Consider the following 71,698-nt stretch of genomic DNA (forward strand, 5'->3'; position numbering starts at 1 on the left):
TATTTGAAGAAAATGAATAGTTGTTATCCAAATGCTTATATTGCTTATTGAATTTTGCTGACTATACCAGTTACAGTTGCATCTGTCGAAAGGAGTTTTTCCAAATTGTAATTGATGAAAACTTATCTTCGATCAACTATGTCGCAAGAAAGACTAAATGGTTTGACTATGTTATCTATTGAGAAAAAAGTGGTTGAGAAAGTTGATTATGCTAACTTAATCAATACTTTCGCTTCTAAAATTGCGAGGCGAGTAATATTCAAGTGATATATATTGGGCTGGAAGATGAATTTTATATTTTGTTTGGATCGTTTTAGCTTTATTAATATTTGCTTATGATATATTGTTTTGGATGATATATTTTTTTATCTTTTATTTATAGAATTCATTTTAAAAATATTGTTATATTTACATTGATTGGAAAATATATGAATGTCAAATTTTGAGGGCACCATTTTTTGTGCTCACCTCAGGCCCCAAAATCACATGTCCGGCACTGGTTTCAGCAATCCGTAAGTATTCATCATAATGATCAGCAGGAACTTCATATATCAATTGATGGATAGCTACCATACATTTCTAAAGTGGCGACAAACCTTTTTTTTCCGTCGCATTGACCTTCCATTCAAAATATTTTGATTTTTCAAGGAATCAACTATACGAAGGAATAATCCTCTTTGCATTCGGAATCGACGTCGAAATATATCATCAGAATATACTGGCTCATCAGAGAAATAATCGTTAAAAAAATGAGCATGTCTAATTTCACGATCCTGATTTAAATACCTTTTCCTCCGTGTTATGAACTTTAAGCTCTTTAACGTATCCTTTATTGTTGCTCATATAGCCGGAGCATTCTTTGTTCATCTATATATCCTCCGCATCTTTCTTCAATTGATTTATCCAGAATTCTCCAAACATAGATCGATCTGAATTTTCAGCCATCAAGTCTTTTAAGATACTTTTGTGGTTGAAAGAAATAGAGAGTTAGAAAATGATAAGAAGAATAAAATATTGAGAGTATATTTATAGAAAATTTTTTAAATAAAAAAAATTAATCTTTGAATAGCCATGGCTCAACGGTGCAAATTCAACATTCATTAAAACATTCACTAGCACTTGCTTTTTAAATATTTTAATATTTAAAAAATAAAATAAAATTGAGCATTGAAACAGTAAAACTCTAGACGTTATTAGGGTGCGTATTATTTTTTATAGAAAATATTAAAAAAATAATTAAAAAAAACTACGATGAAACGGCTTCGTTAACACGGAGTTGTTCCGTCATTTGAGGGGCGAACCTCCCTCCCACTATGGGAGGGAGGTCCTTGGTGCCACATCACTAGTGGAAGCTCTGAATGAGTTCCCATTGGAGATATCGTCTCCGGAGTCTCAAGGCATCTAGGTGGGAGCTCTTCCCATGCTCCTTGAGTACTATTAAAAGTAAAAACATTTTTACATCCCTTCATTATGAAAAAATCTCTTCACAACTCTTTTATAGATTCAATATTTTTTTTAAAAAAAACCTACTCTTTTAGGGCATCTTCGACAACTCTTAAAATATCACGTAAACACTACATTAAATTTAAAAAAATCTCACTAATCTCTCTACTATCCAATTTTTTTCAACAACTCATTTATAGTTCCACACTTAAAGCATCCACATCAATTACCCTAAACTAAACTTTTACCTTAAATTTTACATTTTGAATTAAAAAAGCATCCGCATAAGATATCCTACTCATTCCCTAAATATACATTTTATGAATAGTAGTTCTTTAAATTTAGAAAATAGATTTCATTCCCTAAACATTAAAATACTATTTCTCTCTCCTCCCTCTAATAATAAAAAATTTCTCTCTCCTTCCTCTATTAATAAAATTTTTCTCTCCTCTATCTCTTTCCTCCATCTAATAATAAAAAATATGAAGGAAAGAGAAAAAAATAATAAAAAAATAAACATATGGGGATATGCATATGAGGATATGCATATAATTAAAAGAACTAGACTAATATATAGGATCTAGTATTTCGCCTTTTTTTTGTAACATTTTATCATAATCAATCGACTGATAAAAAAATTAATAGAATAATTTTTTATTTAAAAATTAGTTAATTGATTTTTAATTATAGTCGAATCGATTTTTCTATGTACTGAAATTTTAAGTAAATCAATTGACTGATAATGAAAATTAATCAACTGATTTACTTTTGTATTAATTAGACAAAATTGGTTGATAGACCAAAAATCTTAGATTGATATAAAACTAGTTCCAATATATTCGTTTAATTCTTATGATTATATTTATGTTCTCAAATATCAATTTGACTCAATATACTGAGAACGATAATTCGGTTGATGTATTAAGCGACCTCGGATTAATATGATACTAGATCCTATATATTAGTCTAGTTCTTGTAATCATATACATATCCTCAAATGTCAATTTGATCCAATATATAGAAGACAATAATTTTTTAAAATGAATTAGATTTTTTAAATATATTTATGTACAAAAAATCATTATCTCAATATATTAGGTGAAATTAATGTTTAAAGATATGAATATAATCAATCAATCCGAGATTATTTGATCTATCAATCAATTTTATCTAATTGATATAAATCAGTCGACTAAATTTTAAATAGAAAATCAATCAATACTAAGAATACAATAAAAAATAAATACATAATAATTTAGTCATTTTAAAATTATCCAACATCTTTGGGTAATTTTAAAACTTTACTTCGGTACAAAGCCGTATTCAATTTGACGGTTCAATGATATACAGTTATAGGATTTTGCCCCTGAGTTTCTCATCACTGTCCTATAACGAAATGAAGGAAGATAAATCATGTGTTGAGTGATTTTCTAGGTAGAAAAATATTTAATTCTCAAGCAATAAACTCTACAAGAATCAACCTATTCAGGTAACGACTCGACTATACACCAGGGGAAAATATAATCCATTTTGCTAAATTCTATACAAATGTACAAAAACTTTTTTTTTCTTGGTGTTCCGATCGAAAAATTTGTAGACAATATTAAAAAATAGGCGCATACAATATTAAAAAAAACTATCATTACAGGCTTACAGCTTGATTGATAAACTTTATACAAATGTATAAAGACTTTTTTTTTCTTGGTGTTCCCATCGAAAAATTAGATAATATTCAAAAATAAACGAGGGGCACGGACTTTAAAATAAGCATTCAATTTAGTGTTTTACCTAACTGTCTACATGAATTTTTAAAATTATCAAATCAAATAGAATAATTTCAAAATAACTAAATCATGTATTCATTTCTTTCTTTAATCAATAATCAATGGACTGATAAAAAAATTAGTAGAATCGATTTTTGTTTAAATATTTTTAACATCAATTGAATTGATTTCTTTATATACTGAAATTTCGAGCAAATAAGTCAACTGATAATAAAAATTAATCGACTAATTTACTTTTGTATCAATTAGATAAAATCGGTTGATAGACCAAACGATCTCAGATTGATATAAAACTAATTTTTATATATTCGTTTAGTTCTTCTGGTTATATTTATACCCTCAAATGTCAATTTAACCCAATATATTAAGAACAATAATTTTTAATTTTTGACTGATGGATAGATCTAGATTGACATGATATTAGCTTCTGTATATTCATCTAATTCTTTTGATTATATGCATATCCTCAAATATCAATTTTGTCAAATATATGAAAAGATATAATTTTTTAAAATGAATTAGATTTTTTAAATGCATAAAAAATTATTACTCTCAATATATTTGATAAAATTAACCGTCAATCCTAGATTATTTGAATTATTTGATCATCAATGATTTTATCTAATTAATATAAGTCGACTAAATTTTAGACAGAAATCAATTAGATTGTTTTTATCCATCACTAAGAATAAAATGAAAAATAAATACATAATAATTTAGTATTTTAAAATTATCCAACACCTTTGGGTAATTTTAAAATTTTACTTCGTGCAAAGCCGTATTCAATTTGAGGGTTCAATGATATACAGTGACGAGAAATACAAAATTCAACAGAATACAGAGACAGAAAAAGAACAATGATACAAAGACTCTTTCAACGATTATTATCTGACTGACAACACACAAACTCTATCACTGTACAGTATACAACACGTACATTGGCAAAATCAACACGCACACTACACATTACCATCCTATCTTGTTTGAACAGATCCCTCTACTGCAGCATTGGCATTGGCATTCACAAAATCTTTATCTATCGGCGATCCAGGAATTACTAGGTGATCATCCACCAAAGCATCATCGTCTTCGACTCCCGATACCCGGAGCCTGCTGGAATCCTTCCTACTAAGCATGCTCCTAAAACTCTTGCTCATGAGGTTCTTAGGAGTTTGAACACTGCTAATTTTTCCCGGGCTTTCTACCTCATCCACCTTGGAGCTGCCTTCTCCCAGCTCTGGACTCTTTTCGTCGTATTTGTCCGACACCACAATCTTCACCGAAGTCCGCTTCTCCCCCAGTGGGGGTATATTAACATGTGGAGTGGTAGGTGCGCAAGAAGCATCCTTTTGATCGTCTTTAGAACTTTGCCTTGGACTTCGGTGGAACATTGAGCCCAACTTGTGCAGGCCCTTCCTGATCCCTTTAAGACGAACCTTCTTTCCATCAGTGGCTGCATCGCTATCAGAGTCACTATCATGAGACCCAGAGGATGGTGATGAAGTTGGGCTTTTATTGCTTGCGATCTCTTGCCGAAGGACTTTGGTATCAGGTTGCCTCGCACGTCCTTTTCGTGGCTTCCATTTTTGGCAAACGTCGGAACCTGGACGGTGTACCCAAACCCCTGTCTTTTCTTGCCCCTGAACATCGATGGCCTCAAAGTCATCAGTCATTTTAGGATGTTCTCCATCACCAATATTTTCAACCTTTTCATCTGCTGCTTCGCTTGGCACTTGTTCTGTAGCTTTAGATATTTCATTGTCACTGAGATTTTTATGCTCCTGTAAAGTTTCAGATTCGAGCTAAGATTATCAAGCTCCATTATCCACAAGGATCATGAGCAGCAGAGAGAGCTTACCTTTTGTGAATCTTCTTCAATCACTGTTATTGCTAAGTGGATCCTACCCATTTTGATATTCTGCAGTGCCAACCACATATCATGCCTTTGTCCACCCCTCAACTCATTGATGCTTACTGAACAATTTCTGCATAGCACATAAAAAGTAAATTATAGTAAATTGCAACACAACTGCATAGGCAAAACAAGCAAACGTATGAACGTATGAATCCAACTTCTTGATACATTTGTTTTTGCTATCTGAAAGTCAGAAAACAATGATATGCAGCATGAAAAATAAGTGAAAGTCCTTAGCGACAGTATGTTTTTGTGGTCAGCTATTGCTTCATCTAACAATAACTGATATGGATCAGAGCTTCAAAAGTGTATTTCCCAGCAAAAATAAGAGATCTGTCATATCACAAAAACAAACACTATCAATAATATGTTAAATTCTTTACAAACCCAAGCATGTCGTCGAAAATGGTATCCTTGTCACGAACTTGAAGGCTAAGTAAATTTTGCGACTCCCATGAACTGATGGGGATCTTAAACTCTTCCTGCCACTTTGGGGACAATGTTTTCCTTTGAATTTTTGTTTGGAATTTGTAAGGACCAAGTTTTCCTTTGACATATGGATCAGAAAGTCCTGCACCAGTTTTGTAACAACTAACAAGATGAGATAATTTCTAAAATGATGATAAATCATAAAACTAATTATATCAAGGAGCAAGAGTAGAAGCAACCCACCGTTCAGGTCAGCTGGTTTCATATCCGCACCCTCTAACATCTCCAATTTCACATATCCAATAGGATGCTTTTCTTTCACAGTAAACCATTCTTCTAAGATTTCCAAGAAAATATGGTTTACATATTGCTTAATGTGAAACAAATTAAGATAACTGAAAAATATATCTCACTTCTAGTTCTAGACGGACAAGAACAACATGAAATCATTATTAACAAATTATTGAGAACATATCAGACAGTTACTTATTCATCTGTTAAGTTTAATTAAACATGAATATGGATTTGGTCAAGTTTCAATTAGTCATGATAAAATAAGTATGTGAAACTGAAAATATAACAGTAATAAGAAGCATGAAATAATCAAAAAGATGTTCACAGCCAAGATCAACTAGAATTAAAAATATGAATAAAGGAAACTAGAACAAAGTGATATTACATTTTATTAAATCTTAGTTAGGAGATATTATTGATTTGTATTATTGTTATTTGCATCCTACATGCTTAGATGACTCCTCATCTCCTTATAAATTGTTTAGATATTAGTCATTCTGACAGTGGTGTGTCTATGAGAATAAAAGATAACAGTAAATGCAATTTACAAGGTATTTTCAGCTGCTTTCTTCTACTTAACACCTACAGACGGGACAAGAGAAAGCATGTAAGTAACACTCGAAAATAAAGTTCATGAAATTTTATTAATGAGTATAAAAAGATAGCTCCATTTGTTCATCAGTTAGATTAATGGATTTGTATATACTTGGAATATGGGAAATCATGTAAATGCATTTCCACTGCCAAATTTTCTGATCCACTAAAATTCAGATTCCCTCTGTGCTCCTTGTTCTAAAGTCAACTCATCTGAAAATTTATAATATTTGACAGCAAAGTCTAACCAAATGTGGCAGCTTATTGCGTGCACTAATCATATCATCCATGATCCATGAAAAAAATAACAGGGATAAGCCTCACTCAGTATGTAAGCATGGGAAAATAAGTTCCTATGAACACAATCAAATTTCTTGTAAGCTCCAGCTCCCATAAATATACCAAACATTCTCTTTTTCCATCTCCAATTTGCATGCCTCTATTAACAGGAAGAACCTAATATCAAACTATGATTTATCCCTGTAACTTGGACATAATAATCATAATCCAAAAAAAAAAAAAAAATTCAACCATACAAGTCTAGCTGATTGGTAGTACACTGGTCTTATTTGACTTTGCTTTGAAATGATATCACCAGCATCTGAATATATTGCTGGAATTTCAAGGGTCCACACTATCTCCCATTAAAGACCAGTCTAATTTCATAAATAGAGAACCAACTATATTATTTTTCACTATGCTAGCTACCATTAGTACGTATTAAAAAAGTAGCTGATAGGTTGACTTATCTTGGGGGAAAATATACATAACATCACACAACTCTGTTATGCAGACCACATCTAAAACATGATTACAAGTCACATCATAAACCTTTAAGAATATTGTAGAGTAAAATGACAAACTTTGCCTTTGGGAGATAGAAAGAAATAGAAAACTAACCATCGATGTTATAACTAGCAAAACACAATACAATAAACTAAAATGAGGGTAGATTTAACTTGATAAATAAAAGATGAATAGACACCCTTTACCTTCAGTGGCACAAACAAATTTCTCCACATCAACAACCAGCATGTTTGGCTGTGAAGAAATATTGACAATAATTACATTTCCAGAATAAAGGTAAACAGAAATCAGTAGTTCATTAAAACTATCTTGGATAATTAAGGTCCCAGGACAAGCCAATTAAAGCTCTTATAATAACCTGTGTACTTGGTTGTATTCTCATTTCCAATTGCTTCTTGGTTATGAAGATCAGCAGAACAATAAACAATCATGAAACTAGAAATCACAAAATGAAGTGAATACAATTCTAAATTTTCTTCAGTGTCAAATTAACAAATAACCCAAAATAAATGTATCAAATTTTCACATACTAATAAAATTTTGAAGTACCAACCAACTGACAATGGTTTCATTCACTACAAATAAACAAACTGTGATTCGTTTATCTGTATTGTTATAAAAAATCCTGATAAGTAAACATGTCAGAACGACATAAAGCATCAAGGGTCTAATATAAATATTATTCACTCGTTGATGATCTACTTTCTCAAGATCATGCGTTATCATTTAGCTAACATATCTATTTGAAATGAAAAATTAGTATATTACTAATTGAACAAACTATATATATATATCGAGAGAGAGAGAGATGATGAACAAACTCACTAACCTCAACCAATGTCTGCCCAAATGCAACATCAAGCAGTTTGTCCTACAAATGCAACAAAGGGAAGTATTAGTAGGGAGGAGTGCTTAGTGGACCTGAGACAACTTGAGAGTAAAGTTAACTACTATACTTACCAGCCATCCTGAAATCCCAGGTATTTCAGTGACATCTAGTCCATGCCCGAATATGGGTTTTACAGTCATCTGGAAGTATGGGGGCTCTGCAAAGCATATCCTAACTCGCCCAATAAATGGCCATTGCCGAAGAAATTTGACTCCTACAAGAATCTACAGAAAAAATTGAAATTTATGTCAACAGATAATGGCTCAGATAAATTTTCTTTCCTATTTCCTCATAACCTATTTCTTTTATCTCTCTAAAAAATCAATAGTAAGAATTGTCATTATAGATGCAATTCTAAAGCCAAAAACAAAAATATATGTTCATTTGAAATAATTGACTACCCTTTAACATGTTCAAGATTGATTCATTAGTTACAATGGGGGAAAAAAGTGATGTTTAATATGAAGGAAAACATAATTGTTTTAAAACTGAGGAGATCCCAAATAATTGAGACCCATGGCTTGTAGTTGTGATATGAAATGGAAAAGGAAGTTCTATTTTTCTTTTCAGGCAAATACAAAAATGTAATATTTTCTTCTATTAGGAAAAATATACTGAAAGTCCATGATGAGAAATTGTTGAATTTCTTGTTAAGTGGTTTTTAATTAATTTGCTTTTTCTTCCAAGAAGAAAAATCCACATTTTTGGTAGTGATTTGGACAGATCAGTAAATACTAAATAATAAATTTTCAGTCCAAGACAACACATAATATTACTTAGCTCTGGTAGTGCTCTTTTTTTTTTCTTCTATTTGCTATTAGATGATATCTGTATTTCCAGTTCACTGTACCACTTTGTATATCAGTATCAAGCAAGTTCAACAAATTGTTCAAACCAATATCCCATGAAATCTGAGCTTCAAGTAAAACAGACTAAATAAACTTACTAAGAAAATGTGTAAACAATTCCCATGAAAAATCATAACAATCCCAATGACCGGATATCCGGATTGGCATAGCCTGCAAAGCTACCTTTACTAGTAAGAAATGAAGATTGATCTACGTACCTTTCCCTCTACATGCATGCCTGTTATATGCATCATTGCTGTTATGCCAAATCCCAGCCTTTTCCTTAGTTGTACTGCAAGTTTTGCACTCATGTCATCTGCTGAAAGAAAGTTCATCCCTAACTCCAGAACCTGTATTAATGGCCACAACTAAGACCTCAATAAAATAACCGCAGCATCATATTATAACTGTCCAAATAATGAAAAAGTAAGAACAGTAATGTGCACCAGGTGATCATCATCTACTGATTCTCGAAGAACTCTAATATCCGTGAACATAGGTGGGGCCCTACCCAAGTAAAGATGCTGCATAACTGCCTTCTTCTGCCAACCAAAGATGGAACAATAATTATGTAGATTACAGAAGGATATACCCTAAAGTTACCAAAAGTGCAACAAATACAAATTTACTGAATTGTTGGTAAATAAAAAATTTGATTTATTTCTAAATATTAGCCACATGACTCTCATGGAAAATATCACATCCTCATCATGCTGCTAAAGCTCACAATATAGCCCGAATATGTCAGAGGGACAAGTGTTACTTGGTAAATAATAGAGTTCACAATCGTAGAAAAATACAGATTGAAGTCCATACAGCTGTCCAGGGCTTGAACTTGTCTAGAAACCAGGGTATGATAGGCAAGAGGAATTGCTGGGATGCAATTTGTTCCATGCAGATTGGCCATATCTTCTCGACAGCATAATTCAACCATCTAACTGATTCTGTATCAGAGAGAAGCTGACACACCAACATATGGAAAAAGAAAATCAATACATTAATGGCATTTTTTTTTAAAAAAAGTACCAGCAGGAATGATCGACGAGACAAAAGAGAAAATATGCTTTTAGCATTTTTTTAGGGGAAAAGCATCAATAGTTCTAACAGAATGGAGAGGAAAAAAAAAAAGAAAAAGAAATATATCATCATGCATACTCTTCGCTGATTAGCATATTTTCTTTCTTCGAATTGTAAACGTTTCTGCAGTCTCAAGGTATAGCGAGCATTGACCTGCAATAGTAGGAAGAAGTGTCAAAATGATGGAGACGTTAAGATAGATTAGGAATGTTGAACTAATGCACGTCAAGAGGAGATTTTCAAAATATTCAAAAAAATAATATTTTGAAGAAGCAAAAGAAATGGATGGCAGCGCATAATTCAAGAACCCAAAATACTAAAATGAAAAAATAATGAATTATACTCCACTTTTTTTTACTTTCAATCATCGACCTTGGCGTACCAAGTCAATTAAACACAGATGTTTGATGTAACACGGTATCCATAAAATATAATACCGCATGAATTTCCAATTTCAAATTTTCAGTAGCTAAACAAACAACTTGGTTATTTTGAAAGCTCGCGATTCCTCAAATCCCAAGTCAAAGTTCAGATAAATAGATATAGATTCAGATGTATAATTTTACTTCAAAGCCCATCGACCATTCATCTCCAAGTTGCAAAAATCAACACTTTGGGGATTATTTCACTGAAATTACCCAGTTTAGGCTTCCACCCTAAACTCGAACAATTTCGGAAACAAATTTCAGAAAATTTTCCTTTTAAAAGTACCAAGAGCGCAACCAAATTAAATAGTTCACCAAAAATTAATTCCATTTAATTTCACAAAATAAACCACTTTCATAAACTAGAAATCGCCAATCAAGAACTTGAATTTCACGAACAGAAACTAAAAGGAAATACAAAAGAAAGAAGACGACCGGGAAAGAAGAACCATCCCAACCACTGATCAATTCCTAGTTTCCTTACCGCGTAGAGGTAGAAGAACGACACGAGGAAGACGACCGGGTGAGCCCAACCCAACCGCACGAGACCGCAGAGCAGCAACAAAATCAACGCGATGTGATGCAAGATCGAGACCTCCGTTATGTCCATCCTCCCGCCGCTATCGGCCGATCGACTCTATCGCCGGCCTACATCAATCCTCCATGATTCCCCTACCCTCCTCCGCCAAGGCAGAACCCTCGAGATCCCAGAGACCGATCGAATCGACGAAGTCAGCAGCGACGAGCGCACTACAGTACGAAGACGAAGTCGTAACCGCAGGAACAATTGTAGCGTAGTGGAGAGGGAGAAGACGCAGGCGGCGGTGAGAATTAACGGAAATCGATCCTTCGAGCCACGACTTAAGATGCGTTTCCGACGCAGCGGGCACCCAAAGAGTTCGTGACTCGACTCGTAACTTCTTGAATCGACAAACGACGTGTGTGAGAAAGATTGACGGAGATAATTATCCACATTCGGCTCTGCACAGGGCCCTCTGAACGTGGCACATCTTTCGATGTCGGCAGGAGAGAGGAGTTTATTGTTGCCGTCGGATTTGAGATCGGATGGATGAGAATAGGCGACGGACGAATTGTCCCGAGTAGGGGCCACTGGGGAGGGAGGATCGTGTTTGATTAACTCCAGTACTTTATTTATTTAAAGTTTTTTTTTATTTGGGTTAGGCAATTGATATTTTCGTTGTTGTCTATTTCATTGTTAATTAATCCAAAAAAAAAAAAAAATCCACACGGAAGGCAATGGGTCACGTGAAGGACAATTGATGACGATAATGTGACGTACATTTCAATAAGGACATTTTTGATGATAAATCTTTTAGCCTTGCAATATATATGTATTTTGGTAGATAGATATTAATAGGGTCCCAAAAAAATTTGATAAATGCTTGATTCTCAATTTTGGAATTAAATTTTAGTTTTAAACTAAAAATCTAATCCATCCAATCATAATAGATTTAAAAACAGTGTATCTTTAAGTCTGGGACTTTTATGGTAAAATCTAGGTTTATTTTCTTAAGTCGATCAAAGGACTACCATAATGACTTTTTGTTAGATTTGACGCTCAAATTAAAACCTACTAATTTTGATATCAATTGACACGAGACAATATCGATTATTCTATAGAAGGACTAGAAGTGAAAATTAAAAAGAAGACAAGAAAAGATAGCCATTACTCTTCAGATTTTTTTAAAAGAAAATTTTATTTAATATTTGAGAATTAATTTCTCTTATAATTAAACAGATATTTATATAGAGTATAGGTTTTCTTTTGTATAGATTTTCAAACATGAAGAAAAGAAATAAATTTCAACATATAAATCCTAATTCTTAACTTGTAAAGAAAGAAAAGGAGTTCACAATTCTATTCACAAGAACTCCTCCAACTAGCTAATCTCGCTTCTTTCTCAATACGTATGCCTACATGATTCTTCGAGTCCGTCGTCTCCAATTCATCCCCAACCTGACGACTTATTCATTCAGTCGTTCCTTGAGCTTCGATGTGATCTTGTGCTGGTCCGTCTCTTCAGATTTACCTAGCCGTAAGAAGACGTCGGAGGAGAAAAGGGAAACAAGAAGAAGAGAAAGAGAAAGATTTAATAGAGAAAGTTGTAAATTGTAATGGTTAGATTTTAAATAAAAAAATACGTTTACAACCATAACACACCATACAACCAATTTTAAAAAAAAATGAATAAATAAGATTTAATTGTAAACAAATAATTAAAAGGTAATTATTATAAATCAAATGTACATATACATATAATTAATTATATAGATTGAGCTATTTATATATTGATTGATTAAAATTCTTAATCAATTTAATAAGTTAATATGGATGATAAAGTTAGGTTGGAAAATATATTAGCTTAATGAAACTTCAAAATTAAGTCTAAATAATTTTTGAATTTTTTGAATTCTTATTTCTAAGTTATTAAGCGAAGTTACTTTATATTTGTAAAGGAAGAGGTTTTAGTAGCAAGCAAATCATCGAAATAAAAGCCGGAATTAAAGGGGATACTCTATTGTTTAATTTTTTAAAATACTTTTCATGTATTAATAAATAATTAAACGAATTATCTAAAATTTAAAATAGGTGCTTTATATTCAATTGCTTTGCTTGTCCCCATCACAATCTACTAAAAGTAACAAATTTATATTACTATATGTTTGTTATAATGGAAAAAGGATCCATAAAACCCAACCTCGTTAGACTAGGGATGACAATTTCATCTAAATCCGATAGAGGATCCGGTTAGACTAGGGATGACAATTTCATCTAAATCCGATAGAGGATCCGGTTAGACTAGGGATGACAATTTCATCTAAATCCGATAGAGGATCCGACATCCAATTCGAATGGAGGAGAGTATGGAAAGACTATCAATATCGATACTCAACCCGAATACTGATTAAATAATATATACACATATATTAAAGAAAATTTTCTTTTTTCAAAATCAACTTATTATTTTTGTTGATATTAGAGGAGACTATATAGATGTTTAATATATTTTTTTAATTATATATATTTTTAATAAGTTGTTAATTTTAATATATTTTTGTTGAATGAGTGAATGATAATAGCTGGATAGAAAGAAAAAAAATTATAATTATAGAAGATATCCGATCATTTAATGGGTATGAATATACTCATCGGAGATCCTATACCCAATGGGTATGGGGACGGAAAATATAGAATTCGATCCGAACCCGACCCATTACCATCCCTAGCCGGACCGTGACACTTTAATCATTTAGGCACTTTAAGCACTCGTCTTCCCCTTCTATCTCCGGCTTCCCTGCGTGGCTCGGGCCGTCAAGGAGGGCACCGACTCCTCCGTCGCCTTCATCGACCGCGGCTAGACCTGCTGGAGCCGCGCATCCCTACGTGGCTCGGATCGTCAAGGAGGCCACCGACTCCTCGTCGGCCCTCACTGACCGCGGCTAGACCTGCTGGAACCGCACTATTCTCCTTGGCACCGCCCCCGCTGCAAGCTCCTCCTCAAGGCCCACCACGAGCGCCAACAACTGAAGCCGGCACCACCCGCTGCGGCGGCGCTCGGGGGGAGGGAGGCGAGTGATAGCTTGCTGTTGCTTGGCCTGCTGGTGGCTGGGTGCCAGAAGCTGACGGCTCCCAGACTGCTCGAGGAGGCGGTTCGACTAAACTGGGGAGTGTAACGTCCCTGGGATGAGATTTGAGTCCATCTCACCTCGCACAAACTTGTTGAAAATTGGACCAACAAACAAGTAAATAAATTACTTGTCTTACACTAACAATAACAACACTACAACACCTTTTTTGTGGATCACTCACAATTCTTAGACAAAGAAGAAAAACAAAACAACTTTGACTCACAAATTGATACTTGATTGATGAATGAAACTAGATACAAGGTAGAGTATTTATAGTACTCTTCATACAATCTGGACCGTTCAATTAAATTAAATCCTAGCCATTGAAATTCTAATTCTTATCCATGAAATGAGAAAAACACTCTTGACCACACATTTAATTTTATCTTTTACCAAGTCATCATCTTTATCTATTAGAAAAATAAATAATTAAATAGCAAATCTTATCTATAACTCTTATCTTTTATTGGATAAGTTTTATCCTTTATTTGGGTTAGAGTTGATATTTAAAACTCCCTCTCAACACCAACCCTTTGTACTATGCCGAGTTGATCACGAAACCTTTTGAATTTGTTGGCGCTCAAGCCTTTTGTGAACAAATCTGTAGATGTTACTAAATAACCACTCTGAGTTAGAAATTTAGCAATCTTACCATACCATGCCCTAGGTGCTTGTTTCAATCCATAGAGCGCTTTCCGCAGTTTACACACATATTCAGGATGATGTTGGTTCTGAAAACCTATTGGTTGGATCATATGAATTTCTCGATCCAATTCTCCATGAAGAAAAACATTTTTCACATCCATTTGCCACAGATTCCAATCTTTGTTGGTTGCAAGTGCAAGTAGAACTCGTACAGTTGTAAGTTTCGCCACCGGACTAAACGTTTCATCATAGTCTAGTCCGTACTGTTGAGAGAAGCCACGAGCTACCAATCGTGCCTTATACCTTTCAATTGACCCATCTGGACGACGCTTTATTTTGTAAACCCATTTGCACGAAATGAGTTTCACATCTCTTGGTTTTGGTATGAGATCCCAAGTCTGATTTTGTTGTAGTGCATCAATCTCTTGTTTCATGGCTGTCATCCACTCAGAACTTTGTGATGCTTTTTCAAACGTCTCAGGCTCTACTGCTTCTTCAACTATGGCTGCATTTGCATATTTTGGATTTGGCCTTCATGTTCTTGTTGACCTTCGGAGTTGAGATTGTGGAGTTAATTCTTCCACTTCATTAGGCCTTTCTTCTTCATTTGGATGTTGATATATGCTGGTTTGCCAAGGACTCTGAGCCACTCTTTGCTCTGCATCATTATCATTTAGACCTCCTGATTCATCTGAACCTGATTGAAGTTGAACTATATGTTCCCTCATCTTTTGTTGTACTTTATCTTCAAGGTCTTTAGATTCTGGCAAGACCTCCTTCTCTGTGGTCCACCAAGAAGATGCTTCATCGAACACTACATTTCGTGAAGTGTAACATCTTTCGCTTGTTGGATCGCAGCATTTCCACCCATTTCTCTGGCTATCGTATCCCACAAAGATGCATCTAATAGCTTTCTTGTCAAACTTGCTTCGTAAGTGATCAGGAATAAATACATAACATACACATCCAAATACTCGAAAGTAGCTAACTGTAGGTTTTTTGTTCCATAACTTCTCAAAGGGTGAAATAAATTCTAACCTTGGTTGAGGAAGTTTATTGATGATAAAAGCTGCAGTCCTCATTGCTTCAGCCCAAAAACGTCCAGGTACATTCTTCTCATGCAGCATACTTCGACAAATTTCTGCAAGATGTCGGTTCTTTCTTTCTGCTACACCATTCTGCTGTGGTGTGTTGGCACAAGTGTATTGATGATATACTCGACTTTCTCTCAAGTATTGAGAGAACTCTCTTGAGCTATATTCTCCTCCATTGTCTGTGCGCCAGCAACATATCTTTTTTCCCAATTCTCCTTCGACTGACTGCTTGAACTCTTTGAGCATTGAGAAGGTATCAGATTTTTCTTTCATAAATAAAATCCACACATACCTTGAGAAATCATCAATGAATGTCACCATATACCGCATACCACCAATTGACGACTGCTTAACAGGCCCGAACACATCAGAGTGAACTAACTCCAATGGTCCCTTTGCTTTGAAGTTTGACTCCTGATATGGTAATTGGTGTGCTTTACCATACTGACATCCTGCACATATTGTGTATGTTCATATGTCTAGTTGAGGAAGTCCCTTGAGCATCGACTTCTGCATCATCATGTTTAATTTGGAATAGCTAACATGACCTAGCCGCATGTGACATATAACTGCTGTCTCACTTTTTCTTGTCTTGTCTATATATGCAGACTCTGTTGACATCACGTAGAGCGACTCTAATCGTTGACCCTCCATTGTTAGTGTTTCTGAAATTTTGAGGTTTCGATATACCTTTACATTTTCAGGGCCAAATAGAACATAATGACTTGAAGATGTTAATTGGGCCACAGACAGTAAATTCTTCTTCATTCCTGGGACATGATAGACATCTTGAAGAGACACTTGATTAAAATTATATCGAGGCGTAATTACCGTCTTACCAACATGTGCTATTGGTAACCTTGAGTTGTCGGTTGTAACCACCATATGAGCTCCTTTGTATTGAGATAAGTTTTGCAATTTTTCTTTATCACCCGTCATATGATTTGAGCAGCCTGAATCCACGATCCAATCATTTTTGTAGTCAATCTGTTATGGCGTTGTTGTGAGAGCCAAGTCTTTTTCCTCCGTAGCCATCAAAGCTTCAGCATCCCAATCATCTTCGCTATTCTCTTTAGAATTGGAAGTAGCAGTGTTGCTTTGAACGAACCTTTTCTTGGACCAACAATCTTTTGCCATGTGGCTAGACCTGACCACGGTTCGGAACCGACGGTTCGACGGTTCGGAACCGCCGGTTCGACGGTTCCAGGCAGGTCGACCCTTAACCTTAACCGCCCAAGACGGTTACGGTTCACGGTTCAGAACCGCCGGTTCACGGTTCGTCACGGTTCGTCACGGTTCAAGATTAATATGTTAATAAAAATTAAAAATTAAAAATTAAACATTAAAAATTAGAAATTAAAAATTAAAATTTATTAGAAAAAAAGGCTTGGACTTATTTAAGTTGTCTATGTATACTCTTAGGGGAATCAAAGTTCACGTAGTTCTTTTATATTTTTATTCTTTTATATTTTCACTCACTTCCATTTCTCGTTCCTGTCGTATTCGTTCCTTTAGTATCAAAATCTTCAACTTCGTCATTTGAAAGTTACATTCCTTAGATTCTTTTCTTCGCTCTGGTCCAATCGTCCAGTAATGCTTGGGCTTCCAATGAGTCGAGACAAAGTTGATCGTCGTTCATCTAATATGTTGCTGTCAGCACTGAACGTCTGCTCCACAGCAACAGTTGACACTGGACAAGCTAAAATTTCTTTGCGATCACGGAGAGAACGAGAAAGCTTTGAGCCTTCTGTGACCACCACTTTAAGATATCGAAGTTTTCGCTATCTGCTTCATTAAAATCAAAAGAAGTCGTAAAATAATTCTCAAATTCTTGTGTGGAACTTGAGGATCCCCGTGGACGTTTTGTCCGTTCTTTTAATAAGAGTTGTGCTTTTGTAAGTTTTAAATTACTACTAGTAGTTTGTTGAATTTCAGAAATATTAATTTGTGTTCCATATTTTGCATAATATTGATTATAAATATCATATAAATAAATTCTAACATTATATATAATATTAACTGGATCGGGGAAGAAGAATCTTTAATTGGAATTAAAGCATCATAATATAAAGTTAACATTTCTTGTAAAACTTCTAATTTAAATCTAGGATCTAAAGCAAATGCAATTAAATAAATTTTAGGAATTAAATAAAAATATTTTTCCCATTTAGTTTTCATAGCTAAGATGCAAGGAGATAAAGATTCATTATTAATATGTTCATTTAAAACTAATACTATATTAGAAAAATTTTCTAAAACTAATTGAGCAGTGGGATAATAAGCACCGAAAAGTTGTTCGGTTGCATCATTAAATACTTTTAAAATTTCACAAATACTACTACAAATATTCCATTGTTGTGAAAATAAATATATATTAGCATTAGTGTTTTGTGCAAAAAATGAACATAATAATTCTTTATATTGAAATGAATCTTGTAATAATTGGTATGTTGAATTCCAACGTGTTGGTACATCACGTGGAAATTTTTTAGGTCTCATTCCATTAATTTTACAAAACCTACCCCATTGTTTCATTATAGATGGATGAGACCATAAATAAGAAATTACAATTCTAATTGGTTTAATATAACTTTCTAAAATTTTTAAATCATCTTGAACACATAAATTTAAAACATGGCATACACAACGAATATGAAAAAATAAACCTCCAATAATAGGTTGACAAACAAATTTTAGATCATCTATACAAGCGGTATTAGAACTAGCATTATCTAATGATATTGAAAATATTTTATGAGTTAAACCATATTCTTCTAAAATTAAACATAATAATTGTGCGATATTATGAGCATTATGTGATTCATCAAAAACTCTATAAGCTAATAATCTTTTTTGGAGATTCCAAGAGTTATCGATCCAATGGCAAGTCACACCCATATACGAATGTGTTTGCCAATGATCACTCAAATATCGGAACATAAAGAAACTTTATTATCTAATTTACTAAATTCATCAATTAAATTCTTTTTCCTTGTTTTACTAATTTTTTAATTATACGAGTAAGTGTAGTCCTAGGAACACGTTTAGCACATGGATTAAGAGATTCTTTACAAAAATCTTCAAATGTGCATTTAGATCCAAAACTAAAAGAAAGATGTTCTACGGAAACAAATTTAGCTAATGATTCTCTTAATTTATTATCCGAATATAAAAATAAACCGGAATCGGTACTACCGCTAGTTGAAGAAAATCTTGATAATTGTGTTTGAGAACGGTCGAGTCCATATTCCGTCGGGTGCTTCGTTTCTACATGTCGTTTCAACGACCCATAGCCGCCGCCGGCTTGGAATTTGTAGGAAGCATTGCAGTGCTTACATTTTGCACGCATTTCTCCCGACGGAAGAGTGACCTTCTCAAAATGTTTAGTAAAAATAGAAGATTTTAGAGGAGGAAGTTCCCGAACCTTAGAAGTAATTGCATCGGTACTTCCTTGTGTGTCGGGTATCGGATTCGGAAGATGCTCGATCTCATCATCGGTGGATTGAATGTTGGGGTCCTCCTCCCGCGGATTCATTATTTGCTTTCCCTTCCGAGCTCGAGATGATGCACCTCCGCGGCCTCCTTCCATTGTAATTGAAAACGAAAGCGTGTAGAGATTAGAGAATACGAAAATGAGATTAAGAGTAGAGAAGATGTGTGTGAAAAATGATGAAATAAGCTCTCTATTTATAGAGTTTTGATAGTAACGGACACTAAATCATAGCCATTGATAAAAAAACGGTCAAATGATCCTAACCGTTGAAAAAATACCTAAAAACCCTCTCACCCTCCCCCAACGACTATGAACCGTCGGTTAACCGACGGTTCAAGCCGTTAAAAAAAAAATAAAATGGTTGAACCGACGGTTAACCGGCGGTTCGACCCGGCGAACCGGGTCAACGGGCAACCGGCCCGTTGACCCGGTTACGGGCCCGGGCCGGGTCCGGGCCAGACCCGGCCCGGGGTCGGGTCTACATGTGGCCCACCTTCCCACAATTGTAGCACTCGCCAGAAATTTTTTTACGATCACCATAATTCTTCGAGGCTCCCCCTGGACGAGAGCCTCCATTCCCATGATAGCTTTTTCCTTTGTCGCCATCCTTTTTAGATCCACCAGTGTGCCGTTTGAAGTTGCCTTTATTTTTGTTGGTGTAGAACGCTTCTTCTTCATCTTTTAGTGAGAGTCCTCCCATTTGATTAGCCATAGCTTCTTGACCTGCAAGTAAATTTTCAAATTCAAGAAGCGATGGCTGTGTTGGCCATCCTTGTATAGCAGCAATAAATCCTCGATATTCTGGCCTCAAACCATGAATAATTATTCTTTTTATCCTTGCTTCCCCAATAGGAGCTGATGGATCTAGCTCTGAAATTTCGCGACATATCAACTTCACCTTGTGGAAGTATTGGGCAATCGTCTTGTCACATTGCGCTATTGACAATAGCTCGTTCTCCAGAAGTTGCAATCTTGTATCATTCTTCTTTGAAAAAAGTGTAGCAAAGATATCTCACACTTCCTTTGGTGTTTTGGCATCTCGGATGTGCTCCAATATTTCTTCTTCAATTGTGATCTTTAAGGCAAACATTGCTTTACCTGCCTTAATCTTCCATTTTCGCAAAATGCTATTGGCGTCTTCTGTCGGCTGCGTAGCTTCACTACCACCAACAACCTCCCAAAGATCTTGACCTTGTAGGTAAGACTCCATGCATGTTGCCCACGTGTTGTAGTTTTTGTTGTTGAGCTTCTTGATACCTCCTACTACTTGAAGGTCCCCCATCACGTCGAAAAGCTTTGATTATACCAAACAAGTTTGATTAAAAAACTTGTAAAGCATAAAACTCCTCACAATCTAAGATAGCTCCACCAAGAATAATCCCTGATTAACCTGGCTCTGATACCAATTGTTGAAAATTGGACCAACAAACAAGTAAATAAATTACTTGTCTTACACTAACAATAACAACACTACAACACCTTTTTTGTGGATCACTCACAATTCTAAGACAAAGAAGAAAAATAAAACAACTTTGACTCACAAATTGATACTTGATTGATGAATGAAACTAAATACAAGGTAGAGTATTTATAGTACTCTTCATACAATCTGGACCGTTCAATTAAATTAAATCCTAGCCATTGAAATTCTAATTCTTATCCATGAAATAAGAAAAACACTCTTGACCACACATTTAATTTTATCTTTTACCAAGTCGTCATCTTTATCTATTAGAAAAATAAATAATTAAATAGAAAATCTTATCTATAACTCTTATCTTTTATTGGATAAGTTAAAACTTATTTGGGTTGGAGTTGATATTTAACAAAACTCTCAAATATAATGAGATTTGAATCTATCCCATCTCTTACCACCGCACCATAATCCGGGTAACTGTTCTTCTGATCTATATTGAACAATCCTTTGTATCTATCTATACATGGATGGATTCTAAGAATATGATAGAAAAAGATTTATTTTTTTATTTTCAAACTTAATGATTACAAAGATCATCTGTCTTGATGAGATTAACTGAATTCACATGATGCAAAAATTACTATTTATTATGACACACAACTATATCCTGCCTACTGTGTTGGTGTATCTATTTTGTTATAAAATCAGCAACTTTGTGCTGAAGAACTGGAATAGTACCTACAAGTCCGGCTGGTTAATGCCGGCCGCATTGTGACGACGGCTGAATCATTAGCTCCAGCCCTTAGAGCCGCCCATCCGGCTTCTAGGAACCTTGCGACTGCATCGCCGGTGTACTGGTTTGCCTGGGCCATGGTCATGCCTTTGCCGATGTCTGGGTAAGTGTTGAGGGCATGGTCTCCGTTGAGCTGAGATGCGAGTTGGATTAGCTCAAGCTGGAATTTCGAGAGGACTTTGTCTTCGATCCGTCCCGATGGTCGCAAGGGCTTCACCTTAGGGAGTGTTTCTGAATTTGAGAGATAAACATTAGCTGCAAAGTGAGACGAGTTCAGGTGTAATACATCTTTAGTCTACGATAGTCAGGTAAACCCAGCTTCATAAGTGGATGACCTACTTCAACAATACTGAACTCAAAACTGAACATAAAATTGGAAAAAAAAAAAAAGAAGCATGACAAATAAAATGAATACCTGGACAGTCCGTTCGGGGTGTCTTCCTCAGGTAGAAATAGCTCTCGAATGACCCAGCCCAAGCATCTCTCTTTGTAAGATAATTTGATTTCAGATTGAATAATTTCTTTACCGTGGCTGGAACAGAAGAATGCTCAAACTGTGAATCTTGCTTTGGTCCTTTAGGTTCATGGATTGCTGCAAGGGAACATGAATCACATTCAACATTTCAGATTGAGAAAATTGTGAGCTTTGGAAGAAGATGAGTAGGATGTACAAGTTTCTGAAAAAAAAACACTGCTAATAAAATGCTTCACACAAGCTCAAACAATGTTGCATTCTGTTCCAACAAATATCAATTCGATAAAGGGAACAAAGAACTCATCTTGAACTGATACTATTACAGATTCTCCACTTTTCAATGCACTTTGCATAACAAGCCTAACCAAAATTCCATTGCTTAGGGGATGAGAACTAATAAGCAGCTTGAGGAGCGATGTTGGCTTGCTGAACATTGAAAAGATCCTCAACCTTTTTATCGGCCATAACATCTGCTTGATTAAGCTCTGTAACTAGCCAAATTTTGTGGGTAGACTATAGATTTTGTATACCAGAAGAATCAAAATCACTGAACCTTCAAGAATATTTGTTATTTCATACAATATGTTGTACTTGCCGGCAAAATAATGTAGTCTAGTAGGGCCACATAAATGTCACTATGCTTATAAGACCTTGATTAAGTCCCACATTGGATTCAGTCACCGTTTTGATGTATCAACTAATAAGAACTAGATAATTGTACCACCATTAACATAGACTTCACATTTTGGACATGTTTCTTTATAGGACCTACCAAGCTTGGCAAAATCATCCAACCACAAAGAGGCTGTGTTGGTTGAACAACCACAGGCCTCAACTATTAATGACTAGGAATGTTATTAAGATGAATTAGAATGGGACCTTTATATGAAGATGATAAACCCTACCCATGGTTTTGACAGAGGTAAGCAAGGACACTGGAGTTTTATTTCCTCTCATCCCTCAATGAAAATAGACTGAAGTGAAGAAATCATTATGCCACAATTCAGTTTCCATATTGGAGATTGTTGATTGGTTCTGAGATACTACATGTTCATGTCGCCTAGATACATCTACTACCTTAGCTTAAGCATTTTGGACTAGAGATATAGACCAATCAAGTGTCAATCATTCCTTGGTCCATGTTTAAACCAAACAGCAGCGGAAGCATTCATCTTATTTTATCTCCCTTCAGTTGTCAAAACTTCACATCATATAGGTTGCAGAAAATGTTTACCCAAAACCGTGCCAATTCATCTGATTGAATAGGAAGTTTATAAGTAAGACCAAATTACAGTTATAGAATATCATTTCTTCACTTTATAGCATTAGTGATCTCTAAATCACCTGAAGAATTACAAAAATAAAATAAAAAATAAGCATAATGTTTTGACAATCTAGCAAGGAAGCAATCACGAGATAACTGATGAACTTGCCACATGCAAGGGCTTTATGCTTGATCAATATCATTTAAATTATGCATAACTGATGCACTAATATGAGCTACTTGTTACATAGTATTGTAACTCAAGAAAATCAAAGTTGAGTGGCACCAAAGTGGTTAATTAGAAAGAATTACAAGAAACAAAAGGTTCTTCAGACATCACTTAGTAGTCATATATTCATGTTTTGTGATTACACACTTGCCTATATAGAAAAATTGAGTTTCCTAAGCAAACATGTGAATACTAACAAGATCTAGATGGATAGCAGGTAGTATCTAGACTTTTTTAACCCCCAAGAACATGCTGGAAATATGAAAATGCTAATGCTTGAATGTGAGTATGCTTAGAGCTATCATTTTCTTCATGGGATAATTTAATGCTTTTCTTGGTGGCTAATGGGTCAAATGTGTTTGAAGTATGCTAAGTCTGTAGGTTGCAACTTGTGATCTTTTAGCAACTCGTTTAGACATCCGAAAATACATAGCATTCATCTCGCTTCCCTTGTCGCCTCTCAGAAAGTTTATTTACTCTGATTCTGATGTTTGGTGCTCAAATGCTGGGGAAAAAAAAGTCTTCCTCTAAGAGTTCATTAGACACACGAACGATGTTCACAATTGTGTTTGAGGTGAATGAGACAATGCTCAATCAGCACTACAGCAAGGATGTCTGAACGATGTTCACAATTGTGTTTGAGGCGAATGAGACAATGCTCAATCAGCACTACAGCAAGGATCCATCTCGGTAGAGCGATTTCAGGTTCTTGTTTTCTCATCTATCTCAAGTTTCAAAACTACTTAGTTTCATCAGTTTTTTTTTTTTATCTTAAAATCATATCCACAGATTATTCATTTTGTATTTGGAATCATGAAACGAGATATGGTCAGTATAGATATCACGATCAAGTAATAAAAAATCTTGAAGGCCACCTTACCTGTTCGTTTGTTGATCCACGGTGAGACGAGGATGGTAGGAACTCTGATTCCCAACCTGCCAAATTTAAAGTAGAACGGGTCAGGGCCAATGATGCCGTCCGGGTTAGGCACTCCCGTGGCAGGGGTAGACACATGGTCGTAGAATCCGCCATGCTTATCGTAGGTGATGAGCAGGGCCGTCTCATTCCACTGCGGGCTCGCCCGGAGAGCCTCATAGACCTCTTTCACGAGCCGTTGCCCTCTGACTACGTCATGGGAAGGGTGGTCGTCAATGGCTGGTGACATCTTGGTATCGAAATAGTGCTGCTCGATAACGACGTAGTTGGGCAGCCGGCCGAACATCGCGTGCTGCTTGAAGGCGAGCTTGAATCTGTGAAACTTGACGAGATGCTTGAGCTTTCGCAGGCTCTTGAAGAAGAACACAGATGGGATGCTCTGGTAGTAGACGCCGAAGCTGAGGCCCTCATCGTCGAGGGAATCGAAGATGGTCTTCTGAGGGAATCCCTGGACGAGGTCGCGGCGGACGTTACTGAAGGCGCCGTGCGAGGTGGCAGAGTGGACGAAGAAGCGGTTGGGCTGGGAGGAGGCCGGCACGGAGGCAAACCACCGGTCGAACACCGCGAACTCCTCGGAGAGGGCGGCGTAGACGGGGACGTCCTCGGGGGTAAACCCGCGCATGAGGGTGGAGGCCATGCCATCGTCCATGCTCTGGGCTTGCTGGGCGAATCCGACCATGGGGGCGGGCACAGAGGAAGTGTCCTCGGAGCCGAACATCTGCTCGCCGATGGCCTGGAAGGAGTGTCCAGGATGGGAGTCAACGTGGGAGGCTTCGAAGACCTCGGAGGCGTTGAGGCGATTGGACTCGCGGCCGCCCTTGGCACGGATCCAGCCGAGCATGTGATCGAACGACCGGCTCTCCATCACGAGGATCACTAGGGTTTTGATTGGTCCCTTGATCTCGTGCTTCTTCTTCTTCTTCTTGATCGTTCGTCCGGCGTCCAGACAATGGGCGGAGGCCACCAGGGAGAGCAAGAAGAAAGCGGCGATGAGGCGGCGACGCCGCCCAATGCGTCGATCCTCCGGATCCATGTCGATGCCGGACAGAGGAGGAGGACGGCGATGCTCCTCCTCCTGGTCTGGCCTGAAAGGGGCGATGTTGGTGGGTACGGGGTTTTAGTTAAAGAGGTGGGAAGGTGGAGTTTGACACGGAAGCAAGGCGAGAAGGCAAAGGGCCGTTTTCATATAATTAAATACTTAAGAATAATAAGAAGTCAATAACAAACTATCTAGGGAGGTGGACCGATAGCAACTTACCTATGCGAACAGCCCAAAAAATATTTAAAATAATAATAATAAAATTGATTTACAATCTAATTATTTTATAAGGAGTAAAATATAATTAATAATTAGATCTTTTGTTAATATATTATTTTCGTTACTGCATAAAAATAACTATGGATAGCATATAATAAATATTATTATATATAGTGTATACTTACCTAATATATATATATATAATATTATGTTCGAACAAGAATTCATTGTACATTCCAAAATTGATTGGGTGATTTGAAGTGTTAACTACTTCGATTAATAAAAAAGATGATTTCTGCTGATGTGACCCCACACCAAATCTGGCCTACCTACCAAAATATCGGCATTGCTATTGGACTATAGACATAGCCTACTTTCTAAACGCCGAAATCAGCCACCGAATGTCGGATCCAATTATCCCTTCTTATGTGTTTAGTGATTAACGTATAAAGTGTTATCATAATGAGATTTAAGATTTGAATTATGATAAAATTAAGATAATATCTTTTTTATGTATTAGTCATTATTCTAAAAGTTAGTAGCTTCCTGTAATTTACTTTCTCCGTATTGGTCTTGAACCGGATTGGCAAGGGCACTGGGACGAGCGTATTCATCTTTTTGTCACCAATTGTGTGACAGTTGCTCCCTTCAAAAAATAATTAAGAAATGCAAAATTTAATGTGGAGTAGGAGATTCTTGATTCTCTAAATACTTCGTAATTTATTTTAACAGTTATTAGAAAATTTTTATAGAATCACATCTAATATAGATTATGATAGACCGACCTATGGAATGAAGTTAAAGTTATGATCGAGAAAAATAGAAGAGGTCTATAGCTAGATGAATATATGATTAAGAGGATAATGGACGACCAAATCAAAGATTTTCTACATGCGCTCGGTCAGGCGAAGCCCGGCCTAGCGTAAAGGGACTTAGCCTTATACAATTTTTAGTATATTAGTAGCCGAGTGAACGCCGAACGAGCGCCAATGTGCTTATATGCGCTCGGCTGGACGAAGCCCGACTGAGCGTAAAGGTGCTTAGCTTTATAGAGCTTTTTAGTATATCATCAGCCGAGTGAAGGCTGAACAAGCACCAATGTGCTTATATGAGCTCGACTGGACAAAGCCTGACCAAGCTTAAAGGCATTTAGCCTTATAGAGCGTTTAGTATATTACCGGCCGAGCGAATGCCGAGCGAGTACCAATGTGTTTATATGCGATCGGTCGAACAAAACTCCACCAAGCATAAAGGTATTTAGTCTCATACAGTTTTTAGTATATTACCGATCGAATGAAGGTTGAGCGAGCACTAATATGCTAATATGCGCTCAATCGGATGAAGCTCAACTGAACGTAAAGAAACTTAGTTTTATACGGCTTTTAGTATATTACTGGTCGAGTAAGGCTGAGCGAGCACCAATGTTCTTATATGCGGCCGGTCGGATAAAGCTTGACTGAACCAAAAGACACTTAGCCTTATACAACTTTTAGTATATTACTGGTCCAGTGAAGGCCGAGCGAGCATTGATGTGCTTATATACGCTTGGTCGGACAGAATCCGATCGAACGTAAAAGTGCTCAGCTTTATAAAGCTTATAGTACATTCTCGGCCGAAACATGCTTAACAAAGGGTATTCTCATTATATATGCAACCGACTTGAATGACCGGCCGAGACATGCTTAACAGAAGGTATTCTCAATATATATACGATTGGCTTAAATGACCCGCCGAGACATGCTTAACAGAAGATATTCTCAATATATATGTGACTGACTTGAATGACCGGTCGAGACATGCTTAACAGAAAGTATTCTCAATATATATGTGACTGACTTGAATGACCGGTCGAGACATGCTTAACAGAAAGTATTCTCAATATATATGTGACTGGCTTGAATGACCGGCCGAGACATGCTTAATAGAAGATATTCTCAATATATATACGACCGACTTGAACGATCGGCAGAAACATATTTAACAGAAGATAACACACAAGTAGGACAACTTGACAAATTTGGCAGGAAATATTTTCTAGAAGCTTCTTTAGTTATAGTGACGTGTTCCTATACATAATTCATCAGGAATATGAGTCACAAACAATAAAAGAGGTATATCTAAGGTTAAAAAAGATTCCTTAAAGGATTATTGTATGAAGCCTAAAGTATGACTTCATCTTCTAACAAACTCTAACAAACAGGGGACCACCTCATAACTACGGAGGTTATATGAGGTAGTATAAAAAGAGGAATCCTCTCTATTGGCAAGGTACGCAAATTCTAGTATCCAAAACTCTGTTTCTAAGTACTTTAATTATTGTACTTATTCTTCGACTTCTTCTTCTGCCACCTTCAAGAGAGGAACTGACTTGAGCATCGAAGGACCTAGCCAGGGATCCCCACCCAGTTCTAGATCACTAACGCTTTGTTGGCTCGTCTCACTGTGCGTACGATTGTTGAGGAGCTCTTCTAAATCTTTAGGAGTTCATCTTCATTAGAACTACCGTTCACCGAAGTCAGCGCACCACCTCGCAGATTTCAGATATGATCAAATTTGGCACCGTCTGTGGGAATCTTCACCTGGATCTAAAGCTATGAGATGGAAGAGAGGCTATCTTGGTGTCCTTAGAGTGTAAATTAGAGACTTTAGTAGCCAATTCTAAAGCATGAGCATCCTTCAGCACTTGCAACTAAGATGATAATTGAACATTCTCTGTAGTAAACTTATCTAGTTTTGATGTCAGCTCAGTGCGAAGATTGATCTCTGATTGAACTTGAGATTCAACATTTTATGTAGAAGTTCTCCATTGGCTTAGGTTTTTAGATTTAGCCTCAAGTAGTTTGCGAGTCTCTTGTAACTGTGCAGACAACTCAGATTTCTCTTTAGAAGCTTGAGAAGAAAATGTTTCAGGGGCTTATTGCCTCAACGTATCATTCTTTCTAGCCAGGTCATATAGTTGGTGGACCACACTCATATTAGTGACCCAACGCTATAGAGTGAAAAGTTATTAGTAAAAGACATTAATGAGGAAATAACTGAGTGAAGAATATCTTACCTTAGTTTCTTCAAAAGAGAATTTATCTGCCAACTCAACGGAAGTGAGCTTCTCAAGCTGTTGGTGAGTCTCTACCCAAACTGTTGTTAAAGAACCTTCCAATAATATTGGAAGGGTAGAAGAAGGTATGGATAAGGATGATAAAGAAGTATGAAGTGAGGGTGGAGAGAAGAAGAGAAAAGGAGGATCCTGAGTCTCTTGGAAAGGTAATGGGATTTGTTCTGGAAAGGTTATAACAAACCCAGGATCCGGACTAGACCCTAAGTCGGGAGGTCCTCCTGAGGTGGGATAGACGGTGAGGCAAGAATAGGATATAAGGATGATAAGGTGAGTTAAGGAGAAGTAGTTTGAACATCTCCTTGGGCTACATCTTCAGGAATAGAAATGACACGTCTTTTGGGAAGAGGTGTCAGGGTCAGTCTACGCCTCAGACGCTTCCTTTTAGGAGTAGCTTCTTGCACTTGTTTTTGCATTTCCATAGGAGTAATTTCCGGTAATATGGGGGAATCTGAAGATGTTTCCCCCAGAATGGTTTGTGAGCTGGAGGCAATTGCCTGTTGGATGGAGGGTTCAGGCAAAGGAGCAGTAGAAGGTTGATCTCGCTCGGCATTAAATTTGACATTAAGTTCTTGTTCCTTGGCCAAGAGCGCCCCCTCTTCTAGGTGGATTTCTTTGTCGACCAAGGTTTCAAACAACACTACAACAAACAAAGGATATTTTAGTTAGTAAAAAAGTAATGGTGAAGATATTATAACTTACCAAAGGAGCATCGCAATTTCTTTTGAACAGGGCTTAAGCCAAAAAGGTATAGAAGGTCTCTACGTATCCAATTGTGAATGTAAAAACGATGACCAAGTAATCTAGTGGAATAATGGTGAAGGTTGGTTGTCGATGAAGTTATTTTATATTAGGAAGAGGGGGAAAGAAGATCACCATGCTGTAGACCATGCGACGGGTTTAGGTAATCTTATGAAGAAGAAGCGTGACTTCCAACCCTTATTGGATGAAGACATTTCTTCAAAGAACATCATCTTCGGACAAGATTGGAAAATAATACTCCAAGCTCCGATTTTTAGGGTAAGAGAACATGAAGAAATTTTGAGGAGTATGAGGAATACTGAAGAGGCGAAATAACATGTATAGCCCACATAGATATTGGAAAGTATTTGGGACAAACTATTGTAAAGGAATACCAAATTACTGACTTATCTCTGCTAAGAATGAGGGAATAGGGAAGCGTAAACCTGCCACTAATTGATCCTTGAACAAGGTAATATAGTTATCAAGAGGGAGATGGGGATAAACATCAAGATGCGGGACCTTGATACGATACTCCTTAGGGATTTCATACTGAGAACAAATGGAAGTTCGATCGGCGGTACTAAAGGATGAATGAGTCTGAGCGTACCAAGGAACCAGTGATTCCTCAGCCAAGGCGAAAAACAAAAACACTTAAGGGATACTCACTAAGTCCTTAAAGAAAGGAGGTAGTAGAAGAAGATCAGGGAAGATAAAGAAACACTGGGTATTGGAAAGAGTCAAAAAAGAGAATCGCCAAAAAGTGAGTTGAGGAAGACAAATGGTAAAGAAATAAAAAAGATTTAGGGTTTTAGGGTGGTAAACTAGTAAGGATCGTCGTTAAATTAGAACGGTTCGTGAAAGGAGAGTCGTTGATCTGTTAAGAAGAATATGTGATAGAACATTGACAAAGAAGCATGTTAAAGGTTGCATCAAGAAATAAGAGAAAATGCTACGTGAGTTTCACCCATAAAGAGGCATTTATGATGGACAGGACAAACCAAATCATAGGCTGAGATGTCATATCTTCGAGCGCCTCTAATATTCTCTTTCCGTTGAAGGACCAATTACCAACGAAATAATTTTGAAAAATCGCTCGACTCTCAAGGCATAGTTAAGAGAGAAGAGAAAAGAAAACATAAACCAATGACTTAGACCAGTAGAGCAAACAAATAAAATTGAGACTTGTGTCTAGTCAGTCGGTTATACCTCCTTTGACTAGACTTGAAGGGAGACTAGTGATATGGGTTATGATAGGCCAGCCTGTTGAATGAAGTAGAAGTCATGGTCGAGAAAGATAGGAGAGGTCTACACCTGCGTGAATATATGATTAAGAGGATAATGAACGACCAAATAAAAAGCTTTCTGTAGACGCTCGGTCAGGCAAAGCCCGACCGAGCATAAAGGGACTTAGCTTTATACAACTTTAGTATATTACTGGCCGAGTGAAGGTCGAGCGAGCACCAATGTATTTATATGTGCTCGGCCAGATGAAGCCCGACCGAGCGTAAAGATACTTAGTCTCATACAATTTTTAGTATATTACTGACTGAGTGAAGGTTGAGCGAGCACTAATGTGTTTATATGCGCTCGGCCGGATGAAGCCTGACCGAGCATAAGGGTACTTAGCCTTATAGAGTTTTTTATTATATTACCGGCAAAACGAAGGCTGAGCGAGCACCAATGTGCTTATATGCACTCGACCGGGCAAGGCCTGATCGAGCTTAAAGGCATTTAGCCTTATAGAGCCTTTAGTATATTACCAGCCGAGCGAGTACTAATGTACTTATATGCGCTCAGTCGGACAAAGTCTAACCAAGCGTAAAAGTATTTAGTCTTATACATTTTTTAGTATATTACCAATCGAATGAAGGCCGAGCGAGCACCAATATACTTATATGCGCTCGATCGGATGAAGCCCGATCGAACGTAAAGATACTTAGTTTTATACATCTTTTAGTATATTACCAATCAAGTAAAGGCTGAGCGAGCACCAATGTACTTATATGCACCTGGTCGGATAAAGTCCGACTGAATGAAAAGACACTTAGCCTTATACAGCTTTTAATATATTACTGGTCGAGTGAAGGCCGAGCGAGCATCGATGTGCTTATATGCGCTTGGCTAGACAGAGCCCAACCGAGCGTAAAAGTGCTCGACCTTATAAAGCTTATAGTATATTCTCGGCCGAAACATGCTTAATAGAGGATATTCTCATTATATATGCAACCGACTTGATCAATGACCGGTCGAGACATGTTTAACAGAAGATATTCTCAATATATATGCGACTGACTTGAATTGCCGCTCGAGACATGCTTAACAGATATTATTCTCAATATATATGCGACTGACTTAAATGACCGGCTGAGACACGCTTAACAGAAGGTATTCTTAATATATATGCGATCGACTTGAATGACCGACTGAGACATGCTTAACTAAAGATATTCTCAATATATATATACAACCGATTTGAACGACCGACGAAAACATGTTTAACAGAAGATAGCACACAAGTAAGATAACTTGGTAAATTTAACGGGAAATATTCTTTAGAAGCTTCTTTAGTTATAGTGACGTGTTCCTATGCATATTTCATCAAAAATATGAGTCACAAATGATAAAAAAGGTACATTTAAAATATAAAAAAGATCATTACCTTTACAATTAGTCTATTCAAGATCGAGTACCTTTACAATTAATCTATTCAAAAACTCACCCATCAAAATTTGATCCAATGACAAGCAGTTTAATTCTCTTGGTAAATAACAATTAGTCTATTCAAAAACTAGTCACACATCAAAATTTGATACAATGATAAGCAGTTTAATTCTCTTGATAAATAAACATTTTGATACAATGATAAACAGTTTAATTCTCTTGGTAAATAACAATTAGTCTATTCAGAAACTCATCCATCAAAATTTGATACAATGATAAACAGTTTAATACTCTTGGTAAATAAACATATATAGCGCTCGAATCTTGTAATAATCAACTATCCTATTTGATACATTTGTACTTCTAAATTTTTTCGATAGTCAATAAAAAAATTACTGTGAGACATAACTAACCATTTCTTAGTGAATGAAGGATATAATTATAATAAAAAAATAATTATAAACGTCCCTCACACTCCGTCTTCAAATTAAATAAAGAAAAATAAATTAAACAGTCAACTATTAAACTTATAGAGGATGAAAGAGATTTTTTTTCCCTTGTCGAAAATTAATCCCTCATCATATTGTAGTAAAACTGACAACTTGTAATGAACTGGGAATCGTGGAGACAAAGGAAGGATATAAAAACTTAGATACCTGCGCTTTAAAAAAAACAAAACATCTCAACGTCATGTTACCTTACAGAAAGATCATCAAAGTAACATTACAGAAATAATGAAACACTTTTCACTTTAGCATCTTAATTTTTTTTCCCATCAATAAAGAAGATATTAGTTAAAGAGCACCGACAAGCTTAGACAATTGACTTATATGTCAATGCGTTAAAAAAAAATAGAATAATGCATTGAAACGATCAATCAAATCCATTTTTTTTTTCAAAAAAATTGACTTCCTTTGGAGTTCCACAATGCATGACATATCGGCTTACAAAAAGTCGTACGTATTAACACAACCAGAAGCAGATGTGCGACCCAACTCTTCCTTTACAAGAAACCGTAACGGTGAGATTTAAAAAATGGGGGACAGGAAACCAAAGATACACTGATTTACAACTCAATTACTAGATGAATATTTCTCGATAAAAAAAAAAAAAGAAAAAGAGTAGATGTTTGACAGAACAACACCCCATTGATATCAACCATGTGGCCGAGAGCCTGTGAGTCAAGAAATGAATTTGTTGTGCAAAAATGTAGCTCATGTCCATTTCAAATTGAAAAAATGAGATTGCCTCTCAAAGACCAGTAAAACGTCCATCTATGATTTGTTCTTAGGTGCTTATCCGTGAGTACTTGAGCTCGGGTTATATAAGTTGTGTCTATAAATGTTTGCATCATATTTGTTGGGATAGGGATGGCATCTTTCACTTCAAAATCCGAACTCAAAATTAGTCTTCTTCACCTTCTGAATCTGCAATTAGAATTAGATGGATATCAGTATTTTGCTCGAGAATGTAAAAAAGTGCAAAATTTTACAAACATGCTGGCATATAATATGTTAGATGGAATGTGTCACACACACACACACACACACACACATATAATTTTTTCCATGGGAGAGGTGAACACCACAGACAACAGGAAAGGATGAAGCAGTTGAAGGCACACATGAGGCTAATGACCTCTAAGAGGAACACAGCATTGGTGGAGAGACTGATAGCCATGATATGTGGACACAGGTGGGCATAGGATTCAAAGATGGCGATGGTGGTTATTGACTTATTAAGCTAGACGGGCATGAGGAGGCTGATGAGAACGTGGCCGAGGCTAGTGAAAATGAATATGGTGCTTAGGTTGAGGTGGTTGATAGAGCTAATTCCACCTACAGGGAAGGTTTCCCACTATCACTCACTTTATCCTCTCTCTTTCACTAAATTCTATAGAATATGCAACAGTTTAAAATTTTACAAATGGCAAATACTTACCAGAGCGAATGTCCTCTCCAACTTTTCCTCTATTGCCAAGCTGTTTTAATATCATTACAAATATAAGTTTCCACCAGTAGATGTGAAAGACAAGCAGGGTAAGAAGCATCATGTTGAATATGTAATATAGCATTGTCGGGAAATTGTCCATCCATGACAAGGCTTTGATACTATCGTAGCTGAAAATGCAACTGCTACTTCATTAGCACAATGACAAAGTAGATCTTTTAATCACTCAAAAAAAAATTGATGGCGAGATGGACCTGGAGGACTTGATGATCCAGAAGGGAAAGTATACCAATCGCAGTAACAACCATGATATTGCAAAAAAACCAAAACACACACTAGCTGCCAACTCCTTTTCTGAATATTTGAACAACTTGGCTGCTTCTAAAAAAACATCACTAGCATCATGAAGGGCAAGAATTATAGTCCCAATACGGAAAAACCTGCATGATCAAATATGACATCAAGACAGAAAATAATGATTGAAATGTGAATTATCAAATTTCTAAGAAACAACTCACAGTGATATGATTGTATTGGCATAGTTCTTTTTTTTGTTATGATTAGTGATAATCATGACCATATCAAATTTCTAAGAAACAGGATTACATCAAATTACGAATTTCCATACTCATTTGTTATGATTATGGCATGATCATGACCAAAAGGAAATATTTAACCGTAGCAATTCAAAATCTCCTAGTCATGAATCAAGGAGATAGCACAAAGGTAAGAGCAACAAAGTAGAATCTTCATGTGACAACGAATTTTTTTTTAAAAAAAACTAATTTGGTGTTTTGCATTCTCTCCTCTCAGAGTCATTTCAAACTGTTATTCTATTTCTCCACACATTTAGTGGAGTCAATTGGTAGAAAATTACTCTCTTTCTATCAACATTTTTGATAAAAAATTTAATCCCTTTTTCAATCCTAGGTGCAATGTTCCCTTGTCTACTCGTATAGTAAAATTTTATCCCTCTCAATTATTGTGTTTATAGTGTGATAAAAGCCTAATTACTTACAAACAAAACTTCAAAAAACATATGCAAGTAGTATAGTTTCAATTCATTGCATAGAGCATATGCAGTATGAGAGAACATATATGGTCATTAATATTATAAAAATATTAATATCGGAAAAAAGATTACAATATATAATAAAGTATATTAATTAACAAGTTTAATGCTTATTCCATTTTAAAAAATATATATGTTAGTCATACAATGAGAATACATTAAGATATCTAATCAATATTAATTAACAATATAAATTAGATCATATACACAAGTTACATATACTATCACTTGCAAACAAGAAAAAAAAAATCAGTTAACATTTACAAGCTATCCACATCAAAAACTTAGGATTTTATATCAATTTGGTTTAGTCTAACCTGCTTCAAATGAACCACACATGGCATATGCAGGTCTAGTAGGCACCCTACCGCCTAAAGGGGAACACATACCCAAAATATGCTGACAGTCCCCTTCCAAATATATTTAAACAGCAGCATAGACTGCTTTTTAAACCTTGCTTACAAATCAGGCTCCCGGATTGAAAAAAAAAAAACTGTTTCTGGGTCATGCTTTGTCTAATGGTTGGTTGGTTGCCAAAATATTTGATCACTAGAGAAGATTCCTTGCTCATCTCTATTATCTTTCCTTCTTGTGAAATTTGCAAGTTAATATATGTCTACCAAAGATTGACTCCTTTTAATCTCTTTATACTAGGAATTAAATATACTCAAGTATAAACACAGAATAACAAATTCAGAAACTACTAAATCAACACCTACAGAGAATTTAAAACAGTCTTGAATATCAAAGGAATAACAAACTCAGTTAATCTTATAAATGATACCTGGTAATATATGAAAATCCAATCAAAATTGAAGTTACTATGTGATGAGACATCATTATTGAGAAATCTTTTCTGCGAGTTTCCCATGCAATGAGAGCAACAATGCTGTAAACGTAAAATCCACATTGACACATGTAGAATAACATCACAGAAGACCTAATAAAAGGAAGAAAGTCAGAAAAGTAGAAAATTTGAGAATTATGAATGACAAACTGTCAGATTAGCTTATATTCTAAGTACAAGTAATCAAGGACTAGTAGAACTAAAGACACTACTACAGCAGCTCCATTGCTCCTCAAGAGGATGTTTGTGAGACAAAATAGAGGTCTGACTAGGCATGTCTCAGGAAAAGCTTTTCCTATTAGTTTGCTACTGATTAAACATTTGAAGTATCCAAAGGAATAGCAAGTTCAGGTGAATAAAAGGAAAGTTATGCATCCCATAAAGAAATGCACTGTGATGGATGCCAAGTTTTTGAATAAACCCCAAGTGAAAACTTTCTTTCAAGTGTATATGATATATCTAATGGGCACATTGAAGAGTAATAATATGAGACAAGTTGAAAAAGAAAAAGAACCATGCATCTTTTTTCTCATTTCCCATTCCATCATTACATATAAAGAGGTGAGTGGGTTCAGTTACTTTTGGAGACCACTTGAAACATAAAATGAATAGTATCAATGTGAAACCAGTTGAAATTCAGGAAACCTTCCTTTTTTCCATTTCCAATTCCATGATTAGATCATTTTGTCACTTATATAAACCCAGACAGGTTAAGTTTTTGGGAGAGAACACAGATATATTCATTTTCATGCATGAACAATGATGATAGAGGATGAATTCTGTGTCATTTGCATCTTTTCTATATGTTGGAAGGAGCCTATTGCTGAGATGCTATAGCTGTAAAGGTCATTAGTGTTAATAGCAACAACTTCTTAGATGCACATTTGCACATATTGCAGTTTGCAAATGGCTAAAACATAAAACTGTGTAGGCAACTGAGTCCTATGAGATTGATAATTTCATAATTAAGTTGGGATCTAATTATTCTATTCATTGGTAGTTGGTGAGACTGTCTAAACTAGTACTTTGACAACTAGCTAGAGATAAACTGCTATCTCAAGAGTGTCACATATCTAGAGGAACTTTCACCGAGTTTAAAAAAAAACTTAAGTCAAGATGCAGCAGAAGGTCACTTGCGGATGTAAAGAGGACATCTAACCATCATTAGTAACAAAATTCAAGGGTAGCACACAAAATCAGCTTAAATTAACGAAGCAAAGGAAAGTCAGATTCCTTTTACTCACTTCAGTTCTTGTTTTGGCCACCCTTCGAAGTATTGCTTGGTGTCCAATGACCAAGGTTCATGCTTGATGATAGAAAGGACCCATATTTCAACAGAAGCATAGTATGTCAGCTTCCACATCGACTCAGTACACTTTAAAATTTTTGACCATTTAGCAGCACCAGTCCTCATAAGAGCAGTTTTATAACCTAACAATCTCATAGCGCAAGGCTGAAAAGCAAAGCATGACAATCGTTATCATGACAGCAATTCAAATTATACATAAAAAACTTGTTATTTTCAGAAATGTCAGAAAAATTGTGATAAGTGATGACTAATGATTAACCAAACTAATGTCTACCTATGGAAGAGAAGCATATATATTTTGATCTACCAAAGACAATAATGTCCAATTAAGTATTTTAACTCTTTAAAACTAAAGATTGCAGAAATTTTCTATTTTGTTTAATAAACTGCAAATTCATGATTTATCATTCAAGAAGTGAATTATCCTCAGTGTACCTCACTAATCATAGTGTCACAGAAACACAACATGTCTAGACCAAGATCATATCGGAAAATGGAAATGTAAGCCTTTTCAATGGATTAGAAGTTTGCAGTAAAGGAACAAGGTGCATCAAAATAACAAAACTAATAGAATGCACTGCAGCTGAATAAGGAACTGTTCAATAGAAATAGGGAAAAAAAAAGATAGATTCCTATGTCATATTTGATGAAGTTTCCCATGTGACAGAAGTTTTGGAGGTCGATTGATGTAATATCATCGTTTTATTGGGCAAATGAATGTGGGAGCCTATGGAAACAACAAAATATAAACCAGTGTATTCATTAATTCTATGTGCTTCCTACTATGAGGATTAATTACAAAAAAGATACAAAGATTTCGTGAAAAACTCAAAGATGAAAACAGAACAAGGAAGTGAAAGATGTAAATTAACTACTTCAAGAAGAATATGTCTCACATACCTACAATGTGACTCAGTGTATCATGAAAAACTAGCTTGTTCTGTGTCTTGAATTGGTATTGACTCTACACCTGACCCTATCAACCGCTCTACTGGTCTTATCAGAAGTTTTGCAATCCAACCTGACCATTGATTCATCTGACTTGGTTTACTATTCTACCAATCCGACCTCACATGATTTACAACTCTGCTGACCAGATCCTACATCATTTGCAGCTCTGCCAACTTGACCTGATCTAAACATTCCAACAAGCAAGTTTGTCTTTGGTCTCAGCTAGTCCAAAGTTTAGTTCAATCATCTCACCAGTTAAATAGTTCAAACATACCACAGCAAGATCATCCATCAGTAGAAGATATACCATAATACCGAATGTTTTTCCACGGTCAGCTATTGATCATCTTCTATATAAAGAAAACTAACAGAAATCTTCTACGGACAGAGAAAACAAACAACAAGAGCTTCAAGCGTTTTAATTTTTTATGTTTCGTCACAGGAACGAATCCGGTTAGTCTCTGATAAAAAGAAAAGTAAAGGAAAAGATTGGCTAATGTTCCACGGAATCATTATCGAGCGCTAAAGCGATAAGATACTTTATATACATAAGAACTGCGCTTCTGGTCTTTCTCTCTTGTATTCAAACAAGAACAGGTGGTAAAATGCGGTAAACACAATCTTTATCATGCTCATTATTCAATATGGATCTCACTTTTTGGCAGGTAACGAAGGAAATCCTATTCAACAAACAAGGAAAGAGAGATCAGAACCTTGTAAACGAAGCGGTCAAGCAAGAAACGGGCAAGGAAGGACCCCAAGGCGAAACATAACACGAGAATGAAATTTCCCGGGTGCGGGTAGCCTTCTTCGGAGCCCCAGATCAGCCCCATTTACGCCGAATGAGTCCCCCGCAGCGGTCGCTACTCCGGGAGGTAATCAGCAACAAATCCGGCGAAGCAGCCGAACCACGAGATACTGTAGGATTTCTAGGCCGCTGCCACCCGTCGGCGCCGGACACGGAAGGCCGGGATCAAGAAGCAGAGTGACTGGGCAGGGAGGAGAATGAGTGATCTACGAACTCGGGAATGTGAGAATGTCTCAAGATTTGCCCTATTTATTATTGGTAATGTTATTAATTCAAATTTTTTGCACCCGATAGAATTTTATGATTGACAATATTACGTGAAACATTTCATATCGCCCCATTATTTAATACCATTTTTCAAAACACGCCCTAGATTCGCTCCCAAGTAAGCGGGCCGGGCCATGAATATTTCACTTGCCTTCTAAACGGGCCGTTAAAAATTCTACAAGACACCATCTGATCCGCTCCACGGCTTCCCCTTTCACTAGCTGCCTCTAGATGGCGTCGCTCTCCCTTGGAATGGCGATGGGAGCCGCTCCCATCGCCGTGGCCGCCTCCCGCCTCTCCTTCTCTCAAACTGAGACACTCGCCGGTAGCTCATCCTGCCTCTCAGTCTCTCCCCACACGGTCTCTGCGACCCTCTCCACAGCGCTCCCTGTTCCTCCTCCCCTCTACAGTTAAGATCGACCAATCTGCTTGCTTTTCTATTTTGTTTGATTACCTTATCCATATTGAAGCGATCGCTGTCTTGTTTAGTATACTGTGGCAGAGGAGACAAGAAGACTGCGAAGGGGAAGCGGTTCAAGCACTCCTTCGGAAACGTAACCAACTTCTCACTTCTTGTCTCCTCCTATTCCTCTTTCCCGCCGCAAGTATTCATCTCTTGGTTGTGTTTGTTGATCAGGCGCGTCCTCGGGACAAGAACAAGGGCAGAGGCCCCCCTCGGGCTCCGCTGCCGCCTTCGCCTCCCAAGAAGGACAAGTTCGACGACGGGGAGATTGTCAGAATTGAAATCGATGAGTCCCTCTTCTCCTAAGATATATCCTTTTGTTGTGAAACCCGATTTTTGTGCTTGCTTAGGCGAAACCGTGATTGTTTATTAAAAGCTCAGATTTTGATGCGAGCAACAGTGCGATTCCTTTTGCATCTTTGATAACATTTGGTCCTGATGAAAGCAAGGTTAGGATTATGATTGTGCAGAGCAATTGCATGAACTATTTTCTGAGTTAATGCTATTTGTGTGGCCTCCTAATCTTTAAGCTTTTTTTTTTCTCTCGAAACGAATCAACAATTTGCTCTAGGAGACAATGTCGAATCCCCAACTTTTGCAGGATATGCTGCTAGTTGGCCCTGTGATCTTTTGCTTGCTTCATTAGCTGCTTTCGTTTTCCCTCATGTTGTAGCACATAATAGTGTGTGTTTAAGCTGATTGAACTGGAAACATAATGTCAGGGAAATGAGTAGTGTCCTTGGAAGCTTTATCATTTATCATTATCAGTGTCACATCTATTCATATAAGAGAATGATCCATTGACATATTAAGTTGAACCTACTAGCCCAAAATGTTTAAGTGGCTATGTGCGACTCGGTAGTAGTTTAATAATCTAGGCTTATATATTCCTTTGTAATTTGTAAACTCTCCATGTGAGACTAAATTACACTGTCGCAGCCTTTTCCAATCTAAAGTTTGATGTTCCCACCCTAGACCCACTCTCTTAACTTTTAGCATCATTGTTATTTAGTGCTATGTGAGATCCAATAATGGTTTCATTACGCAAAGAACCTCTTTCCAAAACACTTATAGTGTCTTGGATTAGGTCGTCTTGGCTACCAAAATCTCAAATTCTGTCAGTTAATGTGCAAATGAAATAACTCATTAACTTATTTCATCCAAGCATTTGTCTGTACTACTTAATCTCAAGTTAGTAGTTGTATTTGCCTGTACTACTTAATCTCAAGTTAGTAGTTGTAACTACTTAATCTCAAGTTATTTGGTTCAAACATTTGCCTGATAAATGGACCCATAGGATTTCCTCACCACCAGCATGACAAGGGCACCGATTGAGGGTATTCAACTTTCTTTGCTCAAGGAAGCTTCTAGTCATTTGGTGATTCGAAAGAAGCCACCAGTGGAGAATTGATGGTTGTATACACCAACCAAGTAGTCTTCTATAACTTAATTTTGATTTGCTGAGTAAAGATATATAAGGGAAGGAGTTTCTTCCGAGTGTGAAATCATCAGGAGAATAGAAACTTACTTAATCCATAGGCAGTGTAGTTGGAACTTTAGCCGCTAACAGAATGGTCTTTGTGTCAAAACCAATTTTCTCAACTTCCATTGCTTTGTAGTTTCACCCCCCTTGATCAATCTGCTTATTACATATGCAAGCCGAGAATTGAATATTCCTTTGTATTGCAGCAGTTGGATTTGCTTGCCTCCAGTAGTAGCAAACCAGAACCCAAAAATTAATAGTCTAAGCTTGTAGCTCAAAGCTGTGAAGTAAAGGATCTCAGTTGACAGTTCATTGTCGGTGCATGTATATGGCAATAAGATTTACGCTCTCATCAAAAAGAAAAAAAAAAAAGAGGAATGCTACATTCTGTAGCTGTGTTTGGAGTCGGTTACTTCAGTAAATAGTATTGTTTCCAAATGATTATATATCATTTTAATTGGCAAGACGCCTGATAGAATTTTTCTTGAGCATTTTTAAGTAGCCAAAACATTTCATACGCAACTCAAAATGCAAGATCTTTATCTGTGTTTAATAATTTTTCTGTTCTATCCAATTGATCTCGACCTCCTGCCCAACTTATTTCTATTCTGACACTCTCAAAAAGAACATCTTAAATGAGTATAATTATGTGCATTAGCCAATGGACCATCTAGCTAAAATTTGTGCAACTGGTGCTTGATGTGCATGTCTTACCTTCTCTGTCAATGTCTTATAGAATGAAAAACCTATTTGTTGGGTTGCCCGACAGTTTTCTTTTTCCCTATACATTGGAATCAATGATCGACGTTCCTTTGTTGCTTTCTCATGTTCAGAAATCTGAAATGATCTGAATCTTCACCAGTTTATTTTTGATAGCCAGTTTGTTGCGCATTACAACTTTAGATGCAGCAAAATTCGACTGTGTGCATGTGACATCAGATCAAGTGACTATCCACCTTGTGATTTTAATTCGAACTATGGCATCTCACCTATAAAGATGAACTTTCATTTTTGGTGACAGATTACCTACTGAACACATGAACGGCTGCATAGGTCAGAATCAGATTGACCCTAAAGGTATAGAATTGGAGTGGATCATTTAAACAATAAGGCTTTGTTTGGTAGGGTGGAATAGAAATGAAGTTAGAATAAATCATTCCTTTAGGCTAAGAACAAAAAAATTAGAGGAATGTAGCTGATGAGTTTGGTGAGTTGGTCTATTTGAATGGATTAAGGGTAGAGTGAGCAAAAGTTTTAAATCGGATTAGCTGATTGAATTTAAAAGTTTAGTTTGGTTATTTCACAATTTTAGTTTTTCAAAAATATTGATTATTTTGGATAATTCAAAATAGTATCCAATTTATAATTTTACATACGGGAAGTGGAAAGAGTTGGTCTATTTGAATGGATTAAGGATAGAGTGAGCAAAAGTTTTAAATCGGATTAGCCGATTGAATTTAAAAGTTTAGTTTGGTTATTTCACAATTTTAGTTTTTCAAAAATATTGATTATTTTGGATAATTCAAAATAGTATCCAATTTATAATTTTACATACGGGAAGTGGAAAGAGGAGAGCTAATTAACTAGTTAAATGATTGAATTAAGAGAGATAAGAGGTAACACAGTACAGTGAATTAAGAGAGATAAGAGGTAACACAGTATGGGGAAGGTTGGATTCTCATGTTTATTAATGTGCATAGATTCCATTAGATATACATACTTTAGTCGACAAGGACATTGAAACAAGACCGTGCCTAGCTGGCACGTGATCGCAGCTTTTTAAAGAGAGACACAAGATGGCAACTAGGATAGTGACCTAATAGCATTCGCGGGCCCCAATGCTGCCGACGTCCACCTCAGCTCAAGTGGAGTAAATGATGACGAAGCACGGCAGCACCGCCCTGGGACTGAACACCAGCAGCTCATCCTCGCCGACGCCGACGCCGACGCCCGCCAGCCCTACGGAGTCGAACCCGGCCCCCTTCTCCTCCTCCTCCTCTTCCCCCGCGTTCGACCTATGCAACACCCTCCCCGCAACCACTCGGCATACCAGCATCGCCCGCCGCGCCCCCAGGAACGCGAACTCGCGCTCCAGCTCCTCTGGCAGCGCCCCGTGCGCGCCCCACCCGGTGGCGTGCGTCGCGATCCCGTCCAGGTCCGCCTGCTTCCCGGCGAACCCGTGCCGCACCACCGCGCAGGCGCAGCAGTACGGGCTCCCGCAGCCTCCCGCCTCCACCGCCCCGGCTTCCCACGAGCAGAGCGTCGTCGTGCAGTAAAACCGCAGCCGCTCGTTACCGTCGGCGACGCACCTCCCGTCGCCGATCTTTGCAGCGCGCGCCCGGACCGCGTCGCGGTACTCCTCGTAGCGCGCGAGGGCGCGCGCCGCCTGGTGGATCTTGAGCACGCGGCGGACGACGGGCGGCGAGGTCCCCCGCCAGCCCGACTCGAAGATGATGCGCACGATGTTGTGGGCGGAGTCTGAGGCGCGGAGCTCGGAGAGTGAAATCTTCGCGGCGGCCTGGTGGTAGTCGATAGGTGCGCTGGCGGACACGGTGGAGTCGAAGGTGTCGATTCTACCGTTTACTTCGGGCGACAAAGGGATGATCATCTGGATTGGAGCTGGGCTGAGTGGCGAAAGAAGCTCTTGTTGTCGGTCGTTGATAGCGGTTTGGGAATTGCGGAAGCAGAGGAGGCGCCGGAGATAGCATCGAATGGAGTGGAACTTGGAAGTACTATGGGTCGAATCGGGTAGCTGGTTATGGGGGGAGGATAAAGGGGTGATCTTTCTCCTCTTCGGCGCCCTCGGCGACGGCGGAGGCGGTGGTTGATCGTCTATGTTGCGAGAGGGGTGGAATAAGCAGGCGAGGTGAAGGAATAGGAGGAAGAGGAAGGAGAAGGAGGTTCTGAAGTAGGACGGCGAAGTCGCCATTAATGTTGATGTGCGGAGAATGCGTGAAGAAGACGAAGCAGGACCGGAAAGATTATAGAAGAGCGAGGGGGATGGCCCTTCGGTTCGAACCCGGCTTGTTTTAGATTCGAACTAGCAGCTCATTGAAATGGACTGAACCCGGGTTGACCCCTTGATCTGATTTGCTACAATGTACGAACATCTGATCCACCGGATGCTCTGTACCTTATTCAAAGTGATCGTACACCATGGAGCGGTTTATTTATTCTTTATTTACTTGGAGGTGTCGGTGAAAAAGGGAAAGGAATTTTCAGTGAAAATATATTCCTGGGAAGGTCGGACCACGCCCGCGACCTCATGCCTCGTCCACGACGCTATCGCCGTGTCATTGGTCTCTTGTTGTAAGGGATCGAACCGGGGACGATAGACGATGTCAACTCCTCACTTGCCATAGCACCCTCACCGACCATGCTAAGTGCTAGTGACAATGTGTCATCAACTCCCTCACCGCCAAGACACTTGAGGAGAGTACCGGCCCAATGGTGGTGATTGAATATTCATCAGGGGCAAGACACTTGAGGGGAGCACCGGTCCAATGGTGGTGACCGAATATTCATCAGGGACAAGGAGAGGCAGACGGAGCAAGAGTTGTGGAGGGATAGCCAAGGGACGTTGCAATCGTAGTGGTAGAGGTGGGAGCAAGGGAGATAAGGATGAAATATATTGAAATTGATTATCACATTATTTTTAGTTTGACACCATCATGTTCTTATTTGTTCTTTCTAATCTATAAATTGTTGATATATTTATTAAGATACATTTCACTTCACACTTTTATTTCTTATCGGATAAACTCTCAATGCTTCTAATTGTAGCATCATGAGTTTAAAAGGGGATGTTAGATTATATTACTATTATTATTATTAGATTTTTCTATTTATTAGTTATTAAAGATAGATTAGTCTTTTTCTTCATTCTTGATATTTAATCTAACTATATAAATATTTTATTTTATAACTTTTAATGTATTAACATACATAATAAAATAAACTCCTAGTTTTCTTCTCTCTTGATTTCTAAACAGTTATCTCCGCCTCATAACGAAAATAGATTGACTTCGAAAGTTTTTAGTGATAAGTGTACTTATTGCAAAGACAAGGAACATTGAAAGTCTTGGTGTCCATTATTGTTGAACAAAGATAAACAGTCACAGTAGCAAAAATAACCACCGTAGCAACAACAATCAAAATATAAATAGTTATTATTTTTACAACAAGGGCAAATGTTTCCTTATAATAGATGTCATACTCCTGAGAATAACTTTTAGCAACCAGACGAGCTTTGTATGGTTTGATAGATCCATCAAATTTAGTTTTAATCTTATATATCCAACGAGAATCAATGGTGTATTTTTCTAGAGACAACAGTACCAAATCTCATGTATAAGTCTAATGTAGAGCACTTAGTTCATCGACTATAACATTTAGCCAAAGTACGTTACAAACAGTTTCTCTATAGGATATAAGTTTAGAAAGACAATGAACAGATGTATCAAATGAAGCAAAAATAAGAATAACAAGAGTAAGTAAAAATCATTCGAAGTGTATTCACCCTCAAATCACAACGAAAGTACTTTATGACACCAGAATGTTGAGTTTTCACAATAACTCTAAAATTATTGAAAATGGTAAGATAATCAGACTTGTGTTTCATAAGATAGACCCAAAAGTAACGAGTGCAATCAACATTAAATAAAACATAATACCTTGACTCATCTTTTGTAGAAATAGGAGAGGGTCTCCGCACATAAGAATATATAAGATTAAATGGAGTAGAAGTAAAAGAAAGACTTTTTAAAGGAATATGTTACAACAGTCTCTTACTCAATCTCTCTTAATGGTGGAATCTATGATTTCTTTAGTGGGCAAAGAGGACTTAGGCAAGGGGATTCCCTTTCTCCCCTATTGTTTGGACTATGTATTGAGGTGTTATCAAGGAAAATCAAAGCTACCTCCACATTGCCATCCTTCCATTTCCACCCAAAGTGCAAGGAAGTGGACATTACACATCTTGTTTATGTGGATGATCTTATCTTGTTTTGTCGAGCGGATACATCTTCTACGCAACACTTAGCGAATTGTTTGAATTTCTTTGGAAAGACTTCAGGACTAAAGGTAAATCTAAAAAAAAACACATATTTTCATGGCTGGTGTAGAGACAAGAGTGTAGGCTCAAATTCTTGATCTTTTGGGTTTCCAAGAAGGTTCTTTCCCTTTCCGATATTTGGGTATACCATTGACGGTGGAAAAAATGAGGATTGCTAATTATGGGTCACTCCTAGATGATATTACAAGAAAGATAAATGCTTGGCCCAAGCATACCTTGTCATATGCCAGAAGGTTGGAATTGGTAGGCACGATCCTTCAAGATATGAAATGTTTTTGGCTATCAATGCTTCCAATTCCTAGTGGAGTAGTGGATAAGATAAAAGTTATTTATCGTATGTTTATTTGGTTCTCCAAATATCCTCCTATATCTTGGTCAAAAATTTGTCTATCAAAGCAAGATGGGGGATATGATCTTAGATATCTACTTGCATGGAATGAGGCATTGTTGAGCAAAATCTTATGGGATATCAAGGCCAAAACAGATTCGCTATGGATTAAGTGGGTACATCATCATTATATAAAAGGTGCAGATTTTTGGCATGGGAAAGCAAAGCTTCAAACTCTCCTTTAATCAAGAGGCTTATAGAAATTCGGAATAAGATCGTGAGAACCTCAAATGGAGTCGGAAGAGCGAACATGACATTGATGGATTGGTTTGTTGGTGAAACAAAAGGAGTTATGAATGCTTATCAATTTTCCATGCCAAGGGGTTCTGAGGTGGCTTGGAACTCGGTAGTGTGGAGATCGAAAATTATGCTAAGGTACTGGTTTGTTTTGTGGATGTTGGCAAATGGAAAATTGAGAACAAAGGATAGAATGAAGTATGAGTCAAACAAAGAATGTGTCGTGTGTCGGAATCATGAAGAGTCAAATCATCATTTGTTTTTTGAGTGCACCTTGGCACGTGAATTATGGTGTAAAGTGAGACAATGGCTGGATATTGAGCAAAAATTTCAATCCTTTGATGAGCTAAAGTAGATTCTTGGGAGACATTATAAGGGAGCACCCGGAAAACAAAGGTTCGGTACCTAGGTATTTCTAGCATGATCTACTTTATTTGGGAGGGGCGCAATAGAAGCTGGCATCAGGGAACCACCCCAGATATTGACTGGATATCTCGTAAAGTCCAAATTCATGTGCATCGTTTCATAGATCTCAACTCAACGTGATATGCTTCTCTCCACTACTGTACGTGCTAAAGCTACTCGTGAGTTGCTACTAACTAGGATGAATGGGTGGTTGGTCGAACGATCGACCGGAAGGAATGGCTGGCCAGGCGGTGCTGCTGACCAAGATGAATGGATGGGCGGGCGAAAGGTCGGCCGGGTGCTGAAGAACACCATCGGGGTTAACATGTTGTCTGGATAGAGATGGTGGTCGGACGAACAAGACAAATGGGCTTAATGACTTGTCAGGATATATGGCCGACCAAAATATGCGTGCTGAAGATCACCGGGCCAACATAAGGCCAGGTGAAAGGTTGGCCGGGTGAAACGGAAGGCCGGGTGTAATGGCTGGTCGAGCAGTCTACTGATCGTGATGAATGGGCGTCCGGGTGAATGGCTGTTCGGGTGGACTGAATGGCCGGGTGGAATGACTGGCCAGGTAGAATGGATGGTTGGGCATGCTGATCAAAAGACCAGGCCAGGTGGCCCGAGCGGAAGATCGGCCGACCAGCTTAAAGGAATGAACAACCAGGAGGAATTATGGGTAGACATGAGCTTGGCCAGTTGGGTAGTATGGCTGGTCGGTCGAGCTGAATGAATGACTGGTCGATTGGGCTGAATGGGCGGTCGGCCAGGCTGAATATGTTGATGAATGACGAAGCAGTCCGGATAAGAACACTTGAGAGATGTGTGATAACCATATAGAGTGTGATGTGCCCATGTGGTTCTGGATTGTAGCAAGAATGAGCGTTATGTTTATAGGGTTTACCTCAACTATTGAGGATAAACTCCTGATTATCTTGTATGCTTGACATTCGGTTTGAGAGTCTTTACCTCTCAAATTAGTTTTAATACATATGTGCCTACTTTCCATAAATTTCAATTGAAAAGGCTTGTGACTGCTCGATTATAGAATAGCCTGACCCAGGTGCTCGGAAAAATGCTTGGAGAAACTCATATGGCTACTTCTGCTTGGATCTTCTCTTTGACACGGGAAACTCCTCTACCGAGGCTGCAGGTGCCCAGTGCGAGTGATAATTACGGTCTGTTCTTGGGACGGTGTCTGTGCTTTGGCATTCATAAATATCTTGTACTCCTTCGGTGTCATGACAACGTTGATTTTACCTACTGCGTCCATCCTTACTTTCTGAAATAGGTGAGAGTGTTAGCACGGACAACGTCAAATTTAATCACATCCGGAAGCAGGGTAGATGAGCGGCCGGTAAGAAGGCAAGAACGTTGACGGAGGAAGGACCTAGAGTTGGAAGTTGCGGACTATAAGATCAAGACGTGCTAGGGGGGGTGAATAGCACTTAAGATTTTTTCGTACTTTTCGAAAAACACAAAATGAAATGCAACGGAAATAGAAAGTAAAATAAAACAAACGTTAACAAATGTTGGTTTTACTTGGTTCGGAGCCTGTGACGACTCCTACTCCAAGCCCTGCGATCGTTGATCGCTTTCGTTGGACAATTCACTATCAATTCAGAAATTCCAATTACAAGGATGAGTACAATAAAAATATAATTTGAATGTTTTACAATAATTATACTGACAACTTTTGGAATTCAGAGAGTCTTTCTTTCGGTTGTCAAAGTCGTGTCGCGGAGTCGCAGGATCGTCCTTGAAGCAATGCGCAAGAGAAGAATCGTAAGAATGAGTTGTGTCGAAACTCTTGCCCGAAGCCTTCTTTTATGGGTTGTTGAAGGCACCTTGAAGCCCCTTGAAGGAGCCTCCAGCTCATATCCTTATCCCCGAATCCGCGGAGACGATAATTCCTGCATTCTGTGAACTTTATCTCTTCGAAGGTGCCTTTAAACTCATGGAAGGAGCCTTCCATCTGGGATCTGAGGCGCCTTCAGGCGCTTTGAAGGTGCTTCTGCTCCTCTTCCATGCGGGCCTTCGGCCAAAGCAGCCGAGGCGCCTCCAACAACCCTAGAGGTGCCTCAGACGTTGTTCCTCCGAGTTTTTCTTTGTGCATCTTACTTCTTGCAAAATATATTAGTCCAAATACAAAGTATATCCTGCAAGACAAATTTAACACAATAAAATATGAATGATAAATTATTCGATAGTCTTTAGACTGTTTAGTTCTGACTTTTGGATTTTCCAAAATCCCTAGATCGAAACAACGCCTACTGTTCCCTCAACGGGGAACGTGTCCTCACCTACTCCTCTCAGGAGAAATTACCTTTCGCCAGACTGGTCCTCCAGACCAACTGGACTTTTGCTCAGCGTCAGAGACGTCAAGACTTTATGCTGAACGTTGGATCCCGACCCATCCAGTCTTCCACCTGGTGTCCGCGACTCTCAGGATTTTCACCCAGAGTCCTCGGCTCTTGGATTTCACCCAATATCCTCGACAGTCCAAGGCTTTGCCCAGTCCCCTAGACTAGGATTTCGTCGTTTAACCGCAGCTAAGATTTTTCACCTGCTAGACTCCACTAGGACTTTCCTGCAAACTCATGCACACTTGTTAGATAACAAAACAGTCTTAACTTTGAACTCCTTTGTCATTATCAAAACACAGGCTCGATCATTTGGTGCTCTCTGCACCAACACAGGCCTGTGCACACCAAAAAAGAGCAAACAGAAATGTTAGAACGAGAAGCAAGGAGGGGTTCCTGACACAGACACTCCGATACTCAAGCCAAAATCGTATCCCCGACGAAAATTGAAGAAAAAGATGAACAGTAGAATAGTAATATGGATGCATGTGCGTGCGCGTACTTGGCCAGCGGAGAGTACTCCTTTTTATATCGTCTCTCATAACATCCACAATAATGAGACGTCAGAGAATGTTTGGTGTCAGAATATATCAGGTAGTGGAAAATATACAACAATCTTCCCCTATGCAGAAGAAGGTTTGTTGCGTGTATATGTCAGAGTAGTGGAATATTCTCTGGTGAGTAGTCGTTGTTCTCTGATAGGTGGTTGTGATTCTCTAACAATGTTGTCTCCTAGAGGGAGTATGATCAGCTTGGAGCCAATGGCGTAGCCAGGATTTTTAATTAGAGGGAGCGAATTCAAGTCAATGAATTCAAGCCAACCAGGGCTGAGGGCACACTACTGAGGTCGCGCCCAGCCTCGCGACCTCATTACGAGGTTGTGACCAAGGTAGACCTCGCTGCAAGTCTACCGCCAAGCTGCCACTAAGAGAGGAGAGGGAAGGGGAGAGGATCAAGCATATTGATGGGACTTGACGTGCAAGGAGGATTTTGATGGCTAAATTAGAGTTAGGGAGAGAATAAGGGATTAGGGAATGAAGAAGACAACACGGGAAAAAGGAAAAAAAAGATTTGGCTTAGGAAGTTGGTGGGTTTTAATTAGACTTTTTGCAAAAAAAAAAAAATCAAAAAAATTAAAATTTATAGTTAGGTTTTTTTTTAAAAAAATCCTTAATGTATTATTATTTTTATTTTAATTCCTAGGGTGTAGTCGCACCCCCTACTTGAAACGTAACTACACCTCTATCGGAGTTGATCGGGTTTATGCTGGGAGTCATGCCCATAAGAAGTAGGGAGCTAAGTCCCGTATGTCCAACCAACTCTAGGGCCAATCGAATTTATGTTGGGAGTCATGCCCATGAGAAGTGGAGAGCTAAGCCTTGGAGATCCGATCTTCTCTGGGGTTGATTGGGTTTATGCTATGATTCATGCCTATGAGAAGTGAGGAGTTGAGTGACTGGCTCTTGGGTCGATCGGGTTTACGGTGGGAGTCATGCCCATGAGAAGTGGGGAGCTGAACCCTGGAGGTCCGACCGGCTTTGGGGCCGATCGAGTTTATGATGAGAGTCATGCCCATGAGAAGTCGAGAGCTGAGCCTCGGAGATCCGATCGACTCTTGGGCCGATTGAGTTTATGATGAGAGTCATGCCTATAAGAAGTGGGGAGCTGAGCCCCGAAGATTTGACCTGCTCTGGAGCCGATTGGGTTTACACTAGAAGTCATGCCCATTAGAAATGAGAGCTGAGCTCCGAAAGTCTGATCGGCTCTAGGGCCGATCAGGTTTATATTATGAGCATGCCCATGAGAAGTAGGAAGCTGAGCCCCATTGAGAGTGATCCGTTTGGATACGTACACCTTGACTTTGACTCCTATGTCACCTTGACATTGACTATCACATCATTTTGACTATTAACCTGTATTATCTTTAGGATCACTCACAACGCTCCGTATCAATAGGTTTACAATCGCAGTTGCTATGACCAACTCCTCATTGTGGTGAGCCAAAGTCACCTCTGTTTCTTCCTTCCACGTCATGGAAGATTATACGACTCTCTGGCAAGTATCCCAACTCTCTTTTTTTAATCTTCTTGGAATAGTCCAATGGCTAGCACATGAGGCGCTGACAACTTAAGATCTGAGGTTCGAATCTCGGTATAACTGAGGTAAATACCTCCCTTATGCATCAATCATTATTCTAAGGGCTAGTAGTCATTTGTGATTTACTTCCTCCATATTGACCTTAAGATAAATTAGTAATTTGATACTAGGAGCGAGCGCATTCATCTTTTATCAACTTTCATGCTTCTCTTTAAGTCGAACACTAGTACTCCATCTGCCACATAATGGATCCAACCTCAGAACATGCTCAGCCACCCTCTTTGCCATCTCTCCATTCTAGTGAGTTTTACAGGCAAATGATAACCGTCAGCTAGCATTGGCATCGACCTGATCAGAGCTTCAGCCTCATCGAAACACCCAAACCGACGGGGAAGTCCACCATGCGAGTGTAATGCTCCACATTGGTGAGTGCATATTTCTGAATCATGAGCTCAAAATACTCCCTGGCCTTGTCCTTGAAGTCACTAAATTAGCGACCTTTTCAGATCATCTCATCCAAAAGCTTGATGGTCCTCTCCTCCGCATCCATGGAAACCATAATTATCGAAGTGATATAATATTAGGAACCATATATAAAAGCAAGATACGGCTAGATTTCATACCTGATTTAAACTGAATATATGCTCAGTGGTGTAGTAAAAAGATGATTATACAAATTATGAGGACATCGAACTAGGGGTGACAGTAGATGTTCAGTGGCGTTAATGATTTGAGTGAAATCTAGTCAAATAATTAATATCAACATCAAAAGTCAAACAATTGACCTTTTGCACTTTACCACTAACAGAATCAACAGTAGCTCGTATTCACTTCCAGCAAAGAGTGAGCTGGATCTGACCGTCACTTATAGTTGGCCTTCTCACCTTTTCTTCTTTGCCCATCTCTCGTTGAATGTAATCACAGCTTAAAAGACTCAAAAATACAAAAGCAAGAAGCAATAAACAAGCTCAACGAGAGGACCTTGAGACATAATAAACACATCCTTTCAACGACTTCTCTAATAAGAATTGGAAGATTTTCTATGAAATATCAAATAGAATCACATACTTTTAATCTCCAACATGATTTTATGATAGACATTGACCTTTTCCAAGCTCATCTAGCAGCAAAGGAGTACGTTAAAGGCAGATATAAGAACTATAATCTTCATTTGTGGAAAGTAGAAGCAGCAGTTGGACTTATGTGGGTGTTCTACTCAACAGAATTTCATTCATGAGCTGTGAACTTTGAGGTTGCAGTTTCATGATATATGGAGCTACCGCGAACTTATTCTGCACAGATTGTGATGATGAATTCGACCCACTAGCTACCTCACCGAGCTGATCCGAATCGACAATGGCAGAGATCTGGCCCGACAACGTAGGTGTCGTTGCCAAATTTGATTGAGTGGTGATACTAGACGGCTGAGGAGACGGAGAGGGAGGCATGTAGTTGTCCGGCAAATCGACCGTAGTAATGTCGTGTATGCTAGACCTCCTCTTGTCTTTGCTGCCGGCATTGAGTCTGATGAAGTACTTTTGGGCATGGCTGGCCACCTGAGTAGGAGTTCTGGTGAGCACGAAATTTCGAGAGATGTTTCTCCAATCGCCTTTGCCATACTTCTTGAGACCAAGCAAAAACAACCTGAAGTTTGTTTCCATAAAAAATTAACATCAGCCAATGAGCAGCCTAAAGATTCTCCATATCATCTAGTAAAAGAAGCATGAAATAGTTAGAAGTTTCATTGAAGTATTAATTCAAACAGATTACGATCACAAACTGCAAGGTTCATGGAGATGAGGCAGAGCTTACTTGTGCTCCTCTTCAGTCCAAGGAACTCCTTTCTTCTTCTCGTGATCTGATCCCCTGACGCAGGATCGCTTGGCGGAGGCGCAGTAGGGATTCTTCCACTCATCGGCGTCGTAGCTGCCGTCCCATTCCAGGGTAAACGACGGCGCGCCGTAGTAAACAGGGCATGGGATCCGGCCGGCCTCGATGTCGCTCACGTCGTCGACTAATTCCCGGTAATGGCTCATCACATCGCCCACCGTCTTCCCGGGGATCAAAGCCGCTACCTTTTCCCATCGGTCGGGGACGTCCGCGTCGAACCTGGCTAGGGCATCCTCGAACCGCTTGTTCTCCTCGGCCGTCCAGCTCCCGCCTCCGCCGACGCTGTGCTCGCCGACGAACCAATTCGGCGCGTACGACTGCCCGGGCGGCGCCGCCGCCGCCGCCTTCTTCCGCGGAAACACATCCGTCCAAGATCTTGTCATCATCTAGGGCAAAATCGCAACTTGTGCGAGATTTCGCTGGTCGAAAACAACCTGAAAACCTTCACCGCTCACGAGAGCTCGACTCGACCAGAACAAGAAGGAAGAAGAAGAAGCAAGATCGAAACTCGAGAAAGAACACCCCACCTGCTGACCTGAAGGATGACGCAGCGGAGAAAAAGATGCGACCTTTCCTTCTCCCTCAGTTCGCAAATCGCAATCCCACCTCGGCAACCTTCACAACTAGAATAAAACAGCGGCAAAAGTGGTCAATCCATCCATGAATCCAGAACTCTGCTAGCTTTTTCCCACCTCCGCTTTCGATTCTTGAGATGGACTGCAGGGTTGCCGGTCAGTGCGTTGGTTCGCACCTTCAACTTCGAGGGTAGATCGAGACAGAAACGATCGATCAAAAGTGGGAAGTGGGAACTCAGAGCAAGCTTAATAGGAACGCGGCTTGCATTCAAAGGGACCTCCGTGCCAATTCCGTGAAATTGCAAATGGTCGAGATTAAATATTAATGATCCTGCGGCTGCATCATGCAAACACTTTTTCTTCCTTCAAACATCTGATGGTTGAGTTCTTGATCGCTGTGCGCGCGCTGTCTTCGATCGCCCAATCCAATCAGAATCTGAAAAGAAAAAAAAACAGTAAACATCAAAACCCTAGTGATTTCTCTATCTACGATTTGTTCTTCCTCGTCGATGTGACCAGCTCCTGTCTTCTTCTCAATTTACTAGTATTTAAATAATAATAATATCACTTCACCGTCTTTTTCACTCGTATTTCTCAAGAGGTGGCTTCGTCCCATTCCATGTCGACGTGTCGAGCAGCCATTCATGGCCTTTACTACAAACAACACTGCGCCACAAATTAAGAGAGATCAAATGGACGTTCATTTTCCAAAAAATAAAAATAAAAATAAAATGGATATTTTATTAATAATTTTATCCGGAAAATATTCTTAAATCTAGTCATACTATAACAACTATCACTTAGAAGTAATCAAGTAGCTACTATATATATATATATATATATATATATATATATATATTTAACGTTTTTAGATTTACACCGTATAAAAATTATCTAATAAATGTTATAATAGGTAGAAGTTATCTAGTAAATGATATAACATGTTTAAGATAGTAGTAACTACATAATATACAACTATTTTAAAATCATTTTAATTCATTTAAAGTGATTTAAATAAAATTTAAATAATTTTTTTATTTTTGTCCTTAAAAAAATATGAGCAGCAGGCATGTGTACCAGACCAGACCAATTAAACCAGTTGGATGGATCGAAGCCTGCGTCACCACACGGTCACAATGACATACATCGTATTCGGACAGCCAAGATGGGTTCCACTGACTTTAATTAGGAGTAACCATTCAAACTTAATTAAAATATAAATATGATTAATAAAGATAAATTATAAGATAAAATATAAATAAATAAATAATAACCTTAAACTAGATTTGAATTTGGTAAACTTTTTATAATTTTAAGTCGGCACCGATATAAATGATAGGACTTTATTTAAGTTGAAAGATGCATGCATGAATGTAATTCAATTCCTGAGTTAAGAGAAGATCACATGTGGGAAAGCAATTTTAGTTGTTAGAAAATTAAATAATCCTCGTAAATTAAATCTAATATTAATTCAGTCCATAAATTTATGATGAATTGTTCTTGTTATTATATATTAGTTTTTCTTTTGCTGAATTACATATCTATCGTAAATGATTTCAGGTCATGCTTGGTTTTTATGTTCCTTGTAAATTTCAAAATCCAATTATAAACAACTTTTTTTACAAAAAGTTTTTTTTAAAAAAAAAAATCATGGATTTAAAAATTTAACCTACAAATTGGTTTGCAAAGAAAGAGTTGTAATCAACTTATAAATGATTTTTTTTAAAAAAAAAAACGAATACTAGAAAATGATTGGGTAAAATATTTGTATTAGTAGGTAGGAAGAATCAAAGCGGTGAAATTATTATTTTTTTTAAGAAAGCAAAATATTTGTGGAAGTGTTCATTCTCCCTAAATTTTTTAATTCAATTAGATTAAAATATTTATTGTCATCTATATATCTTCCCGAAAATGGGAAGAAAATTTTACAGACGAAGCACTAATAGTGGGCCATGCTTACCATAAAAGGAAGGGCAAGGCATCTTTGGAATTCCACGCCCACGTCATTAACGACGGTGATCGCCATTAATAAGACCGGATTAATATTTAATTCGTCCATTAAAGTTGGGAGAAAGTACAATGAAACTACATTAAAACTGAAACAACCTTATTTTATTTTATTTTCAACACACCCCCGAAAAATTAATAGATCTTTAATATTATTTTATTTTATTTTGTAATTAAGAAATTCAATTCTTACCATCGGACTAATTATAAAATTGACTGATCTAAATCTATAAAAATAGGAATTATTGATCATTAGAATAAATCACGAGAGTGTAGTGGATGATCCAACATTATAAATTTTTTAAGCTCCTGATATAATATGCCTAAATAGAATTTATACTCTAGCTAGCACTATGTATCCTATCTTTCGGACTGACTAATCTTCAAGATGATCAATCGAAATCCATCAAATATTTTCATTGGTCATTAAAGTAGATCCGAAAGTACTCGTTGTGGACCAATAGTCCAATATTTAGATTTATCAATCCTATCAAAAAATATTATAAAATATATCATAGTTAAAAATTGAATCGTAAATATTTAAGAGACTATATGAACTTTCTATTGTTGTAGCATAACTCTTAGGGTGCGTTTGGTTCAAGTCATCATGTATAACCTTGGTTATGTGATTACCAGGTAATCACATAACCAAGGTTATGGGGAATAAAACATAACCAAATGTTATTTGGTTCAACCTAGGTAATGCAACAAAAACTTGTTTGTTTGAAGGTTTTAATGAATACCCTAGTTTAATATTTTACCGTATTACCCTCAATTACAAAACCAACTATACATAATAATAATAATATTATTATTATTATTTATTTATTTTTTTAATGTTTTTTACTTATCTTTTTCCTCTATATTTTTTTACTTTTTAATGTGTTTTTTTATTTTTTTAATGTTTTTATATTTTATATTATTTATATTTATATTTTTTTACATTTTTTTAATTTTAATTTTAATTTTAATTTTTAATTTTTTTTATTTTTAAAATTTTAAAATTTTTATAAATTTTTTATTTTTTTAAAAAAAAAATTAAATTTTTTAAAAAAAATTAAATTTGTTAAAATTTTTAACATTTTTAAATTTTTTATTTTTTAAAATTATTTTTTTTTAAAAAAAAATTAATTTTAAAATTTTAAAACATTTTTTTATTTTTTAATATTTTTTTACATTTTTTCTCTTTTTTTTCATGTTTTTTCTTATCGGAGGGTATTTTTGGTAAAAAAAATTCGTTAACCCCGGAATCAAGAAAAACCTTAGTTTTCTAAGGTTTTCCAATTCCTGGCTACATGACCCTTTTGCTGACGTGTCGGGAATGAAACATTACTTGGGAATCATTGAATACCTAAACCAAACAAGGTTTTTATTGATAACCTTGGATGGATAACTAAGGTTATCAAGAATAACCCCGAACCAAACGCACCCTTATTGTATAGTGATATGGTGTGTTGTGAGTAACTCTAAAAGTAATATGGAGTTGATAGTCAAGATAATATGACAGTCAAAGTCAAAGTGATGTGACAGTCAAAGTTATAGTGAGATGGTGGTCAAAGTCAGGATATACATATCTAGATAAACCACTTCTCAGGAGCAAGACCGCAATATAAATCTGAGCGGACATATGGTTGACTGGATTACAGGGCTTAACTCCACATATCTTATGGTCATAACTCCCAACATAATCCCGAGCAAACCTAAATCTGGTCGGAACTATGGGGCAAAGTTCCTCACTTCTTATGAACAAAACTCCCAACCTAGAGCAAGTGGATTCCAATGCTAGTCAGATTTATGGAACTTAACTCCCCGCCTCTCAATATTTCTCAGAAGCCACACTCTCAATATAATCCTGAGCGGACACATGGCCGACTGGATCTACGGGACTTAACTCCCCACATTTTATAGGCCTAGCTCCTAGCATATAGCCGGTCGATCCGGAGCCGATTAGATCATCCAGATCTCAGCTCCTTACTTCTACATGGTAACTCTTAGCTTATGGTTGATTGACCAGTTGACCCAAAGTGTTGACCGGTCTTCTGGAACTTAGTAATGACAATAATAGAAATAATCTCTAATTGATTTCAATTAATTGAGATTTATTATAATGACAATAATGAAAATAATCTCTAATTGATTGTCATTACTTAGCTCCTCGTTCTTCGCTCTTCAAGGACAAGTCTTACCGTATATGGTCGATCGGACAAAAATTTGATCGAACATCCAAAGTTCAGTTCCTCACCCCTTAGGGCACCTCTTGCATATGGTCAATCGGCTTAAGAACCGGTCCAAGTTATGAGCCCTAACTTCCCATTTTTTAATGATGAGACACAATATATGATCAGTCAGCTAAAGAGTCGATCGGATCTACCAGACTTAGTTCCTCACTTCTCATATACAAATCTCCCAACATACAGTTGGTCGGCTATACAAAGTCAGTCGGATTACTCCAGAAGATAACATTGTCAGATAATCATAATAACATGTCAAAGAATAACAGTTACTCACCATATAATATTCCCTTATTCTAGCATATACATACAATGAAACTTTCTTATAACTAGAGGAGGCCTGTTGTACATACTTTGTCACTCGATATATTTTGACACTAGACATTCTCTATCATTTCATTATTACTGAGATTATGAGAAGTGGTATAAAAAGAGATTATCTTTGTTAACCAAATACGTTGTTACACTATTATTTTTACGCACACATATCTATAATAGTATTCATCTCCTTCACTAAATCACTAATTATAACTTGAGCATGAGAGCACATGTACCAAAAACCCCTACTTAATTCTAATATCTCACCAATACACCATCTTTCTACTTCGCCATCAATATGAAAGTCATCCTGCCTGTACATCATCCTCTTCGTTTATCACATTACAGTAAAAAGTTATAATTTCACCGAGGCTTTTATAATAACCTCAACGTCTTCATTTATTTATTTATTTATTTTTATAATAGAGTTGCGTGGTGGGTGCGTGTTTTATTAGGCGGCGTGGGGTAGAAATTAGAAAATTAAAAGTCGATTCCAATTGGAAGTTAACTGGTGTTGAGTGGTGGGGGTCACCACCTCCCCCATTTAGCACCTGCACTCTGCATGATCTTGCCACTCATCATCTGTTTTTCTTTATTTCTTACGTGTGGGGATGGCCCCTAAACTTGTAGGGCTTCCCCCACCTGAGGAGGAGGAAGCATAGGCGACAAGTGAAGAATCCAACCACTTTTCGCAACTTTAATTATTTCTCTCTATTTTTTTTTCCAAAAAAGTTTCTATTTATTTGTTTTTTTTATCGAAGAACGATTCCATTGAGGACCATTTATTATTTAAACAAAAAATAATACAATTAAACTATTAAGGCATTTTAAATGATTAAAACTCTAAATAATATTTTTATGGTATCTAATATGTCATATTAATTATACATCGAAAATATAAAAACATACTACTCTTTCCCTTATTAAAAAAAACTTTCTATATATTTTTTTGAATCCTATATTATTAAATCATATTTTTATTTATTTATTATTTATTAGTAAATGATGTCACCCACGTTACTAATTTTAAGATTAAAACGTAGCTTTAAGATTTTACTACCACACTTAAAATAAAAACCTCAACCTCGTACCGACAATGGTTCAAAAGTAGTTTTTTCATCATTTTTGATTTCACAAATCTTTCAAAAACTTTAGATTGGAGTTACCTTTAATGGTTCCTTTGTCAATTTTTTAAAATATAATTTAGATATTAATTTTAAGGCAATCATTTCAATTCAATAAAAATTTCTCATCGTCTGATCCAATAAAATTTTTTCGTCGGCCATCAAAATAAATTCAAAAATATAAATAATAATCCACACAATAATCCATTAGTCCTAATTATTTAAACGTGAAAAATGAATTTATGATGTTCCTGGGTTTGAATCTTGGGTACATGTGTTTACCACTACATAATACCCAAGGTTTCTTTCTTTTATTATTCGAAAAGCAGAAAATTGTCATATCGTTGTTATTAAGAAGAATAATGATAAGTGATAATTGTAATAAAAAGATAATTATAATTAAGCGTCTTTTATAATTCATCATTAATTTCTGTGAAGAAGATAAATCATAAAATCTATTTATAATCAGATGTCAAATAATCAGAGAGAAAGAGGATATAATAAGTTAAAAATATATATTTGAAGTTATTTTAAGAGGAAAAAAAATACTAGTTAGAGTGAATTCCAATTAATAATAAAAAAATGAAAGAACATAATAAAAATGAATATAAAAGGTGAGAAGAGGGGGGACATTTTGCAATTTAAGATTTTTTTTCCTTGAAATCCGATAGGCGTTAAAAAGAGTTTCAGAGCTCCTGTAATTTTAATGGGCCGAGCTTGTAAACCTCTAAATTCAATGCCCAAAGTCAACTTTAATTTGAATCTGGATCGCCAGCTCGAGCCCTGGGATAAGATTGAGTTGGTTAATACGGAACAGAGTTGTTATTATAGGGTAAGAGTTCAAATCTTGATAAAGTCGATTAAAAAAAATCCTCCTCCACACTGATAAATTATAACTTCTTGATTTACCTCATCATAATATTATAAATATATTTATAAACAACATTTTTGAATAATGTTGATCAAAATTTCTTTTTCAAATATTAAAAAAATATTATAAAATAAATAAATAAATTTATATTATTGCTCAATAATCAACCGAATAATTAAAAACGTAAAACTTTTAAATAATTGTAGCCAAATTAAATTCGGTCAAAATAATTATTTTAACGGTTTATTTTAGACTTGATTTTGGTTCAATTATGTTATGAAATAAATTTGAATATCACATATCGCAATTGAGCTTGACTCGTTTACCGCGGTCTTTTTTTGAGTAGTGCGGAAACATGAGATGTTGCCATATAAAATTTGCTATCAAAACTTGACGTGTTTGAATGTATCGAGTGAATCATCTTTTATCATATTTACTCATTTAAAGCACAGTGACACCTGGACGTCTCGCCGGATGCGAACCTATTTATATTGCTATCTCAACCGTCTACGTCCCTGCTCCAGGCGGTAATTTACGTTTTTTACCTCATGCATCTCTTGTCCGTTCAAGATATTTCTTCAATTCCCTTTTTTCTAGAGCTTGGTTGGTGGTTGCTCCTTGATTTCCTTGGGAAGGTGACCATATTGGTTGCTTAGAGAGAGATCGATCTGAACGTTCCGTGCGAGCCTCCAACTCAGGAGATGCTTTTTCCACCGGTTAGACGACTGCTACTGCCTCGTATGCGTCATTTAATTGTTTGTCATGGTGTACCATTTTAATTTTATGAATTTGGTTTACTGGCAGATTCCTTTGCAGACCAAGATTTCTTTCAACAAAGTCACTGAACTTTGGTTAACTTGTTTTGCCTCATTGGTGTAGCAACCACCTTCTCCTTGGATGAACCAACGGCCTCTAGGAGTCAATGTTAATGTTGGTATGTGATACGGCGAATGATGTGACATGGGATTTTTGAAATTAGGTCCAAGTCTTGAAGGTTGGATGATGTAACAGTCAAGTCAATAAGAAGTCGACACTTAATACTAGCACACACTACAAGAAAAAAACTAATAGACAACGCTTTAAATACGTTGTTTATGTGGCTGAAAAAGCGTTGTTAAAAGCACTGTTGTTAAAAGTCTACTTATAGACAACGCTTTAAAAGTGTTGTTGTTTGTAGCAAAGACAACACATAAAAAACGTTGTCTTTGTTAAAGACAACACATAAAAAGCGTTGTCTTTGTTAAAGACAATGCATAAAAAGCGTTGTCTTTTTTAGCAAAGACAACAGTTTCACAATGCATAAAAAAGCGTTGTTTTTTTAGTAAAAGATAAGAAGTTTTAAATTATTATCTTTTAATACCAAAGATAAATAAAAGATAAATGAAAATAAATCTATTTCAATCAACAATATATTATTAAATAAACAACTAAGATCAATATAGAAATTATCATCCTTACACTTCTATAACAAACATAATTACTTGCATACAAAGAAATTTTAATTAGGAAACACTCAAAACTACTCCTATCGACTACATCTTATTGCATGAACTTAAAGAATCTTGATAGATGCTACTTATCCTCTTGACTTGAATATTGTTTACTCATTGGCTTTAACCATCTTCTCGTTTAAATCCCAAAGTCTTCTTAATAGTTCTTCGTCGAAATTCTTCGTCAAAGTACTTTCCAGTCACACCCTTGAAGTTTGGATGCAGTGCCACATAACATGTAGTTGTTGTTCCTATAATCATCCATATCCGAGCTGTTTAGCTGGAGTTTCTGAATATCTCCATTTACCATTTAAAATATCTGAAAAGACACTGCATGTAAAATGTTCAAAATCTCAATATTTAATGAAAGTCAACAGGAACAATTTATACATTACAATTACAGAAAGTACATATACAACAACAGGTTATAACCACAACAATTTGTACAGATAACAATTTAAGAACTCACATCATTCTTAAAAAAAAACTACTTATGCATCAACAAATGGTACCTTACTCTTGACAGTTGCATAACTGGTTTTTCACAGTAAACGGGGACTTAACACATACTAAACATGTATAGAACAACAAATAGAAAAAGAAAGAAAAACGGAATTATCCCCACGCTTCACAGAAAATTCAGATTTAAAATTTAAATCCTAAATGGAAGCACCTAGAACCACAATAACAATTATAATATAAAATAGAACCATCACAACATGATACCAACACAACAAAACTTGTGAATCAAATTCGTTGAGGCATGCACTACTTCTACAATCTAAAGAAAACAATAGAACCAACTTAACTAGCATACAAACCTTTCACCTCCAGAAACCAACTCAACAAGTATACCAGCATCACAATTCCAAAATCCAGCACAACCAGTATACAACATCATAGATTCAAAAATCCCAGATTCAACATCCTTAGGTTATATGAAACAACAACAAGTTTCTCAACAAAATCCCATCCCACCATACATTAAGTCCATACCCAAGTAAACCAAAACCTAAAGATTATACATCCATCGGAAACAACTAAACTAATGCTACATTGGTACAAGACAAATACAGGTATGCTCTAAAGATAAGCACTTATTTTGCAGTAATCCAGGTTGTGATGTTAAGCAGGTATATAAACAAAATTTCACTTACTACTTCCCAAGAACAAAACATTTGGAACATGATCCTTGCAAGATCTCTACAACTAATTTCATATGAAGATCATACACAATTCGAGCAGTCAAGGTATCACAGAAATTCTCATTCCACTACCACAAGACCCGAATCTGAGAATCAATTCAAGCATGTACAAAATTTCTATGGATAGTATACACCAATCTACCATTTAATGAATACATAAGAATGCATATACAGGATAGAACAGAGAACAATACACGTCCAACTCTTTTTTTATAAATAACCAAAGAAGAATTGATTGTAAACAAATTTGACAAATAGCAACAGAAAGACCTTGTACTGATTCATTGAAGAACAAAACTAACGGAATCTGCAAAAGAACCAGCCCCGAACTACAAGAAACAAGAACCACACACTCCTTGAATTCGTCTACAACCATAGCTCACACAAAAGAAAACCGAACAACCTACTTCATCAAACCCATCGGAAAAAAAACTTTAGCATGCATTAGGGCTACAGTTTGAGAGAAAATCCAGCAACATAAATCAACACCCAGAAGAGATCTGTGAAGAAAATCATCAAATTAACTCATGAAATCACTAGATCGATTACTCGTTTTCAGATCTAGGGCATCGGAACCTCCAAAAACACTCGAAAACACATACCTAGAATGTCTATCTGTATCTATAATGGAAGAAAACTTGCCTTTTTCCCAAGCTCTCCTTCGCCGGAATCGCATAACTTGCCTTTTTCCCGAGCTCTCCTTCGCCGGGATCGCGTGCGCGTCCTTTCCTTCTCTGCCCGAAGCCTTCCGTCGAGACCCCTTCTGCTGGTGAGCTCGCTCCCTTTTCCGGGATCTGTGAAGGAAGTGTGAATGAGGTGACGGATCGGAGGCGAAGAGATTAGGACATGAAGAGGTGAAGGAATAAGGTGAGAAAATTTTGCCCGCGGTCTTGATGGAGAGGAGTTCGGAGGAGTGGTTCGCGGAGAGGGGTTCGCCGGAGAGATGTTTGCCGGAGAGGAGTTGGAAGGAGAGGGCGTGAGAGGAGGAGTTGGATGGAGAAGGCCGGCGTGAGATGAGGAGTTAGGGAGAAGAGTTCCGGAGGGATTCGATCGGAAGATAGGTGGGCGAGTGAAACTAGGGGTTTTTCTACTCCTAAAAAAGGCAACACTTTTTAGATGAGAACTTTTTAAAAGACAATACTTTTAAAAAATCGTTGTCGTAGACACTAAAAAAAAGGTTAATAGACAACATTTTTTAAAAAGCGTTGTCTTTGACCCATAAAAATTATTAATAGACAACGGTTTTTAAAAAAGCGTTGTCTATTAATAAGAAAATAATGAAATAGACAACGCTTTTCACTAAAAGCGTTGTTAAAAAAAAAAGACAACGCGTTTTAAAAAAAACGTTGTCTTTTAAGTGTTGTAGAATCCCAATTTTCTAGTAATGACGGTCAATTATCTTGGCCGAGTGGGTATCCAATCGGACCCTTAGTTGGGTCAGATCTCGAGTCCCTCGGCATTTATAAAGTCCTGAGCTGTATTAGCACCATTTAGGGCCGAGTCACTTTGGTCACTCTCGGAGATAACACGGATAAGTATCTCGGCTGAGTGGTTAGCTGGCTAATCAGACCCGTGGTCTGATTGGATCTGATAGACATTTAATCTGACCGAACTCTTTGTTCAAGCAGAGAGGCTCAATGAAGACCGAGTCCTTAATAGCATTCCTTAAATCCAACCTGGCTGAGTGGTATAGCCGATCAGACCCATGGTCCGATCAGACCTGATAGTCATTTGATCTGATTGGACTCTTTTTCAAGCAGAGAGGCTGAGTGAAGATCCAGTCTTTGATAACATTCCTTAAATCCGACTTGACTGCTCCTGCAAACAACATCCGATCGAATTACATAAGGGACTATGTCAGTTCGCTAGCTAAGTATATTAGGGGTCTTTTAATCCAACAACTTAACATTCCTCTTTTTCGCTTTGTGCAACGGCTGACAAAGAATCAAGAGAATATTCCCTCTGTCAACTGTGCACTATAAGTTTTTACCGTGTAAAATGAAGAGATTGCGAGTTCCTTTTGGGAAAAGTGTCAGAGCATCATTATGATATGTCCTTTTTGGCAATGCATCAAGATGTTGGGTCACTTCACTTCGGAGCTAGGGGGAGGGGGAATAGCTTGTCACGCTTCGATGATGATGATTTTCAGCGGAATAGACTCGAAGCAAGCTTTCAATGCTAACGCCAAAGATTTACTTGGTATCCACATCAAGAAAAGGTGACTAATCCAAGGATCTAGCCTTCACTCACACATCCACTATGAATACACTCCTTCTCGGAAACACTCTGAAGACGGAGAAGCCTCATACAAAAATCTTAATACAAAGATACAAGAAGAAGAACAAAAGAAGCTAATACAATATGAACTCTTATAAGATTACAACAGTTGAAACCCTAGCTTCTTGCTTCTTTTTGTTTTGGAATGCCTCTTGACCTTGGAAGTGCAGCAACACTTTGCTCCAAGAACACTCAAGAACTGGCGATGATCACCTGAGAAGAATCGTAGGAGAGTGGAAGGAAGCGATCTGAAGACTGTCCACGCGAACGCCTTATATCGAGTTAATAACGACTATATTTTCAACCTTAAGCAATTACTCTAATCGCTTAAGTGTTCTTAATCGATTAGCCTAATCGATTAAGAACCTTTATATTTGCGTGAGACAGTCTGTAAGCGATTAAACTTCTCTGCTTAATCGCTTAAGCTTCGAACATAAGTATTCTGTTCGATGGAAAAAGCATTGTAAGAGATTACCCTAATCATTTATAGTGTCCTAATCGATTACACTAATCGATTAGAGAGCCTCTCTCTCATTTCCAAGCTTAATCAATTACCTTAATCGATTAAGCTACGGTAATCGACTAACCTAGTCGATTACCAAGCCCTAACTTTCCAACCAAAGTCTAGGGTTTCCTTACCTAATATTCGGTCAACATTGACCTATTGGGATTCCTCATTCCCTAACTTCTGGTCAACCTTGATTTGCTAGGAGTTCTTCACTAAGTGTTTGGTAAATCCTTTGACCCACTTGGACTTTTCTCCTTATACCAAGTATCCGGTAAATCCTTTAACCTACTTGGACTTCCAATCACCAGGTGTTCGGTCAACCTTGACCTACCTGGATTTTTACTACCTGGCTTCACTCGCCAGGACTTTCACCTGGTTTCACTCACCAGGATTTCCTTCTGTCAAGCTTCAGTCACTAGGATTTTTCATTTGCCTAGCTTCACTCACTATGACTTTCCATCTGTCTGACTTCACTCACCAAGACTTTCAACACCAAGTGTCCGGTCAACACTGACCCACCCGTATTTTCGTCTTCTGCCAACCTTCCCGTTGGGCTTACCCTTGCCTAACCTCTAGTTAGGACTTTTCAATCAAGTATCCGGTCAACCTTAACCTACTTGACCAATCTCCACACATGGACAATTGCAACTACAATTTTCATATATTGTCAAACATCGAAACAAACATCAAGACTCAAACTTGAGTCAACTCAAGCTTAGTCAACCTAGTCAACCTTGACCCAGGGGATATTGTACCAACAATATCTCCTTTTTGATGTTTGACAATACATTTAAGTTAGGCTAATCCCATAGCCTCAACTTCTTCTTCATGCTAAAGCATGAATAAAGGTTTTCTTCATTCTCTCCCTTTCCTAAAAAGTAAACTCCCCCTTTAGGTAATGAAAGTCTAACTTAAACCCTATATTCTTCCCCTTTGACACACATCAAAAACTCTCCCCTTGAAGAGTTATCCACACATTATTTACAACCTTACTTGTTGTTCACAATCCCACAATGAAGATCCCAAACCCTTCATTGTGCCCAATGCTCACCCTTAAGCATTAACTCATATTCAATGCTTATCAAAGAGCATTCACACTCCAACAATGAAGATATCCAATCTTCCATTGTTTTTCAATACTTAACCTTAAGCATTCATCACAATGAAGGTTTCCAACCTTCCATGGTTTCATGAAAAATAAATACATGCAAGAGGTGAGACTATCCAGCCAAGAGGTGGTTTCGAATATTTTATCTCTTTCATAGACGACTATTTGAGATATGAGTATATTTACTTGATGCGTCGCAAATCTGAGTACTTTGATAAGTTCAAAGAGTATAAGGGTGATGTGGAGAAATGTCATGGTAAAAGTATCACGACACTACGGTCTGATCGTGGTGGAGAGTACTTCTTAGGAGAGTTTAGGAGTTACTTATCAAAGGTCGAGATTCAATCCCAATTGTTTGCACTTGGTTCACCCCAACAGAATGGTGTGGCGGAACGAAGGAATATGACTCTTATGGAAATGGTTAGATCAATGATGAGTTATTCAGAATTATCATATTCATTTTGGGGATATGCTCTAGAAACGACGGTGTACATTCTGAACTTGGTACCTTCTAAGTCAGTACCCTCTACACCCACAGAATTGTGGAACGAGCGTAAGCCTAGTTTGAAACACATTCAGATTTGGAGTAATCCAGCACATGTGCTGAAGAGAGACACTGATAAGTTGGAATCACATACAGAAGTTCGCTTGTTCGTAGGATATCTTAGAGGAACGAAAGGTGATTTGTTTTATAGTCCTAAAGATCAGAAGGTCATTGTTAGTACCAATGCCCGATTTTTAGAAGATGACTATGTAATGAATCACAAGCCCATGAGTAAAATTGTTCTTGAGGAAATAAGAGATGTCACTTCTACTTTAGTACCAACGGTACAAGATGAGATACCACAAGTAACTGCAACACGTGTCACAAATGATGCACAATTACAGGTAGTGCCTCGTCGTAGTGGGAGGGTTGTTAGGCAACCTGATAGATTCATATTTTTGCGAGAGTCTTCGGACTTGATCCCTGGTGAACATGAAGTTGATCCATGGACATATGATGAAACACTTTAAAATAAAGATGTAGCATCTTAGCAAAGTGCAATGAACTCTGAAATATAATCTATGCATTCTAATCAGGTCTGGGAGCTTGTAGAACCACCAAATGGCATAAAAGTCATTGGATGTATACTTAGACGTAAGGGATGTAAAAGGAAAAGGAAAAGAGGAACAAACGGGAAGGTGGAAACCTTTAAAGCGAGGCTAGATGCGAAGGGGTATACTCAGAAAGAGGGAATCGATTATGAGGACATTTTTTTACCGGTAGCCATGCATAAGTCTATCCAGATTCTTTTATCTATTGTTGCTCATATGGATTATGAGGTTTGACAAATAGATGTCAAGACAGCTTTCCTTAACGGAAGTCTTGAAGAAAATATCTATATGAAGCAACCAGAGGGATTCATTACAAAGGGAAAAGAGCATATAAGCTCAATCGGTCCATTTATGGACTGAAACAAGCTTCGAGATCTTGGAACATCCGGTTTGATGAGGTAATCCAATCTTATGGATTCATTCAATATCCGGATGAGTCTTATGTATACAAGAAAAGTGACAGAAACGTAGTGTTATTTCTTGTACTATACATAGATGACATTTTGCTCATTAGCAACAATATCAAAGTGTTGTCAGACGTAAGGGTATGGTTGTCCAAGCAATTTGATATGAAGGACTTGGGAGAATGTGGACATATTCTTGGAATCAAAGTAATAAGGGATCCAAGAAAAGGATGTTGTGCTTATCCCAAGTTTCATGCATCGATATTATCCTAGCTCGTTTTAGCATGCAAAACTCCAAGAAAGGTTTTCTACCTTTTCGGCATGGAGTACCTTTATCTAAAAAGATGTGTCCTAAACCATCAAAGGAGATAGAGGAGATGAAGGCAGACCCTTATGCTTCGGCTGTAGGAAGCTTAATGTATGCGATGCTATGTACAAGACCGGATATTTGTTTTATCGTGGGCATGGTTAGCAGATATCAAAATAACCCATGACCGGGATATTGGACTGTTGTAAAGCATATATTAAAGTACCTGAAAATGACTAGAGATTATATGCTGGTTTACCAGGCAGATGATTTACTCCTCGTGAGTTACACGGATTCAGACTTCCAATCAGATAGGGACAGCAGTAAATCAACCTCGGGGTATGTGTTTACTTTGGAAGGTGGAGCCATAGCATGGAGGAGTGTTAAGCATAAATGTGTTTCATACTCCACCATAGAAGCTGAGTATGTAACAGCCTCTGAGATAGCCAAAGAAGCTCTATGACTCAGAAACTTCTTGATGGACTTAGATGTGATTCCTGGTTTGCCCAAAGTTATTACAATTTATTGTGACAATAGTGGTGCAGAAACAAACTCGAAGGAACCACGAGCCTATAAGGCAAGTAAACACATTAAGCGCAAGTACCACCTGATACGAGACATCGTAAAATGAGGAGAGGTTGTTGTCGCCAAGATTACATCAGCAAATAACCTGGCAGATCCTTTCACTAAGACCCTTCCGGCGGGAGCTTTTGATAGGCATGTTGAAGGGATGAGAATCAGATGTATGACATCATTTATGACAACATAGTCCTTTAGTATAGTTGGGAGATTGTTGGGATGTATACTATAAGTCTAGCTTTTGTATGAACATCTATTTTGAAATATTTTGAAATAAGAATCACTTTGGTCAAATGTCTGCATTTTATATTTATATATATGTCAATGCAGTTGTCCATTTAATTTATATTGTAGATAACATGTTGTGTGGTGCCACACAGAAGATTATGTTATCGATTCCTTATAAATTATAAATAATAGCTCACAACCAAGATAGATTGGGACAAACCATTGGAACGGTTGTAGTGTAATTTGATATTAGTCTGTCTTGACTATAAAATTACACTAGTACACTTTGTGTGTATTGAGCAAGACCATCTGAGGTTGTTCGATTTATACTGACTATATAAAAGAATAGAACCTCTGTTACTATGGATGTGCATCCTTTTAATCCCTATATAATAACAAGCACGTATACTTAGTATTTATTTATTTAACTTATCAATGAGTGAAATTTATTCATTAAATTAATAGGCCCGATGAGTTAGAAAATAGTATTGTTTATATGGTGTGTTGTTGATTATAGAAGGAAACTGTGTCCTAATTATTTAGGTTGATGATGCCCCTTAAGGAGCTCATAAGGATTATCATATGAATCCTGCAGATGGACTTAGTCCGGCATGATAATAAAGTTGAGTGGTACTACTCTTGGACTCAGATGTTAATTAACTGAGTTGTTAGTAACTCATTTAATTAACGGGCATACGATATCTTAAACACGGGAAGATTAACACACTCATAATAATAAGGAGCCCATATTATAATATGGGATTGGTGCGGTAGTTCAATAATAACCCTTTAGTGGTATGAGTTATTATTGATGGACTTGAGTTGAGTGTTCGGGGCGAACACGGGAAACCCAAGCCCATCGGGAGACCTAAACCAATTCGTCCTCTAGGTCTCCGTTGTAGCCTCTATATAAAACCTTGCATCCACCCATCCATAACCGGGTTTGGTTTAACTTGGTTTGGTTTACCTTAACATGGTTTGGTTTAACTTAACTTGGTTTAGTTTAACTTAACTTGGTTTGGTTTAACATAGTGTGTTTAGATTTTTTTCTAAACAAAATTATGTTAATTTTTCTTTCCTTACAACCGACGATAAGTTTATAAAAAGGACTAGGATGTGACCCCTAAAACCTAACTTTCTAATTATTTCACAACTCCCTTCTTTCCTTGTGGTTCCCAACCCCTGTTCCCTTGCTAGGGCCGGCGGCACAACCCCTTCTCCTCCACTTAGGGTTGGGGCCAATTACCTTCAAAGGGTCGGCGTCACTTCTTTGTTCTCCAAGGGCCGGCGACACTTCTTCTTCTTGGTGGCCGGCGGCTTGAAGAAAAGGAAGAAGAGGAACGCAAGGAAGAAGAGGAAGGAGAGGAAGAAGAAGAAGAAGATTAGAAAGGTACCCCATCCTAGAGACTCCTTTTTGTGGTCGGCGGTTTTGGAAGAGAAGAGAATGAGGGTGGGTAGATCGTTGCACACACGACGTCCAAGAAGA

General features: G+C 37.4%; 6 protein-coding genes and 1 pseudogene across 9 annotated transcripts; 1 reads left to right on the top strand and 6 right to left on the bottom strand.

Moving 5' to 3' along the window:
• Positions 1-4,036: 4,036 nt before the first annotated feature.
• Positions 4,037-11,364, bottom strand: LOC122047746 (C2 domain-containing protein At1g53590-like). Of its 2 annotated transcripts, none has more exons than XM_042609213.1 (12): positions 10,990-11,364; positions 10,159-10,233; positions 9,820-9,963; positions 9,450-9,545; positions 9,222-9,353; positions 8,227-8,379; positions 8,096-8,137; positions 7,452-7,500; positions 5,815-5,904; positions 5,530-5,713; positions 5,086-5,212; positions 4,037-5,008 (listed from the first exon to the last, which is right to left on the bottom strand). In XM_042609213.1, exons 1-12 carry the CDS (start codon positions 11,113-11,115, stop codon positions 4,202-4,204), a joined length of 2,025 nt encoding a protein of 674 aa, XP_042465147.1. In that variant the 5' UTR covers positions 11,116-11,364; the 3' UTR covers positions 4,037-4,201. The 2 variants fall into 2 exon arrangements, with proteins under 2 accessions (XP_042465147.1, XP_042465146.1); XM_042609212.1 differs by having other exon boundaries at positions 5,815-5,907; positions 10,990-11,360.
• A 9,984-nt stretch (positions 11,365-21,348) lies between these two features.
• Positions 21,349-25,653, bottom strand: LOC122047747 (non-specific phospholipase C1-like). Of its 2 annotated transcripts, none has more exons than XM_042609214.1 (3): positions 24,447-25,653; positions 22,014-22,190; positions 21,349-21,853 (listed from the first exon to the last, which is right to left on the bottom strand). In XM_042609214.1, the coding sequence occupies exons 1-3, from the start codon at positions 25,534-25,536 to the stop codon at positions 21,510-21,512; spliced, it is 1,611 nt and encodes a 536-aa protein (XP_042465148.1). In that variant the 5' UTR covers positions 25,537-25,653; the 3' UTR covers positions 21,349-21,509. The 2 variants fall into 2 exon arrangements, with proteins under 2 accessions (XP_042465148.1, XP_042465149.1); XM_042609215.1 differs by having other exon boundaries at positions 21,349-21,829; positions 24,447-25,650.
• A 7,586-nt stretch (positions 25,654-33,239) lies between these two features.
• On the bottom strand, positions 33,240-39,478 carry LOC122049658 (ASC1-like protein 3). Its single transcript, XM_042611015.1, has 6 exons — positions 39,121-39,478; positions 37,392-37,600; positions 36,085-36,240; positions 34,483-34,668; positions 34,220-34,398; positions 33,240-33,705 (listed from the first exon to the last, which is right to left on the bottom strand). The coding sequence occupies exons 1-6, from the start codon at positions 39,238-39,240 to the stop codon at positions 33,683-33,685; spliced, it is 873 nt and encodes a 290-aa protein (XP_042466949.1). The 5' UTR covers positions 39,241-39,478; the 3' UTR covers positions 33,240-33,682.
• Positions 39,479-39,684: 206 nt separating this feature from the next.
• LOC122047749 (30S ribosomal protein S31, chloroplastic-like) lies at positions 39,685-40,474 on the top strand. Its single transcript, XM_042609217.1, has 3 exons — positions 39,685-39,891; positions 39,972-40,036; positions 40,120-40,474. The coding sequence occupies exons 1-3, from the start codon at positions 39,714-39,716 to the stop codon at positions 40,249-40,251; spliced, it is 375 nt and encodes a 124-aa protein (XP_042465151.1). The 5' UTR covers positions 39,685-39,713; the 3' UTR covers positions 40,252-40,474.
• A 2,615-nt stretch (positions 40,475-43,089) lies between these two features.
• LOC122047748 lies at positions 43,090-44,436 on the bottom strand. Its single transcript, XM_042609216.1, has one exon. It carries the CDS (start codon positions 44,355-44,357, stop codon positions 43,290-43,292), a length of 1,068 nt encoding a protein of 355 aa, XP_042465150.1. The 5' UTR covers positions 44,358-44,436; the 3' UTR covers positions 43,090-43,289.
• Positions 44,437-53,009: 8,573 nt separating this feature from the next.
• Positions 53,010-55,007, bottom strand: LOC122047750 (transcription factor DIVARICATA-like). 2 transcript variants are annotated; one of them, XM_042609218.1, is made up of 3 exons: positions 54,413-55,007; positions 53,808-54,319; positions 53,010-53,639 (listed from the first exon to the last, which is right to left on the bottom strand). In XM_042609218.1, exons 2-3 carry the CDS (start codon positions 54,269-54,271, stop codon positions 53,195-53,197), a joined length of 909 nt encoding a protein of 302 aa, XP_042465152.1. In that variant the 5' UTR covers positions 54,272-54,319; positions 54,413-55,007; the 3' UTR covers positions 53,010-53,194. The 2 variants fall into 2 exon arrangements, with proteins under 2 accessions (XP_042465152.1, XP_042465153.1); XM_042609219.1 differs by having other exon boundaries at positions 54,421-54,978.
• Positions 55,008-64,404: 9,397 nt separating this feature from the next.
• The window catches only part of LOC122047753, a 17,226-nt pseudogene continuing 9,932 nt past the window's right edge, over positions 64,405-71,698 (bottom strand).

This window comes from Zingiber officinale, chromosome 2B, assembly GCF_018446385.1.
Source record: "Zingiber officinale cultivar Zhangliang chromosome 2B, Zo_v1.1, whole genome shotgun sequence".
In the NCBI taxonomy this organism is placed as follows: domain Eukaryota; kingdom Viridiplantae; phylum Streptophyta; class Magnoliopsida; order Zingiberales; family Zingiberaceae; genus Zingiber; species Zingiber officinale.

Bases quoted from the DNA above. Each gene is read 5' to 3' on its own strand.
- LOC122047746 (XM_042609212.1), bottom strand. From the start codon at position 11,115: ATGGACATAACGGAGGTCTCGATCTTGCATCACATCGCGTTGATTTTG. The intron at 8,138-8,226 runs GTAAGTATAGTA...TTGCATTTGTAG, and splicing joins CTGGGATTTCAGGATGGCTG to GACAAACTGCTTGATGTTGC. The intron at 7,501-8,095 runs GTTAGTGAGTTT...ATTTCTTCACAG, and splicing joins TTGGGCAGACATTGGTTGAG to CCAAACATGCTGGTTGTTGA.
- LOC122047747 (XM_042609214.1), bottom strand. From the start codon at position 25,536: ATGGATCCGGAGGATCGACGCATTGGGCGGCGTCGCCGCCTCATCGCC. The intron at 22,191-24,446 runs GTAAGGTGGCCT...GTTCCCTTGCAG, and splicing joins GTGGATCAACAAACGAACAG to CAATCCATGAACCTAAAGGA. The intron at 21,854-22,013 runs GTATTCATTTTA...CTCACTTTGCAG, and splicing joins ACCCCGAACGGACTGTCCAG to CTAATGTTTATCTCTCAAAT.
- LOC122049658 (XM_042611015.1), bottom strand. From the start codon at position 39,240: ATGGGGCTGATCTGGGGCTCCGAAGAAGGCTACCCGCACCCGGGAAAT. The intron at 37,601-39,120 runs GTTCTGATCTCT...TTTGCTTTTCAG, and splicing joins TTGACCGCTTCGTTTACAAG to CCTTGCGCTATGAGATTGTT. The intron at 33,706-34,219 runs GTAAGTATTTGC...TTCTAATTGCAG, and splicing joins TGGAGAGGACATTCGCTCTG to ATTCAGAAGGTGAAGAAGAC.
- LOC122047749 (XM_042609217.1), top strand. From the start codon at position 39,714: ATGGCGTCGCTCTCCCTTGGAATGGCGATGGGAGCCGCTCCCATCGCC. The intron at 39,892-39,971 runs GTTAAGATCGAC...TGTCTTGTTTAG, and splicing joins TGTTCCTCCTCCCCTCTACA to TATACTGTGGCAGAGGAGAC. The intron at 40,037-40,119 runs GTAACCAACTTC...TTTGTTGATCAG, and splicing joins TCAAGCACTCCTTCGGAAAC to GCGCGTCCTCGGGACAAGAA.
- LOC122047748 (XM_042609216.1), bottom strand. From the start codon at position 44,357: ATGGCGACTTCGCCGTCCTACTTCAGAACCTCCTTCTCCTTCCTCTTC.
- LOC122047750 (XM_042609218.1), bottom strand. From the start codon at position 54,271: ATGATGACAAGATCTTGGACGGATGTGTTTCCGCGGAAGAAGGCGGCG. The intron at 53,640-53,807 runs GTAAGCTCTGCC...AACAAACTTCAG, and splicing joins TGGACTGAAGAGGAGCACAA to GTTGTTTTTGCTTGGTCTCA.